A 72,089-nucleotide genomic window follows, 5' to 3' on the forward strand; every position below is an offset into this window, starting at 1 on the left:
TAAATATCAAATGTCTATGAATCAAATATATAAATAACTGAACACAATACAAGAGAGGTAAAGATATTTGCCAACTTTATTACAGATGAAGAATGAATAACTGTAATTTGAAAGAGAGAAGGAAATAACTAAAAATACCTACAAACTTAAGGAAACAAGACACAGACTGGGAGAAAATATTCACAACTCATTTAACAGATAAAGGACTAATATTCATGTTTTCAGAGAAATAAAATTTATTAAAAATAGGTAATGGGAAAAGTTAATAAACAGAAGTAACTTGAAAATCCAATAAAAATATAATGAGGCTATTTTAAATAATAGTCCAGATGTACCAGTTATTAATTTATTGCTTTTCAGCTGCAGACTGAACTTCTTTGCCTTTGCATAAAGATACTGAAACATGAACCTGCAGACTGCATTTCTCCTTTGGAAGATGGCTCAATGTTTGGCTCTACCAGTAGCAGCTACTGGGGGGACTTCATGAAGATAGAAGAGGAAGGAGTCTTTTTTCTTGTGTCTCGTTTTTATATTTTGCAGCAATCCTACTGAGAGGTGTGATATTTGGGGTGCCTATGGCTTGATTGGAAGAGCATGAAGATCTTCATCTCAGGGTCATGAGTTCAAGCCCCATGTTGGGTGTAGAGATTATGTAAACAAAGAAAACTTAAAAAAAAAAAAAGGAGGTGCAATACTGGCACCACTTGTTGCAGTTGAGTCACTGGCATCCCTCTAGCCAGTGTCTTCAGCTCTCATGGCTTAGAAGTCATGAAGTCAAATTCTTCATCACTCCAACAGTAAATGCGTTCATGATTTTCTTCTCAGAGATGTGAATGTCAACATGGAGACACCCCTTCCTCCAATTTTCTAAATTCTTGGTTCTGCAAGATATACTGGTGGCATTTGAAAGTAGACAGTTCAGGCATTACTTCACTCAACTGGTTGCCCAGAAGGCCTAAACTGAAGGAGAATCCTCTCAGTAGGCAGAACTTGAAATGGTGTACCTTATAATCACTTTTCCTAGAATAATGATGGCCAAAAATATAAATTTTAATTTATTCATGTATGGTGGCTATTTTTTTTTTTGGTGGATGGTAATGGATTGGAAGGATCAGGATAGAAAATTGGTAACAAGGAAATTTAGGGAAAAAAAAATCTGTGGATGACCTGCTGAGAATAAGTAGCTAGTGAACTTATTCATACCCTATTTTATGATGAAAAAAGATTTTATTTATTTGACACAGAGAGAGAACACAAGCAGAGGGAGCAGGAGGCAGCAGAGAGGGGAAGGGAAAAGTAGGCTTCCTGCTGAGCAGGAAACCCAATCCAGGGCTTGATCCCAGGACTCCTGGGATCATGACCTGAGCCAAAGGCAGATGCTTAACTGACTGAGCCACCCAGGTGCCCCCATATCCTATTTTAATAGTTACCTAGAACATCTCCTGCAGTGGACAACATGAAATGCTTTTTGCATGACAATCAGCCTCTTACGTTGTACCAGTGCTTTCCAGAAACTGTTTAATGAGTTCATGAGAAAAGTGGTCATAGTGGCAGTTAATTACATGGTCATTGACATCAATGATAACATGATAGCATGTAAAACACGCCATAAGTCCATGGATGGTGGTATTGACAGGACACTACAGATGGAAAGGGTAAATTCATATTCCAGAATATATCTAGTGATGATACCACAGTATTGACACCATTTATTCTGATAAGGGAAATCATTTCAGTTCCAAGAAAGTATAGCTATGGGCCCTTTTCTATGTAATTAAATGGCCCTACCACATAATCTATCACATAGAAAACCGCAGTCCTAATTGGAAGATTAAATGACTTAATAAAGATAGACTCGTGATACCAGTTAAAGTACCTATAAAAATGGGATAAGACCGATATCCTCTAAGATCAACTATATGCTTCCTATCAGAAACAATGTTAAGGTGTTATCTTCCCTCTAGTGAAAATACAAGAGTTCAAGAATCAAGAGATGGAACTGGAAGGGATTTTTCACTATTTTACTTAATAATTCATTCATAGACTTTTACTTCCAGTCCTAGCAACTTTAAACTCTGCTGGGTTAGAGATCTTACAATTACCAAGGGGAGAATGCTTTCACCAAAGAACACAAGGGTAGTTCCATTCAACACTACTGCTTGGATATCCTGGGCTCCTTTTCCCAGTGAACCAACTGAAAAATAAAAGACATTGGGTTACTACTAACACTGAGGACACTAACACTGGAATCCAGAGGAACTTCTGGGTAGCTCTTAGAAATTCCTTCCAATAAGTAAATTATCACAGAAAACTATAGCAGTCAGAACAGGCAGGACCACTGAGGGTTTTGACTCTTCAGGAATTATGTTTGGGTTACCCATCAAGTAGAGAACCCTGATCAGTTGAGTTTTCATTTTATGGCAAAGGACACATTTATTATTTTACACAAGTTTGTTATTGCTAATTTGACAATTTAGTCTTCAGGTAAGAAATATTTGATGAGTCTGTAACTAAATTTGAGGCAGCCATGAACAAAAATTTTGAAACTGTGTGTCTCCTCATTTTGGGGAAAGGCTGGGATCATTACTTCTATAACAAAAGAGATGTACCTTGTAAGGTGAAATAAGCTGTTTTGCTGTTGTAGAAAAGTCCATATTCTTATATGATGGAATGTGGTGATGCTGAGTAGTCAAAAGGGTGCATTGTGCCAGTTATGATTCATTTCCTTTCAGCTTTAAACCCACCCATGTGTGTCGTGCTTTGTGATGCTGTAACTGGGCTATGGACTACATTACCCTTTTTCCAGCTGGATCAATATTGTCTCTACAAATAGAGAACTCTAAGAAGGACACTGCCAAACTAGAAGATAGAGAGCAGACTTTTTTTTTTAAGTATTCCATTTTTCCATGTGACTTTGAGTGGATAGGTATGCCAAGGTCCCAGCAGGGTTACCATAGTGGCAGGCTGATTTTTGCAATTTAGTGTGAAAGTCCACTCAATTAGTTTCTCTGTTATCCACTGACAGATACTCCTGGCTCTCACAGCTCAACAGCTGAAAATCTGCCAGTGGTTTTATCCTCATAACATTTGCAGCATCTCTTGCTCTTGTGGCATAGCAGTAGTGAGTTTTGTTGTCACCAGAGCCCTGGGAAGTCTGTTCCTGTGGCAACCATATCTTCCTCTCTGTGGTCTGAATCTTCTTTTGCTGTTCTCTCTCCCTTAAGTTTCCTAGTTCCTTTCTTAACTTCCCCACAACCCAAAGGTCAAAAGCCACTTTGCAAACCCCTTTCTACCTTCTTATTGTTAACCACATTTTACCTTGATAAAAGGTAAAAAAAAAAAAAACCCTACTCAAATTACTGGGCCCTGGTTAATAACCAGAAAAGTTCTTGAAGAGTACAATTTAAAGACCAATGATATATTGTTTCATAACTGATTCTTAAAATGTTTAAACTGAAAATAGAGTTCTTGGCAAAATATGAAGAAAATGGCAACTGTAAATAGGCATGGAAATTGTAACAACATATTTGGGACACAAATCATTAATGTCTAGGAAATTTGCACACGTTCATATCCTGGTTCAGTCATTCCTTTCCATTCCTAGTCCTATTTTCTAAAGAAATTCCTATTCATATGCACAAGAAAACGTGCAGAGAAGCATTGTTTTAAAAGAATAAAAATAGAAACTGTAAAATTTCATTGATACTAGAATAAATTATAGTATATTCATTTAATGGTATAGTCTATAGCGCTAAAAGAAAATAGAGAAATACATTTATGAAGATCAATAGATCTCATGAATCCTGAAAGGAAATCAGAAATATAGATGGATGTATGATTTTAAAATGTGCAAAACAGTGTTTTAAAAAATATGCAAACATTTTATATATTCTATGTACATGTACACAGTAAATATGAATACACATAAAAACAGACACAGGAATAGAAATATCTGGAGAGGGTAAGAAGAGAATTACATTGGAGAAGGGAAAAACAGGATTTTTTTTTTACATCTATTAATTTAAAATAAAATCTAAACCATCCTAAAATTGTGTCACTTATGTATCTCTTGCCTAAAACCTAATGAGTCATATTTAAGTAGATGATATTACAAGAATGTGTTATACCTCCATGTTTTCATACAGAAAACATTTCCTTTTAAAGAGTTCGTTTCCTCTCTTTATTTCTTTAAACATAGTTCAGATACTACTTCCTCCCAGAAGCCTTTCATGACTGCTTTAACTGATTTTTCTTCATCAGTACCTTTGCTTTAACACTTAATATTTGAATCCATTTGTCCCCTCAATTATCTACATATCTATATACATTTACCCTATTTTTAGTTACAATACATTATGTGGCATAAAGAAATCACTAAGAGGGATAAATGCAAGATTATTTTGAAGAATCTGAAACTTACAAACTAGCACCAAGATCTGAGCATCATAAATCTCTTCTGTAAAAACAGGCCTCAAAATAAACAGCAAAATAAATTATCTACATTGATTATAAGCATCTCAGCCTTTAAAATCACAGAATAGAAACTTCTAATTACAGAATTCTCAGTTTCTATTTGTCAGAATTAAAGAGAAAGTAAGAGTTTCACTTATTCATTCAACAAATCTAAAAATATATATCTTAAAAATTATATTTAATGCCAACTGTATGCCTGCTATTATACTAAGAACTATAGATTGAAGGATGAGAAGGATGGATATGGTCTCTTTCCTCAAGAAGTTTATTTTCTAGTGAGAAAAAGAGCCCAATAACCCACCTACACACAAATATATAAAATAATTGTCATACAAAATTATCATATTATGATCACTGAAGGGAAGAAAGATACAGTCTGGTTTCTGGTGTCTTTGTTAAATCACACAATTATTTAACTCTAAAATAATCTAGCACCTGAATTATTGCTATGTTAAATATCTGTTTATATTCAGTAGCACTTTTTTTTATTTACACTTCTGCTACTTCCCACATACACACAAAAGCCTGAATTGATAGCCTTTATATGCTTTCATGACTACAATTAAGTAATGGAAGAGTCCTGATCAATACCAGGTGAATATCCTGAGACAGTTCAGCTGTTGCTAATTTCCAATGAGTAATAAGAGAAAGATAGTAGCTATAAATGGAGGCACAAAACTTTATCTATAGTTTGCTTTCAACTCTTAAATATATTCTTATTAACTCAAAAGAAGAATCATCAATCCTATTTACTCAGTGTGGTAAGCAGACTCTTAGCCTTCATAATCGTGGCTCTCTGGTTACTCCTATGTTTATGTTATATTACATGGAAAAGGGACTTTTCAGATGTGATTAAGGTTAGTGATAAATTCTTAAAAAGATTATCCAGGTGAGCCCAGTGTAATTATTTGGGTCTTGAGAAACAGAAGTGTTTCTCTGAATGAGAAGGCAGAGAGAATTAGAGCACAAAAGACCTCAACATGCTGTTGACTTGGAGATGTAGGAGTCCACATGAAAAGCACAAGAAGAAATGAGTTCTGTCAATAACCACTGATCTTGGAGAAGAAGAACCTAACTCCAGATTAGAGCCACAAGAGGTGACAGCTTGAACACAGCCCGGTGAGACTCTGAACAGAGAATCAAGCCAGTTGTCCCAGACTTCTGACCTATAGAAACTGAAATAATGAATTGGGTTTAAAGCCACAAAGTTTGTCACAATTTGATTATAGCAGAAATAGAAAGTAACATACCTAGCAACCTACAATTTGAATTGCTTCTTTATTTTGATATTTAAAGTTTTTATGGATATCATTTCTCTTTGGCTGAAAGCTGTAAAATATGGGGAAATCTCCCCACTCTCTCTTGGCTTTTGGAAACTGCTTTTCTTAAGCCAGATCTAGATGGTTTCTCCTGGAATTCTTTCTATCTTGCCAATGTAACTTCCTGATTTTGGGTGGGCTTGAATCCAGTGCAGGATATACTGAAGGAAAAGCATTGCTAAACTCACAGCCAGTCTGGTGGTACTGCATCTTCAAATGGCTATTCCTTGCATTATGTCAAGGCTCTATACTACATTCAGTGGGAGAGACAGGGTGCAGTGTGCTAAATCCATTTTATCTGGGAATGGAACTCCTGTGCCCATAACCTTAAAACTTAAAAAAATTTAATTTATGGTTTTCCAAAATTCCCTAGAAAATATATATTTAATAAGAGTGCTTTCTTTGTGATTTATTGCACTGTCTTGAAGGTAGAAGGAGTCATCAAGAACAGGCTGGTAGGATTCAGTTCACAGTAAATGTAGCATGATAAATGACATGGAGTCTGATACTGAGTGAAAGTGAATAAAAAGAAAAACATCTTAAGAGGAGAAGACAAAATGGAAAAGAATCCAAAATATCTTAATATTCAGCTTAACATCGATATTTTTGCAAAAGTATTTACGATCCCAAGTGAACATGTAATACTATTAGAAATATTCAAAAGGAACTCCTCATTGCAAAGAGAAATAACTTCTTAAAAATGGGTATAAAAGAGAACCAATCAATTCTCTTTAAAGCATGTTTATTGACTACATCTTCAGAAATATTTTGGTTCTTTATTCTAACCTAGGAGGAGCACATCTTTTCAAATCCAACATACATAGATTACACACATGTCAATACTCCAAAAGTAAAACAGTATATTTAGGTTGAATCACTAATAGTGGATTTGAGACAGAGTGGAGGCTCTATCCTTCACCCACAATTACTACATAGTGGCTCTTACTCTTCAAATTCCTTTGTGATACATTTTCCTCTCCCAGTCTTTCCTCTCTGTTCTGCTAAATATCTCAATTTATTCTTCTCTTTGCTCTGTGGAACAGCACCACTGTTTTAGGGAGAGGATTTCCATGTAACCTAAACAAATTTTCCTTTTATTCCTTTTTTTCTTTTTAAATCAAAGAAACTTAAAGATATTTTAACTTCTCTCTGAATGACCTATTCTGTGGAAAATTTCAACATCAACATCTGACCCCCACACCAGAAGAAGATAATTCTCAAATAATATTTGCTGCTCAGTATATATTTCAAACATGACAAACACTTGATCCACATTTTTTTCCATTTGCTATTAATTGGAGATATTTTCAGGATCCTTGTTATCAGTGTATTTCATAGTTCTGCTTTATAATCCCTTAACTTCCACAACACTATAGTCTTTATCTTCATTGTCAAGAAAACATTCACCAGCCTGGCATATAAGGACCACATAGCACATTACTTTCCAGAATTTGTGTACATTGTCTTAAATTATAACTGCTCCCCAGATTTTAAAGACCTTTTTTTTTTTTTCTTGTGGAGGGTATCATTCAACCTCTGTTACCCTAGATATCAGATATCTTGACTTCTTAATTATAATCAAGACTAAGAGAAAGTTTTCATCTGAAATTTCTTTCATTCAATTCTAGTTCCTATTTTTTTAGCCACTGCTGTCTACAAATTATAGAGCACCTTATTCTTCAAAGACATTCCGCACAGTACTTATAAGGAAATGACAGACCCAATTGTCAACCTAGACTTCTGAAAATATCCCCAAGATAAAGAAGATATTTGGGGTTTAGGTGTGGGGCAGTATATAAAAGCATGTTTTTAATATTTGCAGCAATATCTAGACCAATAATGAGATAGACACACTTTTCCCTGGTTCTGCTAAATTCAGCTAAAAACCTTAGACAATATACATAAAACAAACATACAGTGGCTCTAAAAAGTAGTAAGAAAAAGGCAGACTGGCTAGGTATGTGAGCCTGAAGAACAATGCTTTGGTGAGGGTACTGAGTTTTCTTTTTGCTTCATTATAACCCAGACTGGTACTATAGAAGTCAGAAATGCAGAACCACCAGTGGTGCAGAAAGAGGCCAAGAAAGCCTTCTGTTTCTAGAAAAAGTACAGGGACAGAAGGACAACATGGTAAGGCAGGCAGAACTAAACACAAAAAAACTTTAACAATAAGAATTCTAGCCCAGCAACCATGGAAAAAGCTAGAGTCCCACCACCAACCCTGTCATCAAAGGCCAAGAAGGAAGACTAGGTATATAGCCATACCTGGCTTTAATGAGGTGCCCTACCCCCACTCCCTCAACTGCAGTGATGTGATATCCAAGAACACTATGTGAAGAGCTGGAGTTTCAACCTTGCTCAGTGGTAATAACCCGCCACCACCATAGTGTCAGTGAGGGCCATGCAGGGATCCTGGACTTCCATCCCATTCTGCAGTAATAAGGCATATGTATTGCTCTTAGCTAGCATCGGAGGATTCAAATGCAAAGCTTGAAATCCCACCACCATCCAATGGTCTCTAACCATACTCTGTCACCATGTTGTCAATAGAGACTACAAGAAGAATGAGATTTCAGTCCTCCTACCAACCAGGTGAAGTAGGCTGTGGATGAGTGGGAAGTCTGAAATGCTATCTCTGCTCAGCAGAAATAAGGTATCCACCGACCACCAGGATGTCAAAGGAGACTGAATGGAAAAACAATCTCATAGGGCAATGCCATTAATCCATTCTGGTTAAATGCCACTCAATGGTAAAATTTCTTTCTTTTCTACCCTTATAGAGAGGTTTTCTGAATTGAGAAGAGATTTTGCTTTAAATCATATTTCCTTAACAGGCTATGTACAAATATGCTTTCTCATGTTTCTGCTTCCAACTGGTTTGACTGGAGAAGGAATGAAAAGAGAGAGATAAATCCCCTGTGCTTCAAATATCAACATTTCTGTATAAACCAGCCCTGTAAGAAATGTTTTTTTTAATATTTATTTATTATTTATGATAGACATAGAGAGAGAGAGAGGCAGAGACACAGGAGGAGAGAGAAGCAGGCTCCATGCCAGGAGCCTGACTTGGGACTCGATCCCAGGACTCCAGGATCGCGCCCTGGGCCAAAGGCAGGTGCCAAACCACTGAGCAACCCAGGGATCCCCCAGCCCTGTAAGAAATGTTAAAGGGGACTCAATGGAAAAGAACGATAATAAGTAAGAATATAAAAAAGTTGGAAGCACAAGAGCAGGGAATATATCTGTAAAAATCAGTCAAGGGATCCAAAAAATAAAAGGATGTAAATCATGACACCATATACATAAAATGTGGGCAGGAGAGGAGTAAACAATGGGTTCAAACTTAAGCAACCATCATTTAATATAGACTGCTATATGCAGAAGATGTTATATACAAACCTAATAAACCTAATAGTAATCTCAAATCAAAAGCCAGTAATATATATGCAAAGAATAAAGAAAAACAAATCTGAGTATATCAACTTAAAAAAGCCAAACCATGTAAGAAAGCAAAAGAAAGGATCAGAGAAAAACTAACAAAACAAGTAACAAGTAACAAAATGGCAATAAATATGTCTAGCAATAATTACTTTGTATTAATACTTTGTAGAAATGGATTAAATGCTCCAATCAAAAGACATTAAGTGTCGGAGTATATATATATTAAAAAAAAACAAGACCCATATATATGCTGCCTTCAAGAGACTCATTTCAGACCTAAAGATTGAAAGTGACTGCATGAAGAAACATCTATCAAGCAAATGGGTCAGAAGAAAGTTGGCGTAGCAACACTTATATTGGGCAAAACAGACTTTAAAACAAAGATTGTAACAAAAGGCAAAGAAGGACACCACAAAATAAAAAGGGGACAATCTAAAAAGAAGATATAACAATTGAAATATTTAGGCACCCAACACGGGAGTATCCAAATATATAAAAGTTAATAACAAACATAAAAAAGTAATCAATAATAATACAATAATTATACAGGACTTTTACATCCCACTTACATCAATGGATAGATCATCTAAACAGATAATCAACAAGGAGCCAATGATTGAATGACACACTGGATCAAATGGACTTAAACATATGCAGAACATTCCTTCCTAAAACAGAAAAATACACATTCTTTTCAAGTCACATGGAAACATTCTCTAGAACAGACCACATACTAGGCCACAAAACAAGTCTCAACAAGTAAAAATATCAGCCATACCATGCCTCATCTCTGACCACAACACTATGAAAATAGAAGTCAGCCACAAGAAAAAATATGGAATGAAAACAAATACATGGAGATTAAATGACAGGTTACTAAACAATGAATGAGTCAACCAAGAAATCAAAATAAATCAAAGTTACATAGAAAAAAAAAATGAAAGCACAACCATCCAAAATCTTTGAAATGCAGCAGGTCTATGGGGGAAATTTATAGCAATAAAGGCTTACCTGAGGAAACAAGAAAAATCTCAACAACCTAACTTTATACCTAAAGGGGCTAGTAAAGGACCAAAACAAAACAAAACAAAAAAACAAACCCTAAAATCAGCAGAAGGAAGGGAATAATAAAGATTAGAGCATAAATAAATCATATAGAAACTAAAAAGCAATAGAACAAATCCATGAAACTGGGAGTTGGCTCTTTGAAAAGATCAACAAAATTGATAAACCTCTAGCCAGACTCATAAAAAGAGAGAGAAATAATTGTAAAAAAAAAACAGTATGAAAAATTATATGCCAACAAATTGGACAAGCTAGAAGACATGGATAAATTCCTAGAAACATGTAATTTTCCAAATTGAAGCAGGAAGAAATAGTAACTTGAACAGACCAATTACTAGCAATGAAATTGAATCAGTAATCAAAAAACTCCCAACAAACAAAAACCCAGGACCAGATGGCTTTACAGATAAATTATACCAAGCATTTGAAGAATAATTAATAATTAATTTCTCAAACTATTCTAAAATTTAGAAGAGGAAGAAGAACTTCCAAATTCATTCTATGAGGCCAGCATTACCCTGATACCAAAGCCAGAAAACGACACTACAAAAAAAAAAAAAAAAAGAAAGAAAGAAAAGAAAAAGAAAGAAAAGAAACTATTGACCAATATCTCTGATAAACATAGATGGAAAAATCTTCCACAAAATATTAGCAAAATGAATCCAACAATACATTTTTAAAAGTCATTGGCCATAATCAAGTGGGATTTATTCCCAGGATACAAAGGTGGTTCGATTCACAAATCAATATGACACATCACATCAAGAAGTATAAGAAGTGGGATCCCTGGGTGGCGCAGCGGTTTGGCGCCTGCCTTTGGCCCAGGGCGTGATCCTGGAGACCCGGGATCGAATCCCACGTCGGGCTCCCGGTGCATGGAGCCTGCTTCTCCCTCTGCCTGTGTCTCTGCCTCTCTCTCTCTCTGTGTGACTATCATAAATAAATAAAGATTTAAAAAAAAAAAAAAAAAAAAGAAGTATAAGAAGTATGTGATCACTTTGGTAGATGCTGAAAAAGCATTTGAAAAATACAGCATTCATTCATGATAAAAGCTTTCAATAACGTAGGTTTATAGGGAAATATCTCCATATGCTAAAGGCCATATGCAAAAAACCCACAACTAAAATATTCAGTGGTGAAAAACTGAGAGCTTTCCCCCTAAGGTCAGGAATAAAATAAGGATGTCCACTCTCATCACTCATATTCAACCCAGTACTAGGTAACCCATCCACAACAAGTAGACAAGAAATAAAATCCATCTGAACTGGTAAGGAAGAAGTAAAACTTTCACTATTTGCAGATGACACAATGTTTTATATAGAAAATCCTAAAAACTTAACCAAAAAATGACTAGAACTAATCATTGAATTCAGTAAATTTGCAGGATATAAAAATTATTGTACAGAAATTGGTTGCATTTCTATATACTAATAAGGAAGCAGCAGAAAGAAATTAAGAAAACAATCCTATTTACAATTGTGCCAAAAGAATAAAATACCTAGGAATAAATTTAACAAAGAGGTGAAAGACCCGTACTCTGAAAACTATAAAACACTGATGAAAGAAATTGAAGATAAGACAAACAATGGAAAGATACTCCATGCTCATCGACTGGAAGAACAAATATTGGTAAAATATCCGTGGGACTCAAACTAATGTACAGATGTAATGCAATCCCTGTCAAAATATCAACAATATTTCTCACAGAACTAGAATAAACAATCCTACAATTTGTATGGAACCACAAAAGACCTCAAGAAACCAAAGCAATCTTGAAAATATCATAATTCCAGGCTTCAAGTTATATTACAAAGCTGTAGCAATTAAATCAGTATTGTACTGTCACAAGAACAGATATGTAGATCAACAGAACAGAGCCAAAAACCCAAAAATAAATCTGCAGTTATATGATCCATTAATCTTCAACAAAGGAGGCAAGATATCCAATGGGCAAAAAACCGGAGGTTTAAGCAGCTGAGTGGAGACAGCCCACCATTCGGACCCCAAAACCTGAGTCCACTCTGACCACAAAGCACGGAGCTCAGAGTCTTCTTGGAGAAATGCTTGAAGAGAAAACAATCATCTAACACACTGATTGAGTCCCTATGCTGTACAGACTTGTCTCCAGTCCTCAAGAGCTTCTGTTCTAGCCGGGAAGCCCCCTTCCTAAGTAAACCCATGAATAGATATGAATTTTAGATCATGAGGGAAATACAGTAATTGCTTCTGGCAAAAAAAAAAAAAAAATACATACATACATACCCTGAGGCAAGGAAAAAAAAAGCAAAAATAAACTTTTGGGACTACATCAAAATAAAAAGCTGCTGCACAGCAAAGGAAACTATCAACAATGAGATATCACCTTACAGCTGTCAGAATGGCTAAAATTAAAAAAAAAAAAAAAAAAAAAAAAAAACAAGAAACACGTGTTGGTAAGGATGTGGAGAAAAAAGAGCCCTTGTACACTATTGGTGGGAATGCAAACTACTATGGAAAACAGTATGGAAGTTCCCCAAAAAGTTAAAAATAGTACTCCCTATGATCGAGGAATTGCACTAGTGGTTATGCAACACCAAAATACAAAACATTAATTTAAAGAAACACATGCACCTCAATATTTATTGCAGCATTATATACAATAGCCAAATTATGGAAGCAGCCCAAGTGTCCATTGATAGATGAATGGATAATAAATAAGAGGAATATATACAATGGAGTATTACTCAGCTATAAAAAGGAAGAAATCTTGCCAATGCTACAACACGGATAGATCTAGAGAATACAATGTTAAGTGACATAATTCAATCAGAGAAACACAAATATCATATGATTTCACTCATATGTAGAACTCAAGAAACAACCCAAAAAACGGGGAAAAAAGAGAAACACACACACACACACACACACACACACACCAAGAAAAAGACTCTTAACTACAGAGAGGATGGTTACCAGAGGGAAGTAGGAGGATGGGTGAAATAGGTGAAGGGGATTATGAGTACACTTGATGAGAAATGTAAAGAATTGTTGAATTGCTATATTGCACTTCTGAAACTAATTTAACACTGTATGTTAACTATACTGGAATCAAAATAAAAAATGATAATAATAAAATAATGCTTGTAGCAGATAAGAATTAATCTGGCCTTTATTAACCTAGATTTCATACTTAGAATCTTGGAGAACTGAGATAATAATCAGCATTTTCCTTGTTTTTCTCAATTAAGTAAGCATCAAGATATAGACTCAATTTAGAGAAAATTTACTTCATGGAAGAAATTGTTCCTTAATTGTTTAAAGTAGTCATAGTTTGAAATGACTTTGGGTTTTTATAACCACTGATACAAATACAAATATCTTTTGAAAATAAAATGAAACAAAAAAGATTAAAAGAAATCCAAATGGCTTATTTCAAAAATAAACACCACATTCCATTCAGAAATAAGAGCTTTCAAAAAAAAATGTACTTCAAGGTTCCAGTTGTAGACTTATTATGAGAATGAATTTATCTCCAAAGAAAATCTAGTTTTAAATATAACAGAAATAGAGAATCTAGTCTCAAGAAGACCACATAGAAGAAAACTGTCATTTGCTGAAGTTATGATAAGATTGATGCATCCTTTTCCACGGTTCTAACTTTACAATGTAGGGTTTTTAAGTTTTAGTGTCAGTAAAAAATACCATTTTGAAAGCCTTGAAAATTGGATTCCTTTTTCACAAGAGAAGAATATTTGGAGTTTTCACACTTTTCTAAGTAGCTTATCTGATCTACATTTCCAATGACTCAGTGTTTTTGTCTAAACTTAAAACAACAATATTCTTTATGAAACAGTGACAAAACTTGTTGTCACAAAAACATGGTACTTATAAGTAGTCTAAACTACTAAAAAAATTCTCTGAATCTTTACAGAGTAAAAGCATGAAAAATCTAAATTTTATTTGTAAATAATATTTTTATTTTATTTTGAAATGTTATAATAAAATCAGCTTATTTTAAAACTATTTTATTTTTACTATACATATTGGGTAACTACAAAGTAGGTTTTTTTTCAGAAAACTTTAATACTATTTTTATTAATATTATTAATTTTTCTTCCAGGTTATCACACATAATTTGTCTTCTACCAATGTAAAACAAAACAAAACAAAACAAAAAAAAACAAAAACAAAAAACAAAAACAAAAAAAGTGTTAAATGTGTAGTAATATACATCAGAATAATTATTAGTAATTTATTAATGTTTCTTGGGGAAAATACTTTTTTTAAGATTTTATTTATTTATTTTATTTTTTAAAAAGATTTTATTTATTCATATGGGGAAAATACTTTTTTTAAAGATTTTATTTATTTATTTATTTATTTATTTATTTATTTATTTATTTATTCAGAGAGAGTGAGAGGGGCAGAGTCACAGGCAGAGGGAGAAGCAGGCTCCATGCAGGAGCCCAACTTGGGACTTGATCCCAGGTCTCCAGGATCACATCCCCGGCTACAGGCAGCGCTAGACCACTGCGCCACCTGGGCTGCCCTATTTATTTATTTTAAAGAGAGAGCACAAGAGTGGGTAATGGGGCAGAGGGAGAGGAAAAGGGCAAGAATTCCAAGCAGACTCTAAACTGAGCACAGAGCCTGATGGTATGGCAGGAGCCATGACCTGAGCTGAAACCAAGAGTCAGACACTTACCTGACTGAGCCACCCAGGTGCCCCAAGGGAAAAAATACTTTTGAGATGCCTACAACAAACTCACAATAAAAGAGGAAACTTATTAAAGCAGTTGGCATGGCTGGTATAATTTGAAGTATATTTCCAACTTAATTCAAAATTAAATTAAATATAACTATGGAACCTTGTAAACATTTTAGATTTTTCAAATTCAGTCAGGTAACAGCGAGAAAAGACAAGTATATCCTACTTCTTATTTTGCATATCATGCATATTTTGTCATTCTCTTTATAACCATGACTGGCATAAATACAGTTATCTTGTTAAATGGTATGCCAAGAGGGATTTAGATAGCCACCACCATCAATATCATATATGATCAAAAAAACAATACATTTTTCTAAGGATTATTTATATCATGCTATTGTGGGGGCCTGAATAAATTTCTTCAAAGAGGGCATCATAATCCCCAGAACTGTGTAGTACCTTAAGTTTAAAATAACTCTTCAGATGTGATTATCTTGAGATAAGGGATTATTTTAGATTATCCAAAATGACCCAATTGATATTATAAGTGTCCTTATAAAAGGGAGGCAGAAGGCCAGAAAAGGTAGAAGATGATATGTTGCTGGCTTTGAAGAGGAAAGAAAGGGTCAGAAGCTGAAGAATAGCATGGCCTCCAGAAGCTAAAAAAAAAAAAAAAAAAAAAAAAAAACAAGAAAATTAATATTTTCATGAACCCTCCAGAAGAAATAAAGCCCTGCCAGCACCTTGATTTTAAGATTTGACTCCCAAAACTACACAATAGTGTGTTTTAAGTTTATGATAATTTGCCACAGTAGGGAAACTATCAGTTAATTTAATACCTTGTTATTTGATTACTTTTAAAATTTGTTTCTATAATTTATGAATAGGAAACTATTTTGGAATGCATATCTTTTACAAAATGTATGATTTTAGAAGATGAAATATTAAAAAATCTACTTGGGCCAATTTGAACAAAGAATTGGGTCTTTGTTTATTCACTAGTAAACTAAGGATTGAAATGTTTAATATTTTTACTTTTTCTTCTAATTCAGAATTTACTTTAGAAATTATTTGTAAATGCTATGAAATCCTAGTGTGATGCTCACAGACAAAAGTCTGTGCTCTGGAGTAGACTGGCTCAGATTTGAACTCAGCCTTCACCTGCATACCTGGGCAATAACACCTCTTAGTATCTACATTCATTTGTGAAATAAGAATAACCCTCCCTAGGGTGCTTTAAGCATTAAATTAAATAATAAGGTATTTAAAAGTGCTGGCCATATATTAAGCTCAGTAAATTATGAGGATGACAGTGCTGCTGATAAAGACTTTAAAAACATGACAACAGACCCTAAATGGAGCTGCATATTTTAAGGCCTATGTCACCAAACTGAGATTTAATTGAATTACAGTTTCAGCTCTCCCAGGAAATGGAACCTTAAACCAGACTATCAGGATTGATCAGCATTATTAGGTCATCTGCCTGATAGACTCCTGCCACTCAGGACAAGAAGAGTAACCTTGAAATAACCAAACTACTTTTTAGCCTAGTACAACTTCCTTGGTCCTGCTCCCTTCTGCCTAGAACTACTCTTGTGTTGTCTAGTTCTTGGAAACTCCTTCCTAATCTGCTAGAATGGAGGCTGTCCAGTTTGTGAATCCTTGAATAAAGCTAGTAAGATCCTTACTCAGTTGGGGTTGTTTTTTATTTTGTTTTTTTTAACAAAGATATGATGATAAATATATGATGATTTTCTGCTGTCAATACTGACTGGAATCCTAACCCTGAAGTCCTTGCAGAGGCCCCACTTTAAGATTTGGGGGATCTAATATGTAGACACAACTTTTAAAAAATATCAGCTATGTCAGTACAAAAAAGACAGAAGTCAACCCAACTTTCCAAGAATGGCCTCACTGGTGTTAGCAGTGACAGTTGTGAAGGAGGAAGTGGAGAGGTAGGGGAGAGGCCAGAAGCAGAAGCAAAGAAAGGTTAAGTGGTTTGACAAGTTTATTGGGAACCAGCATGGAACACAGATCTATAAAACTAGACTCAATGAGATTAAAGAGCTAATTTCTACTGAAGGAAAAATAAAATGATTAAATGGGCGGTGGGGGGCAGGTGGGAGGAGATTTTGGGTCACAAAGCCAGAATTCTTTTTAGATGATTTTTGAATACTAAAGAACCCTTTAAAACTTTCATTTCATCCTCTTTTTATTGAAAAATGCTATTTTAGTCATTTTATACAAAACAATCCTCAACGAAGATAAGCTATTGAAATTCCAAATTTTGTTATTTAAACCAATATTCCCAATGAGTACTTCCTGCTGTACCAGCTCTTCACAATGTGATAACAGAAAATTAGCCATATATTTGGAGAGTTTCCTCTTCCCATTGCTTTCTGTTCCTCCCCCTACACACAATCACAAAACCTATGGATATGCACTTAAGCTTAGGTCATTAAAGCTTCCAATAAATAATTTTTATTACAATATATTCTGAAGTGTTGGGTAAAAAATTTAGCTGGTCCTAAAGTGTTTTTCTATAGCAAACTCTAAAGATTCTATTTTAGCTCTAGTCACTGATCTCTCAAAACACTTAAAGCTCAAATTCCGTTAAGCATCTATGCCTGACATTTTCTTCCAAAAGGAAATTAGGAGTAATCAATCATGATGGCCTGAGGGAGTTTCCAGTGAAAAGAGCTATTTGAATATCTGACTTGTAGGCTTCACTTCCTAATTTGTTATGAATATGCATTTCTCTCTTTATAAAATGACTACTTAAAAATAAATAAATAAATAAAAAACACTGTGGGCATAAACCTCTAATACAAACTACTTTTAAAAGACCCATGCTCTATTTTGACCTCATGTTTAGGAAAGCAGTAAGCAAGATGCGTATTGGTTACTTTCCACAACTAATTATTTTTCCCACTTTTAAATTTTAATTGTTTTATTTGGTTTGTGTTAGTACTACTTTAAGTTCAAAAAATTACAGTAGTAGTTGAGATTTAAGTAGGGTCTGGATAGCTCTTTAAAAAAAAGACAAGTATTCAACAGCTATTAATGCACAATATTACATATGTGGAATTTGTAGCTTTCGTAGAGATTTAGAAGTATACATATAGTCATTTTGGTAATACAGTTTTGGCAGAACAGTGAGAAGCCCTTAATATTATGTTATTTATAAGGCTTTATGTTTTGCATTATTACAATAAGCAAATCATATTTATCACTTTTCATAAAGAGATTTCTACAGGAAAAAAGCAGTTAAATACTCATCTGATTTTTCCTAGTTTCTTTTTTATACCAGTTCCCAATCTTCAAATAGTTCACTAGTTTTCTGTGAATCTTTTGAATCACATCATAAGATAAAAACAAATACAGCCTCTGATTTAAAATTGATTTGGCAATATTGGCTTGCTGCAATTTTCACTTCCCAATAAAATAAAATAAGGGAAAAGAAAAGATGAAAACCTGAACACCACTGCAAATGTAGTCATTATGTTTCAAATATGGGAGGTTTCCTCTGAAATATGGACTATTGTAACAAAATTAAGAATTGTAACTGCTGATAAACATATGCTGTAGTCACGTGATACTATAAAGAAATATACTTTATCCCTCCTGCCTGCTATTTATCTGAGTCTACAAACTGGGTTTTTTCCCCTCCCTCAGAAAATTGAGTAATTACCATCTACTATATTGGTGCTGTTGTTTAAGGCAGCCTAAATATTATTTCCAAAACTTCAATCTCTGAAAATGGTATTTATTTGTCAACATCCAGAAAAAGACTACAAACACCATCTCCGTATATGTGTGTGCGCGCCCCAAAATTTGCTCAAAGTCAGGAGGCACCTATATGTTGTTACACGCTTGCAAGTTTAATCCCCACAAATATACCACAAAGTGTCAAGAGAAGAAAGACCCCCAGTGGCAATGCACCAGAGACAAGTTTTAATGTTGTTCATGTTTTTGGAGTATCAAAAATCTAGGGAGTAGTGGGAAGAAAAGATTCAATTTACTAGAACCCCAGTAAATTAAACTCCGCCATTCTCTGGCAATAGGAGTAATTGGTATGCACATTTACCCAGTATGTAGCTAAAAATCTTTATAGTGAAGAAATAGCAAGTCAAGGGACTATGTATGTTTGGCTTATTGACATATACTTTCCAGACAGATCTATCTTCCTCAGTAGATGCATAGTTTAATCATGATTACCTAACTGGCTTATTAAACAAAATTGTAAAACAAAAAATAGTATCTCTTAAATCGAAAGAGAATATATTTAAGTTCTATTTATCAAGTTATATAATTTTACATGAAATATATATTTTATGTACAAAATATACATATTTACTACAAAGTCCAAATTAATATTTTAGAAAATTATCACTCATTCTCAATAGAATTTAAGAGGAGAAAAATACAGAACCTTTATTTAACAAGAGGAAAAAAAATGGTAACATCAACTTGACTAAAATTGAGATAGAGGTGATAAGAAAAATACAGAGACAAAATTAATTAGAATTTAAAGCAAGATTAGGGATAATCAGTTTCTAAGTTTATACTCAAATAATTTTTTAAAAGTGTGGAAAAGAAAGTTTAAAAGTCATCATTGAATGAATAGGAAAAAGAATTAAAATTTTACACTACTTTTAAAGCTGATAAATAGGGTATAGAAACAACATAGGTCCAAGTCATAATTTATTGACACATTTGGGGGGGAAAAATAAAACTAGTAATATAGAATTTAAGCATTGAAGTGCTCATTGGAATCCAGTAAATATGTCTGAATTATAAAAGTAAAGGCAGGTTACACAGATCTCTTAAAAGGAAGAAAGTTATAACTAGCCTTATCTCTTAGCAAAACTAAATTCCACATGACAATATAACAAATGCCTATAGATTTTTAGGGACAATTTGGTGACCCAGTAATTTTAGACTCAATTTGTTCTGTTGTCCACTAGTGACCATGTAAAAGCAGCAACAATATCTTTATATCTGGAAGATCCCAAAAATATGTCTCCTATTCCCTCTTAGAGAAAAACTTTTGAAGACGGGTATATAAGACATCTGAAATCAAGTCAAAATTAGCAAAGTCATAATTTTAAAACAATTAAATACTTGTTTTAGGGGCATCTGAGTGGCTCAGTCAGTTAAGTGTTTGCCTTTGGCTCAGGTCATGATCCCAGGGTCCTGGGATCAAACCCCCAATTGGTCTCCCAGCTCAGCAAAGAGCCTGCTTCTCCCTTTCCTGCTGCCTGCCACTGCTTCCCCTAATTGTGTTCTCTCTAATAAATAAAGTCTTTAAAAATAATAATAAATAAATAAATACTTGTTTCAGGGGGCTTGGTTGGCTTAGTCCGTTAAGCACCCGACCCTTGATTTCAGCTCAGGTCATTATCCTGGGTCCTGAGATCAGGCCCTGCCTTAGGCTTTGTGCTGGGCATGGAGCCTGCTTAGGATTGTCTCTGTCCCTCTCCTTTTACCCCTCCTCCACTGCACAATCAATCAATAAAATCAATAAAATACTTGTTTCATATCCTATAGAATCACCAGAAATCCTGAATTCAATGGGGTGCTGTCAAACCTCATTCATTCACAGCCTCAAAAAGTGCAGTTTCTCATTGCCTGCACCATGCAGGTATTGGCTGCATTCTCAATGGGATGGATATAGAGAAGACATGAAAAGTAAGCGGTAGATATCCCCCAAAAAAGTAGATTATGTAATATATTAGGGAATAATGGGTGTTATGAAAACAAAAAAAAGCACAATTGGAGGGAATATGTCAGGAAATGGGAGGGTGAGTAAATTGCAATATAAATAGCAACAAGTCACAACTATTTGAACACACAGGGATATGCAGGTAAAGAAAGGGAAGTAATGGAGGAGACAAACCATGAGAGACCCTTAATGCTAAGAAACAAACGGGTTGCCAGAGGGGAGGGGAGGGATGGGGTAGGGTAACTGGGTGATGGGCATGAAGGAAGGCATGTGATGTCATGAGCACTGGCTGTTATAAGCAACTGATGAATTACTGAATTCTACTTCTGAAACTGATGATGTACTATATGTTGGCTAATTACATTTAGATTAAAAAATTTTAAAAAAGACTTTAAACTCATATTATTAGTCATTATTGCTAGTATTGCTACTACATACTTCTGCTACCATTAGTATTACTACCATCATTATTACTGCTGTTCCCGCTGCTGCTGACACTGTTCCTAATGATATAATTACCATTTATGAAGTATTCCCTATGTTCTCATACATCGTAATGTGTGCTTTGCACAGTTAATGCTCATAATCTCATAAACCTGTTACTATTATTTCCATTTTCTAGGTATCTAAGCCAGATTTTTAGCAAGTTACCCACTACCTTGTAAGTCTTTCACATTGACTGAAGATTAAAATCAACACATTCTCATGTGATTTTTAAAACTTCATTCAATTACCTTGTAATTAGACTCAAGAAATACCTGTGGAAAGCCTTTCCTTCAGGCGGCATTGGCAAACAGATTCATAATTCTCTTTAAATATAATTATCCTGATTTAAGTTAAAACACTGAGACCTTCAGAAAGTAAATACACCCCAAATGCTAACTTACATCTTCAGACTAAAATGACTTTTATTAACCTAAAGTTTACTTAGTGTTATGTTAATTTTCAGGGTTATGTGTCTCAGTGTGAGAAACAAAGTCAGGTAAAGGAAAAACACTGAAGATAGCCCACAGATCTAAGAAACCCCATGAAGTATTTATGACTGGTCCATAAAACATCTTTAAAAATGCTTCCTTTAGCACTTGGCCAGTTCTTCTTTGTGGTGCGGAGAAGCAATAATGAATTTTAACTTCAGTCTGCGGAGAAAAAATGTATTTCATTCCATAATCAGATTAATATTGGGACCAATTTTTGACATCTTCTACTGGTGGTTAAGGACAAGCTTTGGCCGTCATGGTGATTCCAACATGTTCACAAAGGTACTAGGATTCTCTTAGCGGTAACTGACAGTAAAGGATACTCATAGATAAGTGTGCCTATTTGGGGGGATACTCTCGGCCCCAAATCACCTTGGATCCCTTTACTATTTTGGTGTACCTCTTCCTAGGTTTAGCATACCTTTGCCTCTAAAGCCCTGCAGGTGCCAGGCTTCTTGGGAAGAATTCCCTTGGGCTGGGATCCCTGGGTGGCTCAGCGGTTTAGCGCCTGCCTTTGGCCCAGGGCGCGATCCTGGAGACCCGGGATCGAATCCCACGTCGGGCTCCCGGTGCATGGAGCCTGCTTCTCCCTCTGCCTGTGTCTCTGCCTCTCTCTCTCTCTCTCTCTGTGTGTGTGACTATCATAAATAAATAAAAATTAAAAAAAAAAAAAAGAATTCCCTTGGGCTATGGAGCTGCTCTGCCTCTGGACTAGGACCTTGCATCTGTGCCCCTGCTTCGGAGGCCCTCAGCCTGGAGTGGACTGGAGTAGAAGTTAGGAGATGCTGGCCCCTTGGCTTTCTGACCATGTGTATATATGTGCTAGAGTTGATGCTATGTGTTTTGGGGGGCTTCTCCACTTAGACTAACTCAGCTGATTTCCTTCATAGCTCTTACCATATCTGTACATTTTTCTTGCTTCTTTTTTGCTTACCTATGTCTTATCAACTAGGACTATAAGGTGCACAGTATTTACTCCTAACTTTATTCATCCATTAGTTCATTTGGGCAATCATTCACTCAGCTGGTATGTACTAAGTGCTTACCAGGTGCCAGCATGAGTTTCCCCATCAGTCTAGACAGCAGGAAAGCTCATTAAGCTTAGAAACATTGTCAGATTTTATCCGCAGTGCTCCAGCCTCTCATCTTTGCCCGAGTAGAGAGGATCACAGCCATTAATTTACTGATAAGGCAATTCGTAAGTAAACTCCCTCCATCTATAAATTTAGATTTCTCAGATTCTGAGGACTATCTCTGGTATGTTTTATTTCTTAAGGTGCATGAAATATTAGATACAGCACATGCATTTGTTGCATAAAAAAATGTACATAGGTTCTTACCATCATGTTAAGAGAGTAAACTGAGTTTACAGTGGAAAAACCATTACAGTAATGCCAATGCCTTTATTTGACAGATGGGGAAGACTAAGTCCCAGGCATAGGACCTTACTCCCTGAATGCAGGTCTTTGTCACAGAAAGAACATTCACACTAAAATGGTTATCTCATTGTCTCTGGATTCTAATACCTTATTCTATTATTTTTCTGCTATATTTCTGATTTTTCTCTGTCCAAATATTCTAAAATCAAAACTAATAAAGTAAAAAGCCAGGAGATAGGGAATAGGAAAAGTTTTAAAGGGTTAATATTCTTTTTTTTTTTTTTTATGTCGGTGCCTGCCCAAATTTTGCAACCCCTGATGAAACTTTTCAGTCTGAACCCTAAACTGTAGTCTTCTCCTGGACTTGTTTGAATTGGTAGTTTTTCTTAATGACTTGAGGCCCCAGAATAACTTTTTGTGGGCCTGCCTGTTCTCGGCCCATTTACTTCTTATACCTAATCACAGAACACAGCTCATGTTCCTGCCAATGACAAGAAGGCGGGGCAGTCTCACTCCCAGAAAGAACCTCCTGCCATCTCCTGCCTTTTCCCCTCATATTGCCATGTGCAAAAGTGTTCCCTATCTTACACGAAAAGGAATCAAATATAAATTAAAATTATATTGTCAAAGTATAATTTTCAAATTTTCAAAACATGATTCTGATGTAAATGAGCAGTGAAGATGCAAAAAAACTTTTCTTTAACACATTACTGAGAGCACAGCAGGGAAACAAATCCAGTCCAAAAGGAAATTCCAAAAAGCTGAATTTTATATTCAGTGGGAAAAATGTGCTTATATAAGATAGTTATGTTAGACAAAACTGGTAAATGTCCTACAGGGAGTGGGGAGCAGTCACAATTTTCAGGGTTATTTTTTCTACTAGGCAAAAAAGAAAATAAATTTACCTCTAACTTTACAGAGTTACAAAGTATAATATGCATTTCTAAGAACATAAGAAAATACATATAATCAACAGTAAATAGCAAATCAAATAAATTTATGCATCTCTAGGCTCACATGACCTATACGTGGATCACCCAGTAGTTGGATTTGTCAGGCAATGCTTGGGATTAAATTTAAAAGTTATCCATTTTCCCCCCATTTCCAAATGTTGGATAAATATCTTTAACTCAAACTCATTCTGTCCTTTTTTTTTTTACTTTCTATTGTCTCTAGGAAATTTTATCAGATCTCTTCCATTTGTTTTGTCATGACTTGCTCACTTTTTATGATCTTGTATTAGATCAACTTTCTCTAACACCAAAAACCCCAAACCAGGGTACTAGCAATGATCTAATAGATTCCAAATACAAACATTTTTTTTTTCTAGAAAGGCTCTCCTTATTAATGTTTAGCAATTTGGTAGTACTCTTCATTTCCTAAAAATCTTTTTTTTCTTCATTTTTTCATGGCATTGCACAAATCATCCTTCTTTCTTGGAGCACTCTTTTTCTCATCCCTTTTTTGTATCTAGTTACCCCCATAGATTTAGCATTTTTGAAAAAATATTTTCTTTATTTATTTATGAAAGACACACAGAGAGAGGAAGAGACATAAGTAGAGGAAGAAGCAGGGCCCTGGCAGGGAGCCCAATGTGGGACTCAATCCCGGGACCCCAGGAGCACTCCCCAAGCCAAAGGCAAACACTCAACCACTGAGCCACCCTGGCATACTAAATTTAACATTTTTGAATGCTAAAAAATGTGAAGACCTGAGCTAAGCTACCAGGGCAGAGAGTGCCAGGGTATTGGAGGATAGTGGTGGATGAACAAACATTTAGTGTATTAAGGAGAGAACAATCATGTCAGAAATATAGGTCAGGGTCAAATCATAAATGGCCTTAAAATCAAGGAGATTGAATTTTATCATCTCAAAAATTTTATCACCTAAAACTAGGGCCTCATAATTCAAATCTTTGTTTTCTAAATAAGTATTCTACTAAAGAATTCATTTGTTCTCAATATTTTAAGATTCTATTTATTTGAGAGAGAGAAAGAGAGAGAGAATACAAGGAGGGGGGGAGAGGGAGAAGCAGGCTCTCTGCTGATAAGGGAGCCCCATGTGGGGCTCGATCCCAGGACTCTGAGATCATGACCTGAGCCAAAGGCAGACACTTACCCAATAATTATTTTTATAAGAAATCTGGGGCCAATTTATTCTAACTCAGGGGCCATGATTTTACTAGCAACTGCCAACTAGATGTTCTTATTTGTTATCATTACCCACGTTTAAAGCATGTAAAATTAGAAGTCATCTTAGAGGCCCACTGCCCACACAGTTCCTATCTTTTGTTAATTAGAGGGCTGTTTTCCCAAGTTGGGTGTCTAAAATTTTACTGTAAGTGTTACCTCTTTCCTTTATTTGCTACATCCAGTGGTTAGAACCCTATTAGTTAAACACTCGGTTGTGAGTTTGTGATTCCTTTTGCATCATTCTTATTCGCTCGACCAATACACAGATTAGAATCTTTCTACTTCCTATGACCTAGCTTGCTGGCTCATTTTGCTGAAGGCAAACTTATTCTCACTCATAGAGCCAAATTGAAGAGCTTAAAGTATGATTTTCATATTCCCTCTGTTAAAAACTTTTCCTAAAGCCTTTTGAGATGATAAAATTCAATTCACTGATTTTAAGGGTATCCATGATTTGACCTGACCTACATTTCTGACATGAATGTCCTCTCCTCAATACACTAAATGTTTGTCCATCCACTATCCTCCAATACCCTAGCACTCTCAGACCTGGTAACTCAGCTCAGGTCTTCTCCATGCCCCTTCTTAGAATGATTGTTTCCTCCTCAGCACTTGTCCAACATTTAGAAGGAGGCACACTCGTATCAAGGGAAATGCAATCAAATTCCTGTCTACTTTGGCACCAATATCCATGGGTCACGTACTGCACCATGTGGTTGACGGCTATAACTCTTATTAAATCACGCACATTTTCCCTCAACAGAAATATTTAAGGCCTACTTTGTGTATTGAAATAGAGTAGTGTGTGAAAGAGACTAGGTCCTACTCTCATGGAACTTGTATTAACAATAATTGGAGCCAGAGAGTATTAACAAAGCTTGGCATATTAAAAACAACAACAACAGGTGGACACGTAGGGGAAGGTGGGTCGTATAAGTTGAAATCTAAGACCAGGAGGCATCAGGCTGTGCAGATGACCAGCCAAGAACAGACGAAGACCTTGACTAACAGCACCACTGAAGGGGGAAATCAATACCAGGGTTTCCAATAGGATTTGAAGATAGAATTGTAATTGTCTAAAGGAGTGGATTAAAGTAGGGGGTGAAGAAATGTTTCAAGACTGTTTTAAGGTTTTTACTTGCGAAACTAGTAGAATAAAGACCCAGTTAAAAGGGGAGTAGGGAAGACAAAGTCTACGTCATCTGTGGGAAAATGGCAACTTGTTTTGAAAATGTTTACTTGGATATTCCTATTCTCCATCTAAGTAGGAGCGAAGATTAGTCAGTTTGCTGGACATGTGGAACTGAAGGCAGAGGTCTCTGCTGGAGATAATTCGGGAAATGTCGACAAGAGGAGAGAGTAGGTAGCGGGCAAAGAACACATGATCCTGGACTGATCCTTGGAGTGTTCCAGTAGTTAGAGGAAGGGAAGCTAGTGAAGTAAAGAAGGATGAAGAGAGCTGTGTTGGAAGCCCACTGAAAGTTTTTCGGAAGGAGAAGTGCAGAGTAGTTTCCAACAAGATCATGACTAATTTAATATTGATGGCTCCAGTTTCCTTGAATAGTTTTCTGACCCCTTGCCACCCCCTCCTCAGTACCTTTCAGAGTAGGCATTCAATCAACAGTCATTAGCCATCTCTTTTTGTCACTGCTGCATCATGTTGTCACATCAAGATTTATAGTGACAAGTTTCAAAGTATAAGTATAGTACTGGCTTATCTCAGGAGTAAATTGGAGGCACTACATCCAATACATGCTCTTAAAGTTCTTCTATTAGTATAAATCCTTCAGGTACGATGCCCATTTCCAAGACCAAAGTGACTGTGGCTAAGTGACTATAGATATTCATTTCAGTCTATCTTTTATTCATGTTAGCTATAGTCACATTTACAGTTTGAAGAGTCTATTACTTCCAAATGCCTCCCAAGAGGAGGGGGGAAAAGTTACTAAATAAATCAGTATATGTATTAAGTGCCAAAGAGTATCCCATGTGAACTTATTCTTTTCTTTAGGACTTCATGTCCAAAACCAATCTAGTATTTCTACAAAAAAACAAGAGGAAAAAAAATGAGCTTTTAAACATTCCCATCATTTCTACATGAAAATGCTCCATTATCTGACACTCACAATAACCCCAAGTATATAAAAGACTGTGGGTGGCCTAATAAAACCTATTTCCCTTAAAGACACAGACACATTCTGGCTCCAACCTCTTACTTTTCAACATATCAACAGTCACTATTTAAAATGAACTTGAAGAATGGACCAAACTTTTTCTCTGCCTGACTCCTAACAGGCCCAATGACCTTTATAAATGACAGCAAATCTCCGTTGAATGAAAGATGAAGGCAAAGAGGAAAACATTAAGATATTTTGTCCTACTTTTTTGTGACTTGTTGAAAATAATCATGGGGCATATTTGTCACACTGGAGCTTTGTCTCTTCCCCCCCTAACATCTGACAGGCTCGATGAAAAAAGTGCAAGTAAAGATGAATTGGCAGCAGCATCATTTCTGCTCTGTCTCTTGGTCTTTCTAATTTCGCCTCAGATGAAATATATATACAATATCAAGTCTGTTAAGTGAAGAAACATCTATAGGGAGAAGGAGAGTAACCAAGCCCTTTTTCTAGTATAGAAACAGCTATTAAACAATATCTGTCTCCTTCACTTTCATAGTCCAGTTATACCCCCAAATCTTTATATCCACAAAATGAAAATGTGTTTTCCTTTAGAAAAGACAAATGACAGATGGTCCTGGGAGGCAGAGGATTGAGAGGAAATGAAAGGGAGGAACAGAGAACTCAGGTTAAATAAATACTAACCACCATAAACTGAGTTAAGGGAAAAGGTTATATTCTACAAGACATTGTCAGGATGAAATGTTTTGAGGTAAATAGAACAATTCACTCAAGAAATAATATGGCCCAGAAAATGACTTACAATGATGACATAGGACTGCACTGCATAATTTAGAGCTAACAGAAAAGTTTGCGGTTCACTGAGTCATCTGGTGTAAGGATTCTTTCTGCAGTCTCCTTGACAGTCACCGAGTCCCTCTCGGAGCAAACTGGAGCAGAGCATTTCTTTTCCAAGATGCCGAGTCCTTTGGTCGGACACCTTTTATTTTGGACTAAGGTAACGTCCATTCCTCAGTCCTAACCAATCTTACATGTTTGTTCCCTATTTTTGGTGAGAAATGTCTTCCAAGTTTGGCTTTCTCTCTCGGTTAAATAATCTTACGTCTTTTGTTCTGCTTTTGGTTTTAATTTAATGCTGTTTCTATGTGACATTGTTGCTAGACCCTATTGTATTTCTCAAGTTTCAGTTGTATATTGTTTATAAATATTATGCCAATATTCATAATCTGTATTTGTATAGCAGCTAATTGCCCTATTACTTTTAAGTAGGCATTGCTGATTCATACTGAATATGTTTAAATAACTCACAAAGCTTTTGTCTTTCTTTGCTCTTCCATGAATCACTGCTCAACAACTAAAGCAGTTGTGTTACTAAATTAAGTATGGGAGCTGGACTTCTTGAAATCGGACATGGCCAAGTATCTGACTCCAGCCAGTAAAAATGAGAAGTGACATTTTTTATTTCTGAACAAAACAGTGTAAGACCCAAGATGTAATCTTCTTTCCCTCTTACACTCCCTAGCTATTATAACGTCATCTTATGGCACTGCAATAAATTCAGGTAGCTTTAACTGAAGAGTCCCGACCTGTAGGATACCTGCCCTACAGCATCCATAGGGAGAGAAAAACTGGCTCTCTTTTCTTGCTGCATAGCCCATCTTACCCCAGCTGATCTCATCAGTAAATTAGAATCAGTACAAAAATTCCCTATTTGGGATAATCCATATATGAGTCGGCCCAATCCAGACCATCACTAAGCAGAACAATGGTTTTTGTGACACCATGTTCAGCTAGTACATAAATATTTCATAGGCCTATCCATTCCCAGTTCATGCCAGGGCCATTCACAGGAAGATATTAGTTTGGTGGACAAAGAATTAAGAATTTCTCAAATTCTCAAAGGTATTCATGAACCAAAAAAGATTAAGATGATCTAGAAGAAACTATGTCAGATGAAGTAAGATTTGAAACCTGGACCAGGATTTGAAAAGCACACAGCCCATCAAACCGTTAGATCATCCTGCCTGAGCAATAGAGACAAATAGAGATGTAGGTAAAATACAAGGGCTTCTCTTCTATCAGAAGGACCAGACATAAAAATAACTCCTCATATGCCTATTATGTTCATTAAATAAAAACTACAGGTAGCAAAGGACAGTAAATGGAAAATACTGGATTTAATTCTTAAATTATGATGCATGCAATTATTTTGCATTCTATTTACTTATTTGCTGTAGTTAAGAACAAAAAGGAAGCATATTATTGTTTATGTTTTCCATGGGTTCCCCAATCTTACTATTTTCCACATGATCTCAAGTTGCTGAATTACAAATAATTTTAACCTGAGGAAGGTCATCATTAACAAATTCAAAAGGGAAAACATGGTATTATTCTTCCTTTGTGGTTGATTCTAAGAATCAAAGTACCAATCAATAAGAAGATATTTAATAGTATATTTCTAATATTTAAAAAGCAATTCAAATTCCAACAAATAGAATTTTGAGAACCATATGCTGTCACTTAACTGTTAAACATCTTGAGCATCATGATGGTGTGAGTTGTTCCCTTTGTCCCTTCCCTTCTGCTTATAACTGGTAGAACATCCATAACCCAACAAAGGTACTCAGGACAGCATATCAGGACATCAGAGATATACCTGCATGGGTACAGCTAAAGCTAACCTGGGGAGGAAATGGGGCTACCAATAAGGAGTAAGGTGGTCACAGAGGCTCCTGCCATCCCTTCCAGTAACTCCAACAGCTGGCACTCCTCTGGCAGAGAGGTGGAGGGCAGAAAGTGGTGAGAGAAAGTCTATGCTACTCTTCCAGCAGCAGCTAGAGGGTCCTGTTGCACTTCAGCAGGGCCTGGTCCTATGAGGAGACACATCCTCACTGCAGGGATGGCAGAGGGGTGGGGATGAAATGAAAGGGAAGGAGACAGGGAGAAACACAGTACGTGCTGCCTGTCCCTGGAATTCTGAAAGAGGACCATCTAGGACTTCCTCACTGAAGGAGTCCCCTACCAGGTAGTGGGAACACCTAAAGCCCTAAGGGCCAAGTACACATCTCCCCTACTCTGTTGCTACCCCCTCCTTTTTTTCTTCTGTGCAAGCTCCCAAACATAGCCAAGAAGCATCGCAGTTAGGAGTAGCCAAAAACTTGTAGTATAGAGCCACCTGCTGTAAAACAAAAGAACAGCGTCTAATTGCCAACCTGTTGGACTGTTACAATCAAAGTCAACAAAACTGCACCTAAATAAGAAAGGTGTGTTTGCTACTCTAATGTGCCAGTAGAGGCACATCTCAAACACCATGAAAAATTGTGGTAATATGGTAGCACACACACACACACACACACACACACACAGCGACAAAAGAATCCTCCAGAAATGGAACTCAAACTCATGGAAGATTGTGATCTGACAAAAAAATTCAGAGTAACTGTCATAAAAAAAATCCAATGAGCTATAAGAAAACTCAGAAAGGCAATTCAATGAGATCACAAAACTACTGAAGGAATACTTTACCAATGAGATTGAAATTCTAAAAACAAACAAACAAACATATTCTAGGACTAAAGAACTCAATAATGAGATGAAGAATGCATTAGAAAGCAATAGTAATAGAGCAGACTAGATTGAAGAGAGAATAAGAAATTTAGAAGTTAAAAATCTAGAAATGATTCAGGTAGAAGAGAGAAAACCAAGATTCAAGAAAGGTAAAAAAAAGTCAAGAAATCCTACAAGAGCTATAAGACTCTATTATAAAAGCTAACATAATCATGGGTACAGGAAAAGACAAAGAGAGGGGCACAGAACACTTAAATAAATGAGAATTTGAGAATTTCCCAAACCTGAGGAAAGAACTGGACATGGAATTCCACACAACTCCTAGATCACCACCTTACTATCTCAATGCAAAAAGACCTTCTTCAAGACACATTATAATGAAGCTGTCAAAAATCAGTGAAAAAAAATATTAAGGGGAGCCAGAAAGGAAAAGTAAGTAACCTAAAAAGAAACCCCCATTAGTCTATCATCAGATCTCTCAGCAGAAACTCCACAGGTCAGGAGAGATTAGAATGACATATTCAAAGTATTCAAACAACAACAAAATCCACAAACATTTCTAGCTAAGAATACACTATCCAGCAAAGTTAGCCTTCAGGTATGAAGGAGAAATAAAGGCTTTCACAGCAAACAAAAGCTGAGGGAGCTCCCCAGCACTAGACCTGCTCTATAAGAAATGTTGAAAGGGGATCTTCTACCTAAAATGAAAAGACAAAAGTACACAAAACTCTGAGTAAGGTGATAAATAGAATGAAAAAAGCATAACTATTTTAGAAAAGATTGTAAAATTCTTATAGCACAAAGGTTAAAGGAAAAAACATTAAACATTAAACTATAGCTACTACAATGAACTCACAGCATAAAAATGGATAATTTGTGATGGCAAAAATATAAAAGAGGAAAGAAATAATGGAACCCATACAGGCAAATGAGGATCAGTTGCTATCAGCAGAAAAAATATTCTTTTATCTATAAAACATCTCATGCAAACCTCACAGTTATTGCAAAACAAAAATTCAAAGCAGAGATGTGAAACTGAGCAAATCATCACGGAAAACAGCTAACGTTAAAAAGGAGACAAATACCGGGGTACCTGAGTGGCTCAGTTGGTTAAGTGTCTCCCTTTGGATCAGGTCAAGATCCCAGGGTCCTGGGATTGAGCCCTGCTTTGGGATCCCTGCTCAGCAGGGAGTCTGCTTCTTCTTTACCTGTTCCCCTTGCTTGTGTGTGTGCGCACGCGGGCAGTCACACTCTCTCGGTCAAATAAATAAATAAATAAATAAATAAATAAATAAAATCTTTTAAAAAATTAGATAAGCAGAAGGAAAAACAATAGAGATGCAAACCAACCAGAAAACAAAAGATAAAGTAGTAAGTCCTCACATATCAAGAAATATAAATAAATAAATAAATATAATCTTTTAAAAAATTAGATAAGCAGATGGAAAAACAATAGAGATGCAAAACAACCATAAAACAAAAGATAAAGTAGTAAGTCCTCACATATCAAGAAATATAAATGTAAATGGACTGCACTCACTGAAAAGCAGAGTGGCTGGCTGGATTAAAAAACGAGACCCAACTCCGTGTTGCCTTCAGAAGACTAATTTCAGCCTTAAGACACACATAGGCTCAAAGTGAAGGGGTAGAAAATGATACTCCAAGCAAATGAAAGTGTATGTAGCCATACTTTTATCAGACAAAATAGCTGTCAAGCCAAAAATGGTAACAAAAAACAAAAAAAGCATCATATAATGATAAAAAGATCAATACATCAAAAAGATATCAGTATATATACTCCAAAACCTGATCCCTGAAATATATTAAGTAAATACTAACAGATATTAATGGAGAAATAGACACCAATACAATAATAGCAAGGGAATTCAATAACCCATTATCAGCAATGAATAGATCACCCAAGACAGAAAATCAGCATGCAAATGTTGGAATTCAACCACACTTTAGAACAAGTGGACTTGACATATATAGAGCATTTCATCCAACAGCAGCGGAATACGTATTCTCAAGTGCACATGGGACATTCTTCATGATAGATCACACGATAGGCCACAAAATATGTATTAGCAAGTTTAAGCAAATTGAAATTATACCAACTGTCTTCTCTGACCACCGTGCTATGAAATTAGAAATCAACATCAAGAAAAAAAGTTGATGTGGGTAGATCCACAAATATGTGAAAACCAAACAACACACTCCTAAACTATCAACCAATCCAAGAATAAAAAGAAAAATAAAAAAAAATTAACTTGAAACAAATGAAAATGAGAATAAAACATATCAAATGTTGTGGGATACAGCATAAGCAGTTTGAAAGCAAAGTTTATGGAAATAAATGCATGTGTTAACGAGTTAGATCTCAAACAACCTAACTTTATACTTTTTAACTTAACACCTCAAGGAATTAGGAAGAAAAACCAATTAAACCCAAAGTTAGGAGGAGAAAGGAAATAATAATAACCAGAACAAAAATGAGACCAACAATTATAAAAAAAAATCAATGAAATTAAAGGCTGTTTCTTTAAAAAAAACATATGGTAAACATTATGGAGGTTCCTCAAAAACTAAAAATAGAGCTACCATACAATCTTCAGTTTCACTTCTAGGAATGTCAAATTCCTATTCTTCTATCCTTTGGGTATAAGGTACACATACACCTGGGTTTATTACAGTACTATTCACAGTAGCCAAAATAAGGAAATAACCCAAACGCTCATCAATAAATGTTGAAAAAAGATGTGGTACATATACACAATGAATTGTAAGTTAGCCATAAGAAAGGAAGATATCCTATTTGTGACAATATGGATGGAACTTAACATTATGCTAAACAAAAACAGCCAAAGACAAGTACTGCATGATATTGCTCATATGTAGAATAAAAACTAAATAAACATGAGAAAAAAAGATAAAGAATAAAATGGTAGTTACCAGAAGATGAAGGTGGGGAGATAAAATTGATAGTGTTTAAAGGTACAGAGGTGTAACAAGTATTAAAATAGTTATAAAAATTTAATGTCTATTTATTGAACATAGACACTAATATTGTACTATTTTGTACTATGTTGTAATAAGTACGTAATATGATAAATATCACTACAACAGCAACCATATTACAATATATAAATGTATCAAAGTAGTGCAATATACACCTTGAATTTATAAATGTTATATGCCAAGTTTATCCAATAAACATTTCTTTTGTTACTGCTGACGTAACATGCGTGCCCATTCAAATGCATATTTTTCTGATATTTCTTGCATAATTATACATGAAGTTATTTTTTTGCTGTTTTTATTTACTATTTGTAGCATTTTATATATTTAGTAAATGTTTTATAGAAGGTGCAATAGGAAAGGACATGAAATTTAGAGTCAGATGAGTCAAAGTTTGGTTCTTCCTTGTTTCAGTTTTTAGCTGTGCAATGCTAGGAAAACATGGATATAGCAAAGTATATATATGAATACGTATTTGTAGAAAGATTTATTTACTTAATGGCAGGCATATTTGAGGGCTGATAAAGAATCACAGCCATGACCCTGTGAATACCTCCATACTCCCAACCCCTCTAGCATCTCTTTCTGGAAGAGTTTCCAAGAAACAGTTTCTCATTTTCAGATTTCCAGAGTCAACTGCAAGGAATTCAACAGCAGAAAGATCAGATTCCTCATGGAGAAACAAAGGCCTCTGAAGTGCATTCACTCAAGGGCCGTTAACCAAGCCTCAGATGGACATCCTAATAAGACAAGCTATTGAAGCTGATGGTCCCATGGAGCCAGGCCATCCCATCAAATCCCTTGCTTATATGAAACACACGAGATGGGAGACCCCTTGGTTATAAACGTTCTACACTTATAAAATAGTACACCGAAACCAACATCATGAAAGTACCAAATATCAAATAAGATGGTTTTGAGGTTACTGGAATAGAGTAGGTAATACATGATACCTATTGTTTTATAATTTATTTTTGATATATTTTTTATAAAAATTTTTCATGATAATGTTCACTGTTTAACTTGATTAATTTTGAAACAAATCTTTTGCTTCCATGTTTGTTTTGGAGCTTTCATGGTTACATATTTTTTCCCTCTTTCAGAGTTTGAATCAACATTAAATGCCTTTTTATTGAAAGTAATTTAATTTTTACCTGTAGCTGTTCACTAATTATGGAATTTATTAAGATGTATAATATAAATTTTTTTCTAAATTGCTAATTAATATTCCAGAATAATTTCTTGAGTATTGGTATGGAGGGATAATAAAACCATAATCAAAATGATTATCTACACTAAATGGAGAAATTAGGTGGGAAGAACAGGAAAAAAAATTTATGGAAACATACCTATTATTCATTTTGACATTTAAACTAGGTAAATATTTTATGTACTTTAAAAACCATACCATAAAACAATCCCTAAATACTGGGCTTGAGGGTAAGGAGACTGAAATAAATAACATCGAACATTATAGCAGAGGCTGCAAATCACAGAGAGAACGTTATTTTAGTTTTGAGAAAGTAGTTAAAATATATTGAATTATTGTTTCAAAACCATTACTAGTATGCTGTAGATAAAAGCAAATGGTTATGTTAATATTGTTAAGAACAAACATTTTCATCAAAAGAGAAAAATATTTAAGTATAAAGTCGAAGAAGTAAAATATGAAATATCCAATTTGAATTTGAAATAACAGAATAAATACATGCACACTGTTTCTCTTCAACATATTAATAGTCTGATCTATCAAATGAAAAGACCTGGAAGCAAAAAGATCAAATTGGTTCTTTGGCTGTGTAGAATGCAAGAGAGCAATAAAAATCCAATGACATTATGACAAAAGGACAAAGAATTTCAGAGTCTATACTGGACAATTTAAACAGTGTAAAAAAATAATAATGACTATGATGCGTTAGAGTATATCAAGTATACTAAAATTCCTAAGGTTATACTAAAAAAAAAAAAATAGTATCATTGGACACCACGGAAGTTCCTAGGGTACCAACTCACTGCTTTCTACCTTTCCCTTACATTTAGATGCAGAGTAGCAAGAGGTTGATGTGATAAATTTCCTTTCATAGAATTCCAGTAAATAAGGACAGCAGGAAGATAATATTAGAACATTTACACTTGAAAATCTTAACAGAGTGCTAAAACCTTTCATCATTATCTCAATGATGCTATGCTAAAAGAGGACATAGTCATCAATTAAGAATTATTGCCTAAAGATTAAGTATATAGATCTATCAATTTACAGGAAGTACTGGAAGAAGCAAAATAAACAACTCCATGAGGCAACAATCAGCAAGTTAAAAAGCATCTCTGATACAATCTGGGGGATTCAGTATGAGCTAGGTATTAGAGGCTATTAAGGAACTACTATTAATTCTCAAGGATCCGTAATGACATAGTGGTTACGTCAAGAAGAAAGTTCTGATTCATACATAACTGGGGTTAGCTGTTTTAAAAGAACAATTCATGAAACTACACACATGCTTGAAATGGGAAGAAGTCTTGGCAAAGACTTCAAGAAGGCAATTACAAACAGTAGTTTGTCATATAATTTGCTTTATGTACATTTGAAAATGTCCTTAATAAAAAAATCAAATAAAATGAAGAGTCACAGAAAGTCAAAATCTTGTGAAAGCTGAACCTGGAAAGAGAAATCAGATGTAGGAGGTTGGTAAGTAGAGAAAGCAGGATTAGACAGAGAAATGGGGAAATTGTCTCTAAAGATGTCTAGTTCTAGTCTTGGTAAAAATCCCAGGGAATTCTTTTTTTTTTTTTAAATAAGTTAATGATTTTTCAATTCAACAAGCCTGACTACTATTTTAAAAGGACAAAAATAGGTCCTGGTGAACAGTGACTCAAAAGTGCTTCAAACTGATATCACTAATTAAGATGAAAATGAGCTTTTATTTACTGAGTATTGTGAAACACTAAAAACCAGTACTGGATTTCCATGTATATATTATCCCTTTAAATTAAAAGTTGTTTTGTGTCACTCTGGTGAGGAGAGATACAAATCCTTTGTCTTTTTGATGGCCTCAGAGAAAATCCCTCCTTCGGTAACCTAGCAAAGGAATACTCAGTTAAACTAACTCTACAGAGGGGCTTTGAGGTCTAACTATAACTCCAATACCAACCAATGAAACAAATCAATCTCCAAAACCTCTTTGAAAAATAAGGTCTTTCCCTGAACCCAGACAACACAAACTACAGCTACAAATCCACACAGTGCAGATTGCTTCTGGTTCAACTCTGAGTTCTGAGTTCCCAGGCTCCAGTTGGAGGTGTTTCTGTTAGTTCTAACTGGGATGGCCCCTTGTCTTGGTTCACGCATCACACACTGGATAAAGCTATTGATTCAAAGGTTAGTGTTTTAAATAAAATAGCAGGTTTGTTTTTTTTTTTGCATTCTGCTTACCTCTCTGCATTCCTGTTTTATTTTTGTCTCAAATTTTATCTGGGTATGGTTTATAATCTTGTCAGGACTTTGATCCTTTAAGCAAGATGGTTTTTATTTTTTCTTTAGCATCTATAATGGTTTTCAGCAGGATGGTTTGTCTCAATTACCTACTCCACTGTTATCAGAAACTAGGATTCTCAATATTCAAGTGTTTAGCAAATAGATATATATTAAACCATAGGTCTAAATGAAGCAACTATATAAACAGAGAGATTAAAGGCTAGAGGACAAATCTTTGAAAATGTCCAAAAGTTGGGCAGACAAGTCCATGGAAGATAAAGCAGGAAATAATTTGGAATAAAACAAGAAAACATTATCAGAGGAAATCAGCAGAAAGCTGGGTATGTGAATGAAAGAATATCCAATGCCAAATGTAACAGAAACAATGAATAATGTAAAGCCAGAAAAATAATCAGTGGATTTACCCATGTGCAAGCATTAGCGACTTTAGCGATAGCTCTTTCAAAGGAGTGAAAGAGACGGGAGCCAAATTAACACTGCCGTGAATGGTGAGTGGAGGGTATAGTGTGAGACCTGATTATGCTTTCAAGAAGCTTTAATGAACAGAGGAAGGAAAGAGAGGGCCAAGAAGTCTAAAGTGGGCTTTTGATGGCTTATTGTAAAGTGACAGGTACTCAAAAGTAAGCATATGCTTTGGAAATGAACCACTAGAAAAATATGGGTAAAGACACATGAAGGAGAGATTTATTGCCAGAATTTGTTGAATTTGATTCACTGAAATCCACCTAAAAATGACTTTATCAACAAATAAATGGTACTGCTCTCTAAGGGCTCAAATGCAACCATCAGATGGCATCCTAGCGCCCTCAGTGAGGTTATCTCTCCATATGATGAGAAAGGAAGCCAGTGGCAACACACACACCTACCAACCTTATACCTTCGGGTGCATGAACATCTCAGTACCTCTACCAGAGGAGTCTCAGGGAAGACAATAGTATCAGAAACCAAGTAGGTTATGTACCATCCTAAATTACTTTTATGCTGGTAAGGGAGGTGAAATAGATTAATTGATAATGCTTAGATTATATGTAACATTGAGGCCTGACCCAATCCTAATAGGAAAGAATGAAGCAAATTGCTGCTCTGGCAAAAACAAATGTTGTATTGAGTGGAAAATACCTGGCATAAGGTATTCCAGGAAGCAGGTAGAAACAGATTTCAAAGGAAAGATTTAAAGGTGGCTCAGTGAGTTAAGTGTTTCCCTTTGACTCAGGTCATGATCTCAGGGTCCTGGAGTTGAGCCCCTCATTGGGCTCCCTGCTCAGTCAGGAGTCTGCTTCTCCCTCTCCACCCCACCCCCACCGATTGTGTTTTTCTGTCTCAAATAAATAAATTCTTAAAAAAAAACAAAAACAAAAGAAAGATTTGAGAATTCACTCTCTGATTAAAAAAAAAAGATTTTATTTATTTATTCATGAGAGACACAGAGAGAGAGAGAGAGAGAGAGAGAGAGAGAGAGGCAGAGGCTCCCTGGGGAGAGTCTGATACAGGACTTGATCCCAGGACCCCAGGATCACACCCTGAGCTGATGGTAGACGCTCATCCACTGAGCCACCCAGGCATGGCTTTAGTAGGGTTCAAATGTGCTTACCAGATACGGCACAGAGACTTGTCAATAAGTAACCAATGCTCTGTATTTAAAGAGACTTAAAAAAATATTTTGGAAATCAAAAAGTAAACATTCTAAAAACTCCAATATACAGGGAAAATTACCATTAGATTTTACAATATGAAAAATTTCCCAAAGCAGCATGTGAAACTAAATGGCCTATGAAAATAAAGAGGTAGAAATCCCCACAGACTGTACCAGTGTAAGGTAGTTTCATAGAAAGGAAATAAAAAGCAGGTGAAGGACATCCCATGAATAGGTTCCACGTGTAAGAATTTGGGAGATGCCACTCTGTCCTAACAACAGCTAAAAAAGCTGAACAGAGAAATCAACAATGCTTCTTGGATCCATAAAAGAAGGAGGACACAGAGCCAACCCTTTGCCCTCAAGATTGAGGATTGACAAATGTAGGGACTCCAGACTTACTGAAGAAGACTCACAAGCCAAAACCACTGCAGCAACTGCGTGAACAAGGAAATCAGCTGGAACTGCCAAATTGCTGGAGGCTCAATGCAGACAACTCTGAGAGCTAGAAGCACTGGGGGATCCAATCATGGTTGGGTGGTGTCTTATAATATTGTGAGATTTACCTCCAGGTGATTAGCCATACTCTCATAGTAAATATCAGGCAAACATTCTGTAAGGCTCCAGCAGAGAGAGGGGAAAAGGAGCCATTTTGAAAAACTCTACAGGCTTCTGTTCTCAACGAGGCCTGCCCTCAGTGGAAACTATGTAACTAGAACCTCACTTGCTAAGTATTATTGGAGCCTAATTGACCTGGGGATGGAAAACCAATTCCAGCCAGCTCTACCATTCTGTCCCACCTGAGGGGAGAGGAAGAAAATGAGAATCAGTAAAGCAGACAGGCAATGTAAGTAGAGAGATATAACTCTAAGAAACAATCATCAGAAATGCTAAAAATAATAACACATTGTAAGAGAAAGAAAGAATATATTTTATGCGCTTATTGTAGACTGGACAGGGCTGAGGAAAGACTCTCTGAGCTGGTAGAGATAGAAATCCCTGCAGACTGGACCAGTGTATGGTAGTTTCATAGAAAAAGAATAAAAAGCAGGTGAAGGACATCCCATTAATAGGTTCCACATGCAAGAAGCTTGGGAGATTCCACTCTGTCCTAACAACAGCTATCCTCTGAGCTGGAGGATATAGACAGAATCCTCAAAAACTGAAAAGCAGAGAGAACAGAGACTGAAAAATAGGAGCACAATAAGAACCCTGGGACCACAAAACATATTGGGAATGCCAGAGGAGAAGAAATGGGGAAAGGGACAGAAGAAATATTGACAACAATGACGATTGAGAATTTCCCTAAGCAGAGACTGGAGAAGCAATTCGGATTTTTTGCTTTTATATTTTGTTTTTATATCCAACAAGTGAGATAGTGTTATTTGAAAGCAGATTTGGATTGGTTATAAATGTATATGATAAACCCTAGGACAACCACAAAATGTTTCAAAAAGAAGTATAACTGACGTGATAAGAAGGAAAAAAAATGAAATCATAGAAAATGCTCAATTAAAACCACAGAGACAGAAAAAGAGTGGAAGACCAAAGTAGGAACCTATAAGGAGAGCAGCAAATAGAAAACAGCAATGAAAATGGTAGATATTAATCCAACTGTTATCAATGACCACTGTGAATGTCAATGGCTTAAATGTATCAGACAAAAGACAGAGACTGTCAGAGTGAATCAAAAAACACTACTCAATTATGTGCTGTCTACAAGAAATCCACTTTAAATACAAAAACACAGAGATTAAAAGTGAAGGGATGGAGAAATGTTAACCATGCTAACACTAATCAAAAGAAAGCAGGAGTGGGAAATATCAGAAAGGGAGACGGAACATGAGAGACTCTTAACTTTGGGAAACGAACTAAGGGTGATGGAAGGGAGGTGGGCGGGGGGTAGGGGTGACTGGGTGATGGGCACTGAGGGGGGCACTTGATGGGATGAGCACTGGGTGTTATTCTATATGTTGGCAATTTGAACACCAATAAAAAAATAAATTTATAAAAAAAAAGAAAGCAGGAGTATTTATTTCAGACAGAGCAGATTTCTAAGTAAGAAAAGTTATCAGTGATAAAGAAAGGGATTACCATAATGATAAAGGGGTCAATTCTCCAAGAACACATACCAATGTTTAATGTGTATGTGCCTAGCAACAAAGCATCAAAGGATGTGAGGCAAAAAGATAAAACAGCAAGGAGAGAGAGAAATGAATCATACTTGGAGATTTCAACACAGCTCTCTCAGAAAGGGATGGATTCAACAGGCAGAAAATCAGCCAGGACAGAGTTGAACTTGATTCCACTAACAATCAGTTGGATATAATTGGAATCTCTAGACTGCTTCATCCAACAGCAGCAGATGACACGTGCTTCTGTAGTTCACATGCAAGTTTCACCAAGATAGACCACATTCAGGGCCATAAAACATATCCCTAGCAAATTAAAAGAAGATAAATCATACAATGCCTGTTCTCAGACCAGTGGATATTACCTACAAATCAATGACAGAGAAGTGGAAAGTCCCAAAATATGGGAGATTTAAAGATACACTTCTAAATAACAGGTCAAAGAATACATCTCAAGAGAATTTTAAAATGTCCTGAACTACATGAAAATGAAAACACAACTTATCAAAATTGGTGAGATGTGGTGAAAGCAGGGCTTGGAGGGAAATCTATAGCATTGATTGCATACATTTAAAAAGATAAATATTTAAAAGCAATAATCTAAGCTTTCATCTTAGGAAACTAGAAAAATGAGCAAATTAAACCCAAAGCAAGCAGAGGAAGAGAAATAAGGAGAGTTCAAGAAGAAAACAAAGAAAGTAAAAATAGAAAATCATTTCCAATGAGCAAATTTTATTTATGAAAAGCTGAATTTCAAAGAGCAAAGTGAAAGAATTTAGAGGCATGCATCACCTCTCACCAAGACTCACCTAACATGGATAACCACCTTGAGAAAAGAAGGAGATCTGGATATCAATAAGTCAAAAACTTTTAAAATTCAAATTACCTTGCAATCCATCTCACTAACTACCAGTATGTATTTATTTATTCATTCAACAAATGTGTTTAGAAAACCTACTATATACTCGGTACTGTTCTAATATCCATGTATACCCTTTTTAGTAATAAAAATTTTAAAAGCTCCAAGTTAACTTAATTCAACTCTGCATTATGCAGCCTGAAGTACACTCAAAAAACAATTCAAATTCTTATCTCTTAACTATTTCAGCTCCAAAAATCTCTGATGCCTCTTTTCCTTCTGCTTCTTTTGCGATTGTTTCAATAATCAGCTATCTGTAGACCAAAATGTATAATTAACCTCCACAAACAAATCCCACATATAATAATCAAGGAAAGGAGAAATGAGAAAAGGGTAAATGAGCAAAATTTTGAAATCCTTTGTTGTGTGAGCCTTCTTCCTACATGTTTGACTTCGTAATTGGTCTCCTACACATACTGGAATTGGATTCTAATTATAGGTCTGGAGATAATGAAGAGCGATGGGGAAGGAACATGAGAAAATTAACTTCCTCTTGAAAGGTAAACTCCTCTGACAAGGCACTAACAGTGTCTTTCTTCAAAGGAGGAAAGAATTATCAAATGAGGGAAGAAGAGGCTGTGACGCCTGACGTGGAAGTTTTAGCAGGAGGCCATTCAGGTTATTCCAAAAACAGTTCTATATTGCCACACAAAAGCCCCAAGGGTTCAAACCTATCCCATATCTGATTCTTCCCCATCTATCTCTCCCCAAAATTAGAAAAAATAAGAAATTCAAATGTCTGCTACACCTCCTGACATTCCTCAACCTCGTTTGTTGTGTCTCCTGTCAGGCCAAGTATATTTTTGTTCCAGTGCCCACAGATGTAGGAGTCCTCCCTTTTTTTTTTTTGTTTTTGCAGGAGAGATATATAGCTCTAAAACTGTTCTCATTTAGGGGGAAAGGTCAGAGAGCTCAATTATGGCCTCAGGTTCAAGCTGCATTTTGCAATTTGAACTTATTCTTAATAAAGGTGATTAAGAATAATTAAATCTCCTCTCTGCAATCATAGGGATTAAGAACGTGTTAAAGGAGAACTATAATAAATTGTCACATCAAAGCATCTGCTATCTATGTAGAACAGGAAAACTATTAAAATGTATTCAATAAAATGGCAAGGTAACATGGAAAAGTGAATAAAATTTCAGCACCCAACCAATCTACCAAATCCCAAAAAGGAACCAAAAAATCTATTGCATAGCACAACTGTAAGATTTCCATGAATAAATACAAGGTCTTTGAGGTTTCATAGGAGAAAAAAAAATGCATTACTAAAACCTACAGAGGAATGTTTAATAAATGGAAATATCCAGATATTCATTACTCTATTCCTTGAAATCATTACCAATGGCAGTTTTGAAACATGATAGGCTGATTCAAAGATGCCTACAGAAAAATACGTGTACAGAAATACCTAAGGAAATTATGAATAAGAGGAACAAAGACCAATGGTTTGACCTACTAAATAATAAAAATACTAGAAAATAGTCATATTTAAAACAGTATATCACTGATATAGAGACAAATTGATTACAAAAATTGAAGAGTGAGTACACAAAGTAACCCATGCACATATGTAAATATGTATTGTTTCATAGAGGTGCAAAAGCTAAACTACTCAATAAATGCAAAAGAGAATATTGTTCACTCTAACCATACCAAAAAGCAAGATCCATTAAATAAAGATATAAAGTCTTAATGCTAAAAAATGAAATGTGAAAGCTTCTATTAAAAATATATGGCTAAAATATAAGATCCTAAGTACAGTTAAGAGACATACAATTGACTGAAAGAAAATGTTTGTAATATTTATAACAATTTTAATACCTACAATACAGTATATAATGAATCTCAACTAAAAGTATGAAAAATGTTTAATTAAAAATATACTCCTGGCACAGGGGGAAAATATATGGCCACTTAATATATGAATATTAATAAATAAAATGAAATTAAACCTTGTTGATAAAGAAACATTAACAAGAAATAATGATAAATTATTCATCACTCATTATAATGGCAAAAGTTAAAAGCTTTTAATAATGCCCCATGTTTGGTTGTGAGGAAATAAGAATTGTTGCATATTGTTGGTCAATCTGCAAGTTGGAGGACACTCAGAGAACATTTTATCACCATCCATCAGAATTTTGAGTCTCCTAAATCTCACTTTATAACCCCACTTAAAGACTATAGCGAACACATATTCTGAGCATTTGTGTACAAAGATATTCATGCAAGGGTATTCAATGCAGTGTAGTTTATGTTTTTTGTAGAATTGTGTATAATACTGTAGAGTTTTAAACAACCTAAATGTATCTTTAAATATATCAAGCTGCATTTCTATTCAGAATACCAGGCAGCAGTTACAAAAGATCAGGCTGGAATTATTAATGATTTCGTGAACAATTGTGGGGGAAGAGAATGTAATTGAGAAAGATAAAAATTCACTTGTGAAAGAAAAAAGTATTCCATAATTTTGTGAATGGCTTCAAATTTTTACAATCACAAGAACATAAGTATTTCTTTTCTAAGGTTTAACCAATTTAAAAAACATAGAGTCAGAGGGTTGCTGGATGCTGAGATTGACCTGGGTCACACAGCAGGATGAATTTTGCACCTGCCACCAACATTTACTGAAGAGACTGAATTCCACACAATTTCAAATTATGTTGAACATCTTTTGGCCTCAAAGATCTTTTCATCTAGTCTAAGATCCAGAAGATTGTAATATTAAAACATGAGAAAAGTCACTTATCAACCATCCCTCCCAGGAGACCAGAAACATCATGTAATTTCTTCATAATTGTTTCTTTAGCACCAACAGAAGGCCCTAGTATATGGTAGGCAGCCAATATTTCATCACGTAAGCATAGAGTGAATATCAATCTTTTCATAAAATCGAAAGCAATTATTTTATTTCTTTTGCTCCGCCTGTTTCTCTTGAGATTTGCAATTTCTATTACTGTCCTACATTAAATTATTATATTGTTAAGAAGCCCTCAAAAATAGCTGTGCTTTGTTTCAGTTAACGTTTCAGTTCAAAACAAAATACTTATAATGCCTAATATTTGAAATATTTCCCTAGATTTTAAAATACAAGTTCTTTAAACTTTAAAATAAAATATGGGTGCCTAGGTGGCTCAGTCAGTGAAGCATCTGCCTTCAGCTCAGGTCATGATCCTGGGGTCCTGGGATCCAGCCTCCTGTCCTGTCAGGCTCCCGGCTCAGCAGGGAGTCTGCTTCTCCCTCTGCCCCTCCCACTGCTCATGCTCTCTCTCTCTCTCTAATAAATAAATAAAAATCTTTAAAAAAAAATAGAATACAAGTTGTTTTTAATGTGCTTTTCTTCCTCTGAACAAAATCAGTGTTAATTTATTAGAAAATTCATTAAATTTTTTTCTCTAGGTATTATGAAAGAGCATTTATATGTTGCTACCAGATCTGAGCAGGCTTCATCGAAGCAGATGCAGCAAGAATTTTAATAGGATTCTATTTTATGTTGTGGCAAAGAATCAGTAGCTTGCCTCACTGCCCCAATCTTCTATCGGAGCTATTATGAAAAGGAAAAACAAATTAATCCAAGATAGTGTCATTCCCCCAGAAACAGAGAGGGCAGACATCAAAATCTGTGATAGTTAGTGTAATGTCACCAAACCTGCAAATGAGCTGGAGAAAAAAAAAAAAAAAACGAAACAATTACTCTACAGTCTGTTCCAATGTTATATTACTAAGGGAAATATTTCTTCTCTATCAATTTAGTGTGTTGACTTTCAGACACAAATAATACTTATCTTTGAGATGTTCTTACTTAAAATATTACTTAGTAAAATGATTAGCAAGTCTGTCACTGTCTCTATTGAGAAAGTTGAACTGGAATGGAAGGACATTCATTCACCCTTTATAACGGGACAGGAGCCTAGGAAAGGGATGGTGAGGCAACTATTAATCAGTGCACACTTGAGTCTCAGGCACTCCTGGAAAGTAAAAGAGTCTAGAAATAACTAATGAAGTAAGAGCTTCTCCTATGAAAGAGAGCCAGTGTTCCTTAGGGTATAATAAAAAACTGGTCCCTCTTCCTCGTGGGAGAGCATGAGGTTGTAGCACAGAGAGATTTAAGAAGGGATACATTTGAAGCAAAATCCTGCACCTGAAGGCAGGATTGGCAGGGAAAGATGGAAGGAACATCCATGAGTCGCTCTTTTCTGAAGACTTCAAAACACCAGGTGCTTTCTTTGAGCACTTATAAGAAAAGTCCAAGTTGGCAGGTTCAGACATGTTAAGTTTCCATTAACGATGCTGTATTAGTTTCCCATGGCTACTGTAACAACCTACTTCAGGCCGGGCGGCTTAAAACAATAGAAATTTCTTCTCTCACTCCAAATCTGAAATCAAGGTGCCAACAAAATTGGTTTCCCCTGAAGGCTCTGAGGGAAAATAGGTCCCATGACTCTCTTAGCTTGTGCCATTGCTGGCAACTCGTGGTGTTCCTTGGTTACAGCTGTATCCTTCCAATCTCTGCTTCCATGGCCATCTTCTCTGTGTGCCAAATTTCCTTCTTCTTATAGGACACCAGTCATATTGGATTTAGGACCCACTCCAATATGACATCGTCTTACCTTCATTACATCTGCAGAGAATTTATTTCCAAATAAGGTCACATTTACAGGTTCTGGGTAGACATGAGTTTCGAGGAAATGCTATTCAATCCAGCACAAACCCACAGTAAGAAATATATTTTGTAGGTATGTGAAAAAAAAAAAAATCAAAAGCCTCCAAGGACAATACTTAGCCTTGCTCTGTACAATGAACTCTGTTATTTTCTATTCTCTTATTTTTAATTTTTAAAAAACTGGCTACCATACACAAAATAGAGTCCATGGTTCATTAACATGTGACCATGTTGGCCTGGAAACCCTAAGACTAATACCTTGTCTCTTTAACATTTTAAGTCACTTGTGACGTTGCACTAAATCTTCAACAAAAAGGTTGGCACAGCAAGGAAAGGAGCAGCAGGATATTTGTCCCATCAGATATCTTCTTTTTTGCAAACCTACAGAAGAGAAGGGGCATGGGTTCTATGGGTGGTCTAAAACACAGAGTTACCAGTGTTACTGCCATCAACAAAGAGTCCCACAGTCCTGTAGGCAAGATTCTACACGAACAGACACAATATGTATAAACTAGATCATAATCCATCCCAGGGGTTAGCAAAGGTGAGACCTTGAAAGAAAAAAAAAAGAAAGAAAGAAGGGTTAGAAGGAGCAATACATATATAGGCTGCATTTATATTAAATTGAAATCTATATTATTTTTCATTAAAAATAGCTATGATCAATAAACTTTAGAAAGTACCTAGCTGTTTTCATGTTTTCTTCATCTGCAAAAAAAGTTCTAATTAAAACAAAGATAACATCCCTGAAAGGTAACCCAATACTCTTTTTACAATTCCTTTGGCATATGTGTTATTCAAGAAATCTGCAAGTACCAAATTGAATAAATCTGAGCTAAAGTCCTTGCTAGAAAATAAAGAACAGAGGTGTCCTTTCCAAGTCACTTTTATGACTAGCCCCAAACCTTAACTACAAGCTAAGAGATCATACCAATGATTAACCCGGGAACAAAACTCTTCTACAATATTAATTGATCTAATAAAATATTCTTCCTCAGGCTACTTTTCACGTATTCATTTTAGTATCAAGGAGGCAACCAGTCATAGGAGTTATAATTCTTTTTTTTTTTTTTTTGGTACTCATATTCTGGGATGAAGTAATAGTGTGATGAGCTAGCCCTTTATAACATTGCTCCAGAGAAACTAGAAAAAAATAAAGTTGTAACTTAAATCACTGAAGGTATCAAGGTGAGATTCTAATTCATGGTGTTATGCTTATGAATTTCAGATGGCTGTAGTCTGTCTGTCCATCCTCACCCTCTGAATTTGGTTTCTCACAGGCTCTCCTAACCTTAATCATATCCTTCTTATTTAAGGACACCTTTATAACTTGTTCAAATATAAAAGCTGTCATTCTAAACCCAAAACACTGGCCAAATCTAGTCTTGAATATAATATTATGTAAATAAGTACCCTGGAAAATTTTTATATATTTATGTAATTATCATGTTTCTTATAATGTGTTAAAGTTAGTTTGTCACTTTCTTTGCTGTAAGGCACTTTCATTGCCGTATCAGACATCTAAAGTGGTGGTATCTTTAACATATGCTAGGCAAGAAAATCTCTCTAAGGTTTAGAGATCTAGGTTGCCATCTGGAGAAAATAGAGTGATTTTGTTTTCTTTCTCATTGCACAGAGTCCATAGTATCCTGAGGCAAAGCTCAGAGTTTAATACTCTCCAGTTCTAACACATTGGATTTGGTTTCTACCCTCCTATGAATGGAAAGGATTTACAATTCATTATCTTTTGGCCAATCCATGGCAATATTATTTTTATTTTTTTTAAAGATTTTATTTATTCATTCATGAGAGACACAGAGAAAAAGAGAGGCAGAGACACAGGCAGAGGGAGAAGCAGGCTCCATGCTGGGAGACTGACATGGGACTCGATCCTGGGACCCCAGGATCATACCGTAGGCTGATGGCGGCACTAAACCGCTGAGCCACCTGGGCTGCCCTTTTTTTTTTTTTTTTAAGATTTTATTTATTTATTCATGAGAGACGCAGAGAGAAAGAGAGGCAGAGACACAGGCAGAGGGAGAAGCTGGCTCCATGCTGGGAGCCTGATGCTGTGGCAATATTATTTTTAAATAACATTTTTAATAAACTCCTAGACTGAAGAATGGTTTGCTAAGCTATGTCAAGTGAAGACCTGGATATTGCTTCTAAAATAAAGAGGTATTCCCACCATCTATCTTCAGTATCTTCATAACAGATCTCCCTATGGTAATAACTCAACTTTAATTCTTTATTTACTGATTAGTATGGACCACAAGACCAGTTGAAATAATACAATTTTTTAATTTGGGGAGACCTTCTCCGAAAACTCAGGTTGGTTCTAAAATATGTCACATACCTGAATGACAGTGAACAGTGCTCAGTCCTCTGCTCTGTGATTTTGTACATCAAGGAGACCAGTGATTAAGTTCCACTAACCATCTGGATCTTCTTTGTCATAGATCAGCATTGTTTCTCTTTTTTTTTTTTTCAAGATATTTTATTTTGACTACAGGAGAAATAGTCAAATTTATTTTGACTGAAGGTAATTTTTTGAATGGGAAGAAAGTAAACTCTCACATATCCACCACAAACACTTTTAAAATTCCCTTTATATCTCTGTTATTTTCTACATTGATTTTTGAAATCACTCACAAAATCTCCAAAGCTTACTCCATCCTCAAAAGCACACAACTCTTATCTTCCTCCACTGTCATTATCTATGTATTTGTATTTTCTTTTCATTCAGTTTTTTAAATACTCATCTTGCTCTCTATAAATTGCTTTATCCATTTATTATACAATTTAAGAAGACCCTACTATTCCATCCTGAAACTCAAAACAGATGAAGTTTGAAGTGCAGAGCATCACCTGTTAAAAAAAGACATTATCACAGTATTGTTCCTCTGCGCATCATCACCTCTATTACAGCACTCAAAATGATGTTTCCAATGCAAGGATCAATTGTCAGTTCAGAAAAACATAGGCAGGATAGGAAACTGAGTTTCACCAGTGCAATTTTAAACTGTGGGGTCAGACGGAATGTCATCTGAAAACGTCCTCTCTATTTTCCAAAAGGAGATGCTGCCTGGAGGTATCGACAGAGCAAACATGTCCCCTAAATGCTTGGAGCAGCTACCCAATGAACTAAAACAGAATGGATTTGTCTTTCCTGGCCACAAAAACCCTAGAGAGCTTTTCCTTAAAACCTAAAGGAGAGCATCAAATGTTTACAATGTTTACCTCTCCAATCCAACTTGTTCTCAACTTCTTTGTGTATCACTTGTGCTTGTTTCCCGTCAATAATCGGAAAGTGGATATTCACTGAGCCCACAATAGATGCTATCTCTCGTCTTATCACACATATCACTACATTTCTGGGGCAGACAGAAATTTTGCTTGTAGATGCTCCTTGTAGGTACTTGGTAAAGAAAGAAAAGACACTGTAAAGCTGCAAGAAGGTTCACTGCAATTGGTGTTTAATTTCTAGACCCTTTTATAAGTTGCTTCTTATCTCCTTCCTTTGGGGAAAAATGTATGTGATGACTAGAAAGGCATCTTTCTTACAGGCAGAAAGGTAAGGAGCAAAAGAACACGATTTTAAACTGTCCACCTTGACCTTTTGCCTCTAAGTGATTCTATTCTCTTGAATCAGAAAAGAACAAACTAATTTTACCAAGGATACGATACTCAGAGTCCAATGTTGGCCATTAGACCGTTGTGACTTTAGTTATTTTAAAACTCTTTGAATAGGATGGTAAGAGACAACTAAGGGGTCAGTTGCATTCTTTCATGCTCCCTCGAAAAGCCTGCCCCCTTCACACCCTCCCCCAATACATTCACTGTGAAGGAGGCTGTTCCATGACAAGAGAGATGGGTTAATAATGCTGTTAATAACAGATCATCTGTAACTCTATCACCATTGTATGAGCTACCTCAACTACTTATTACCCTGTATTAAGGATAAATTTTTTAACTTTGGTCACTACTTTCTAGAGCCTGGGTGACTCCCAGAAAATGACTTCAGAACCTTGGGTGGAAGTCTAACATATTTACTATTATAATAAAAATAGCTACCATTTATTAAGCACTTAAACATTCTATTCATTGTGTTAAGTATTTTATGTTATTCCATTTAATAGTCAAAATAGTTGTTAGGTTAATATGTTGTGAGGTTAACATGATTATCGTCATTTTGCAGCTGAAGAATCTGAGGCGTACAGAGGTTAACCATCTTCCTCAAAGTCTTGAGGTGGAGCAAGGATTTTAATGCAAAACTGACTAATCCCAAATCCTATCTTGTTAAACTTTAAGCTTTACTCCTTTTTCTCTGCTTTGGTTTCGTGATGACTGATTCAGATTGCCAAAACTATATGTTATATGAGCCATTATAACTTCAACAAGTTTTTGATAATAAACAGCCAGTATTTTGGTCCAGATAAAATAAACGGAAATGAGGGGCCTATATCTAAGAAAATTGAGGGGGGGGAGGAGTGTGCCTTTGCAGGAGCAGAATTGGACCTTGCTAAATATAAAAAACTTAATTTACAAAAGAAAGGCAGTTTTATGTAGCAAATCTGTGTACTCTTTCAAATTCCTTTTTATTTAGTCAAATTTCCTAACAAATTTATAAAGCTAATTAAATTTCAACACTAGACACAGTTCAAAAATACCTGGCATGAGTGTGGCTTCCATGAATAACTTTTTTTTAAACTGAAATAAAAAGGTGGAACCTATTTTCTTGAAACATCCTTCTACATTTGATAACATGTGAATTAACTAACTATTTTTTTAAGTTTTTTTTTTTTTTTTTTATTCATGAGAGACACAGAGAGAGAGAGGAAGAGACACAAGCAGAGGGAGAAGCAGGCTCCATGCAGGGAGCCTGATGCTGGACTCGATCCCGGGTAATATTAATTTACTTAGACTAAGAGCATCATATTACTGGTTAGCTCACCCTAATCCCAACCAAGGGATCCCAATCAAGCTATTTAAGCATCTGCTATCTTTCTCCTGGTATTAACTAAAAATGAAATCATACCTAATCATATACTCTATCAATTTGGTTTCCATTTTTTATCACTCCTTCTTAGGCTTTTCATGTGTGCTTAATCAATGCTTAATTAACAGATGCACACTTTTGCATAATCATTTTATCAGTATTAATATATATGGTCATGATAGAAACCTTTATATGAATTAGTTTCAAATACCTATTTCCATAAATAAACATATTTCATATCAACAGTATTCTTCATTGTCAAGTGTGGTTCCTGAACAACACCTCCTCGATAGTTACTCTCTCCTAAACCAGTGACCAGGAATATTCAATGTGATCTCCAGTTCAATGGAGCAAAATGGAAACTATTTTTTGCAAAATGGAAAATAACTCGTCTTAAACATTATGGTCCCAAGTGTAGTCACTATCATTACCATCCCTTGTAAGGCCTCACAGCCTAATTACATATTCCTCTCAAGCAGAAATAGAGATCTTCAATAAACAATTATTCATTTCTCTCTTAAATATATCGTTTGACCATTGACATGATCTCATTTGAGCTTCACACCATGTTGTGAAGTAGGGTGGGCTGTTATGACTCCAGATAGTTCCAAATAAAGTATTTGCAAATATTTGGCTTTGCCCAGCTTTAAAAATGCTTCCAGATGCCTAGTGTCAGGCCATCCACTACTCACTCCTTAGAGAGGATCTCAGACTGAGGAGCAGATAATTGTAACTGAGTAAGCAGGTTCCCTGGCTGAGCATCAGGGATGGAACACTGACGTCAGAGACAATCTATCAAGATCCTGGACAGGGGAAACACAGCACCTGACTCAGGCCTTTCAGACATGGGTGCACTCCCAGCGAAACCACTTAAAATTCTAGTATGATTGTAGCATGTTTTCACATCATCATCCTCTCCAAGAACAACTTATCCTTGGCCTCTGTGTGTTCGCCATCCCTTGTGCCTCTTCTACCTCTTTGCTTAGGTCGTGAGCGCATTACCCCTATTCCTCACTCTTCTACATTTTTGATCACTTTACTCTCTTTTTTTCAAGTCAGCTCCAGCCTGCTGCCTTTGGTGAAGAATCTCTGTCTCCCATCAAGTTTTGACCTGCCAGTCATGATTGCCAGCTGCTTATCATTCTCTAATTAAACCTATATTCAGCAATGCTAGCACATTCTGTCTTGCATGCTAAGCCAAACCAGATCACCAGACCGTATCTGCACTCTGCAATTTCTGTTGTAGATATTTTACCTACCTGAAAATGCTTTTACTCAGGACCTCAGCCACATGTGCCTGACCCCAGACCCCAGCTTCTTTCCACCATGCCACAGAACAGGAGACATGCCAGAGATGGACCAAATGTAAACACGGATTATAACTCGCCTGAAAAAGCATATTCCTAAAACACACTGTATTTCTACAAATTTCTTAGACTGTATAGAAAGTAGGTGATTTAAAAATTTCTATTGGGGGATCCCTGGGTGGCTCAGCGGTTTAGCACCGCCTTCAACCCAGGGTGTGATCCTGGAGACCCAGGATCGAGTCCCACGTCGGGCTCCCTGCCTGGAGCCTGCTTCTCCCTCTGCCTGTGTCTCTGCCTCTCTCTCTCCCTCTGTCTCTCTCATGAATAAATAAATAAAATCTTTAAAAAATAAATAAATAAAATTTTCTATTGAATTAGCTTTACTGTTAGTGTCAGTTAACATACTGTGCATTATTGACATCACGTACATATGCATGGCACAACATTATTTTCAAAGCACTGTTATATGACACATGCAAAGAAAGCACTGTGCAAACCATAAAAAATACTGGATTGTTCCCATTTAGAAGCTGAGAATTCTGAGTCTTAAAGATATTATGTGAATTTATTAAAAATCACAAGCTAGGAAGCGCCTGGACCAGGGACTAAAATCAAATAATTTTAATTTCTGATGCAGAACTCTTTCCTCCACATATTATGGATTCCCTGGAAGGCTGTTGAGATTGGTAGCTCATTAGCCCCTACTCAAAATGGCCTCACTAAGCTGTGATTTTGGAGGACTTGCACATTTTCCCATAATATTCCTGTTCCTCCCAGGGGGAGGAAGTTGTCAGTTACTTTTCTCTTTTTGTCACTGTGGCTTTTTATAGTAGTTCCCCATTATCCTTCCTTTTAAATTCCTGCTACCAATTTGCTGTTGGCTTGAAATCCAATCATTAAATGTTTAAAATAAAAAATCTGCTGGCTATGAGAGACCATCTAAAAGTAAATCATGTGAGCTTGCATTTTATAGGAGACTTTTGGTTGCTCTTTATAATTTTTTTTCTGACTGTGAAATTAACCCACGCTCATTATTTAAAAAATAACACAATGTAGGAAGTTTTAACCACGAAGACTGAATACATCATCATTAATCTCAGCAGGTAGATAACAGCTCAATATTTTAGAGCATTTTCTACTGTATATGCCTTAATATTATTACTATTAGTGTGATTATCATTAATGTTATTACTTTTAGAAAATGGAACAGCTTGTATCTTGCTTTTTTCACTTAGCATTTAAATTGGAATATTTTCCTATGTAAATAAATAATTTTCAAACACATGAATTTTGATTTCCATATAAGCATTGTGATGTGAATATGCCATGGTTTATTTCGCTATTCTCCTTTGTTCTGCATATTGTTGCTATTGCTTTCATTTGGGGCTATAATTCTATGAAAATCACTTTTGCCTAATCAAAACTCTAACTTGGATTTCTGGTTATGAGTTCAAGGTCTAAGTTTATGAAAAATACAGGCAATAGTTAAATAACAGCCAAATTCTTTTTTCAGCCGTTATATAAATTTATACTCCCACCAAAAGTAAATGAACTTTAATTATTTTTAATTACTTACTCTAGCTCTGATAATGCTTTTTCTTGCTCATTCCAGGTTGGCTGGTTGTGTTCCAAACATTTGAGGTTGAAATCAGAGGTCACTAAAAATGTGAGGTGTTGCTATAATCAGAATACAAGGTTTTCATCCCACAGTTAGAAGTTTTTATTACCCTTAAAATTCAATTTTATTTTTAATAATTAGAAATGATATTACTGAATCTCACAAATCCACAAAAGGCCTTGTGCTCTGAGCTGCCTTTACAGCATTTGGGGACTGGCACACAGAGCTATCTGTATTCTTTCTTACTCCCCTCTTCAGATTTGTACATAATTCCTAAACAGCTGTGTGATATTAAATGACAATCTGTAACTCTGCTGTAGTGTAAAGTTAATTTGTCCATACTGTTAGTAAATCTGTTGGAAGAAAACAAGAAGACTATCGTAAAGCATAACCATTTTCAGGATATAAAAAGGGAAAAAAACCTTTTAAAAAGTTAAGAAACAGGACGCCTGCGTAGCTCAGTGGTTGAGTGTCTGCCTTTAGCCCAGGGCATGGCCCCAGGGTCCTGAGATGGAGTCCCACATTGGGCTCCCTGCAGAGTCTGCTTCTCCCTCTGCCTATCTGTCTGCCTCTTTCTCTGTGTCTCTCATGAATAAATAAATAAAATCTTTTTAAAAAATTTTTAAAAACATGCAAAATATATATTAAAATCCATCTTAGTCTATTTGGGCTGCTACAACAAAATACCAAAGACTGGGCGGCCTATAAAATAGCCAAAATTTACCTCTCACAATTCTGGAGCCTGGGAAGTCCAAGATCACAGTGTCAGCAGGCAGCATCCTGATGAAGGATCTCTTCATCGTTGTACACAGTCGACTTCTTGCTGTGGCTTCCTGTGATGAAAGGAGCTAGGGAACTCTCCCAGGCTTCTTTTGTAAGGGTCTTAGTCTCATTCATGAAGGCCCTGCCCTCCTGACCTAATCACTTCGAGAGGCCCCATCTACTAAAACTGTCACCTTGGGAGTGGGCTTTCCAGTACGAATTTTGGAGCAATGCAAACATTCAGAACACAGCAGAATCTAATTTTATGTAACAATAGCACATAGTAACCATGGAGTTAGGGAGACCCCAAAATTCTTATTTATTAGATGGTATTAATAAGGTAGGATCCCTTTACAGTTCAGGCTCTAGAAAGAGGTCACAAACCTCAAGACCATTCACTTAAAGTAAGTGTGTTTCCACAGTGGGTATGTGACACCCCACTGGCTTTCATGATGATCCCCTCTCTATGGACTCATACTATCATCTCTACTATTTAAGCTTCTGGCCCACTTATATCAAATGAACATAATGGACCCTAAAATTGAGAAGACCAGTGTTCATGGACTATGACCAGTGGTTTTAATGGATGATCAGGAACTTAGAAGGAATAGGAATGGGAAATTGGTGACAAATTTGGGGAAGTTGTATCTTATCAGACCTGCCTAATTGGGCAAATACATGAAGATATCCTATAGATACAAGTCAGCCTCTTTCTCCAAAGAACCTTCCACTGTCCAGATAATGAATTGTCCTATCCACTTAATTATTAAAACCATCCTCTGCTGAAGGATGCCTTTGATGAGCACTTATAATGGGACACAGACATGGAGATTATGCATAATGGAGTTGGACTCACCAAGGTTGATCCAACTACACCTGCTTTGGGAGTGCCCAATCTGCCAGCAGCAAAGCCCCTGAGACTAACACTGAGACCCAGAATAACACCCTTCTCCAGGATGATCAGCCAGCCTTTTTGTGGCAAGTTGATTATATTGGACTGTTTCCATCATGGAAGGAACAGCATTTTGTCCTTATTGGAGCAAACTCCCTGGATACAGACTTGCCTTCCCACACACAATTCTTCTGCCGAAACTACCACCCATGAACTTACAGAGTGCCTTATCCACCATCATAGTATTCCACACAGCATTGCACGGACCAAAGAAATGGGACAGCAAAAGAAATGGGACAGTGGGCCATGCTCATGCTCACTGACCTTATCATGTTCCTCACCATCCTAAAGCAGCCCAGCTTGATATGACAGTGGCATGGCTTTCTGAAGACCAGTCACAGAGCCAGCTAGGTGGCAATACCTGGTAGAGCTGGGGCAAGGTTGTCCAGGAGGCTATATATGCTCTGAATCAGCATCTGATATACAGTGCTATTTCTTGGATAGCCAGGATTCAGGAATCCAGGAATCAAGGCGTGAAAATGAGAGTGACACCATTTACAGGTACCCCTAGAAACCCACTAGCAAAATTTTTGTTCCCTGTTCTCATACATTTTATAATCTGTTGGCCTAGAGATTCTAACTCCACTGGGAGGAATGTTTTCAGTAGAAAACACAACGATGAGCCCATTGAACTGGTAGTTAGCACAGCCACATGGCCACCTTAGGCCTCTTGTGCCTCTGAATCAACAAGTTAAAAAGGAATTACGGTGTCGGCTAGGGTGATTGATCCTGACTACCAAGGAAAACTGGACTACTCTTCTATAATAGAGGTATAGAAGACTACGTCTGGAATACAGGAGATCCTGTTGGGCATTGCTTAGTATGAGCATGCCTTGTAATTGAAGTCAAAGGAAAACTACAACAACTCAATCCACGTAGGACTTCTAATGGCCCAGACTCTTCAAGAATGAAGGTTTGAGCCAAACCATCAAGTAAAAAGTCAAGATCAACTGAAGTTCTTGCTTAAGGTGAAGGGACTATGGAATGGGTAGTAGAAGGCTGTAATTATAAATACCAGTAGAACCATGTTAGCAATTACAGAAATAATGATGAATAATTAAATACTTCCCCTTATTTTGTAATTATTATGTGTATATATATATGAGAGAGAGAGAGCATGCAACTGTAACATACATTAAACGAATACTCTCTTTTCTTCCCTCTCTTATTCCTTTATTATGTAACATAAAATGTATTGACTTTATGTATTTAAGTGTTGTTAATTTAACATTATAGTATGTGAGTTATGAGGTTATCAGGAGAAGAATACATATCCCTCAAGGACTTTATCTCCTCTTCTGAGAAAGAGATTAGGCATTTTTGGTTGTAAGCAGGATAGTCTATCATGTTAGGTAGAAGTATGACTTGCTACTGTCTTTATTTGGAGATTAAGTGTGGTTTAAGGAGATGGGTGCCAAGGTGACGAGGGGTAGACCTATGATGACTAATTTTATGTGTCAAACTGACTGAGCTAAGGGATGACCAGACAGCCAGTAAAACATTATTTCTAGGTGTGTCTGTGAGGGTGTCTCTAGAAGAGATTATCATTTGAGCCAGGAGCCTGAGGAAAGAAGATTGCTCTCACCAGTGCTAGTGTACCCCAACAATCCTTTCAGAGCCTGAATAGAGCAAAAAGGTAGAGGTAGGTCGAATCCATTCTTCCTGCTAGAGCTGATACACCCAGCTTCTCCTGCCATCAGACTTCTGTGTTCTTTGTTCTCTGGCTTTTGGATTCAGACTGAGAATTATACCACCAGCCCCCCAATTCTTAGGCTTTCAGACTCAGACTGAATTGCACCACCGGTTTTCCTTGTTTTCCAGCTTGCAGACAGCAGAACTGTGGGACTTCTTGGCCTCTGTAACCTTGTGAGCCAGTTCCTATAATAAATGTCCTGTACATCTATATCTATCTATATCAATATTGATCTATCTTCAATTGGTTCCATTTCCCCAGAGAGTTCCTTAATCCTGATTAAATGGGTAGAAAGGCCATTTACACAGTATTAATCCCTTTCTTTATACCATACCCAATAACCGGTTATTGTACTTGTGTATATTAAAGCCTAGCTTTACATTCAAATTACTGCTATGGCAAACATAAGTAATTAGGGAAAGTGCCACCTCAAACTGGAGATATTTATTTCCTCTTAGAGGATCCTTTTCCCTAGGATGAGACAAATCTGGCTCCATGTGTAACGAGGCCTTTCCTCTTATGGTCTAGTCTAGACTCATCATTTGTTTTATTGGAACTACATTGCCAAGTGAAACCAGGAAGAAATAGTAAGAAACTATCAAAACAAAACAACTTCTCATTCTTAAGATCTATAAATTATAAGTCATATATTGTTAAGCACATTTCTATTTTACACTTTCGCATATATACTTTTCTTTCTCTATGAAGGGATTATTTTCCCTTATCTTTCTCTTCTTTCTGATCTTGTATGCATTTTCTTGCACCTCATAAAAGCATATTCAATTCCTAGCCCTGTAACATCCCTATGGTTAAAGTGGAGAACCTTAGAATTTCTCACTTATTTTTGCTGACTTACAAATAAATATAGCACTTTTCTATGGAACATTATGAAGTGAAGAAATCTTAAACTAATGTCTTTTTCTTTTTTTAATTTTAATTTAAATTCAATTTGTTTAACATATAGTGTCCTATTTGTTTAAGAGGTAGAGTTTAGTGATTTATCAGTTGCTTGTAACGCCCAGCACTTATTACATCACGTGCCCTCCTTAATGCCCATGTCCCAGTTACCCCATCCCCTCACCCCATCTCCCCTCCAGCAACCCTCAGTTTCTTCCCTACAGTTAGGTGTCTCCTATGGTTTGCTTCTCTCTCCGTTTTTATCTTATTTTATTTTTTTCCCTCCCTTCCCCTATGTTCAACCATTTTATTTCTTAAATTCCACATAAGAGTGAAATCATATGGCATTGTCTTTCTCAGATCGACTTACTTTGCTTAGCATAATACCTTCTAGTTCCTTAATGTCTTTTTCATACTTGCCTTAAGTGAGACCAGGCTGTGCGTGTGTGTGTGTGTGTGTGTGTGTGTGTGTCACATGCACATACTTTGCCAGAGGTCAGAACCTCTGCACTGAAGCCTCAGATCTCTTGAAGGCTCCTCTTGGGTCCCCAGTTAAGTACACCAAGTACCCCCTTATAACAAGACTCTAGTATTCCAAGACAGCCTGCAATCATTATAACAATGTTATAAATGGAATTGTTAATGAGTGAATGCTACTCCTAGCTTTACCTGGCTCAAATTATAAAGATTGACTAGTTGGGGAATTTTTGTTTATTTAAGCTAAAAAAAAAAAAAAAAAAAAAAGGAAGAACAAAAGGCTATGATATTTTGACAGCCTTTGCTATTTTTCCCTTGACAAATGTGTGGCAGCTTTCAATCTGATCCAAGTACTTTTGTTTTTATTCTCAACCTCATCTCTAAAAATGATTACTGTATTTTGCTATTGGTCTTACTCTGACTAATTTTTATACAGCATATTGATTTCTAATTTTGTTGCTGGCAGTTCATCATTCACTTGTAAGACACATCATTCTTTCTGTGAATTGAAGTTTCATATGATCCATCTTGATCCTTTATTCTAAGCAATGTTATCTCCTTTCTTTATACCTCAGGCCTTTTTCCCTCCCTAAAGAGTTATCTTGTTTAAAAATGCATGTTCCTTCATGGGTTTTTTTGTTAATGAGGTATTAAACTTTATTACCACGCACACAAGGGGATTGAATTTGAAGCTTTATTTTTGAGAAAGTAGGAACAAGTTATCACCTAACTTTAATGATGCGCTAGTAATATAAGGTGTGTACTCAGAAGCCCCGAAGCCATGAGGAAGCCAAAATCAGAGCCCTTTGTTCCTCTTTCGTGCAATTTTCTTTCCTAGAACCACTTATGGATTGATATGAGCACCCTGACATCTGTCTCTCTTGAATGAGAAGCACAGGAAGATGAGAAATATATTGAACCAAATCCAGAAGAAGCAGAAGCAGAATCACAGAACCATCTACACACTCCACCAGCATTTGTACCAGGGAAGCATCCTTTACAGTTCTTTTTTAGTTTATCTTTAGGCGAAAGAAGCTCTGATTGTCAGCTGGCTCTTCTGGGCCACAAGAAGGCCTCCCTCTGGGCATGGTGGGGAGGGAGAGGAGAGAACCAAGAACTTCCACTTCTTAAGGAATACTTCTAAACTCCTGGTGGAGCTGGCTCAGCAGTATCTGCAGACCTCCTTACCCACACTCCCCCTGCCTTTACAGCCATTCTGCACATCACTCCCACACTAATCTTCTAAAGTAGAGCTTTTATCATGTCACTCCCCTGCTCAGGCTGGAGTGGATGAGAATAATAGTATTAATGCCTCACATTAGCATAGAGTCTTTCCATTTACCAAGTGCTCTCACATATGTTATTTCATTTCCTCCTAACAGCAATCTCTGAGTACTTATTAGATCAAATCCAAACTCCTTATCCATAGCACGGTCTTGACTAGTTAGCTGTCTTCCTCTGACTTTTCCCGAAAAAAGTCTTCAGCCTCTCATTCTCTCTTGCACAGCATTTATTTTCACCTTCAAGAGCTGCCATTCATATATCCCTCTTCCCTCTGCCTGAAAATGCTCCAGCCTCCTTTTGCTTCCCTATGAAAGCCAGGAGGAAATGCCACCAGCCCCGGGAAATCCTGGTGTCTGAAGACAGTCTGAGGACAATCCCACCCTTGCTGGCCTCACTTTATCCAGTTTGTACATGGACATATTATGCAATTCCTTCCAGGTCCCGAGGAATGACTCATTGTTAGTGAACCTGTGTTTGGCATATCAGGCTTCTGACCCTCATCTACATGTCATGCTATTTTTTTTGGGGGGGGGGGGGCTCAGTTTGCTTGCAGATGCAAATTAGGCAATGATTATACCCACCTACTCTACCCTCAACCACCTTATATGGCTCTGAAATGTTCCTATCAGAATCCCATCATTAGAAAAACTATGGCATATCCATTAACAGAAAATTCTGTAGAGGTTTTTTTTTTTTTTTTTTCAGTTTACTTTGTATTAACTTCACTTTCTTTTTGGGAAGACTTTAAAATTATCTACATGACATAATCTATTCTCTTAAACCTGAAAGACTAATGTGGGTAGGAGTAAGTAATGCAGACTTTCTTAACCTCTGTAGCCTTCAAAGTCCTCATAAAGGTGCTCCGTTTCTTAGTCTCTCTGACAGCTGGATGGTAGGTCAGGTGCAAACCAAAGCCAAGACTTTTTTTTCTCTATAAAATTTTAGCCACAATATTAACTCCTGAGACCTTTATGAAATGATCTGTAATAGGATTGTACTTTTCTCTGATTTTTTAAATCAAGTATTAAAACTTCATGAAAATAGATGTCTAAGGGCCCAAAGTTAAAAAGTACTCTTCATCTTAGCCTTTCTGTATGGAAAAGGCTTTTCCTTTTTTTCCTTTTTTTTTTTCTTTTTTGTCATTCTCTTTACCACTCAATTTATCCCTCTTTTTTTCTCTCCCCTTTGCTCTCCTTCTTTCTTCCTTTCTCCCTGTTCTCTCTTGCTTTTCCCCCTTCCCTCCTTCCTTCTCTTTCTTTCCTCACTCTTCCTTTTCTTCTTCATTCTAATTTATTAATTTCAGTAATTATCAATTGGCCATAATTTAAACAAATATCAAGTCTGAACAGAAAAGTTCCCAAGAATAAAGTATAAGGTCTATTTTTTCTTTTTCTTTTAAAGAAACTTATCTATCATCTATCTATCAATGTATTATCTATCCATTGATCTATCTCTATACCCAACATGGGGCTCTAACTCATGACCCTGAGATCAAGAATTGAATGCTCTACTGACTGAGCCAGCTAGGTACCCTGAAAGTCTATTTTTTCACCCAGATTCCCCTATTTATCAACAAACCCAAGCAGAAAGGCCATTATTGGCAAATGGCCACAAATGGCAATCACCTGGCAAGGAAGAAGACTACTTGTCGATGTGTCTATTTCCTCGACCACTGTGGCCTCCTGTTTACTTCCAGTCACTGCGCTTATGTTATCATCTCTGATCATCATCCTGATTTGTTCCCTTCAACTTTACTAGCAGAACTATTTCATTGACCATCATTCAGCATAGGATCTTTTCTTTCAGCACCTACCATCCTAACATAGCAGAGGACAAACAGCAAACAATTATCATTACACAAACAAAAATCTAGCCTAGCCTTAAGCCATGGAAACTGATAACTCCACTCCTCCATTTCTTTTCTTCATCCTAATTTCTATGGTTCCCTTTACACTCAAACAATAAGAATATCCACATTTGTTCTAACCCATTTCATTAGATATAAGCCGCTCACTTTCAGCTATGCCTCTACTGGGTCTTACCTTCTGTTCAAACTTTAGTGTGACCTAAACCTGAACCCCAGAGGCTATTGAACCCCCTCATCACCAAGCCCTTCCCAGACTGAGGATACTGACTTACGCATTTACCATAAAAATTTAGCATTAGAAAGTCAAGATGCACCCAACGGGATTGCTTGAGCACTGAGCCCCACTATATAACCATAGCCCAATTGCCTCTTCATAATCAGGGTCCAACTTGTGACTCTTTCCTTGTCTTATATTCCCTTGACACTCTGAATGGCACAAGTGGAGTTGAAGGAAATGTGGTGCCACTTCCTTCTGGCTTTTCTGGTTTATGGTGAAAAATCATCAGTGATTCTAATTATTTTTCTCTTGCAGCTTTCAATAGTTTGGTCAAATGTCTTTTCATATTTTTGTCCATTTTCTAATTGGATTTTTTTGTTTACTGTTAAGTTTTGAGAGGTCTTTATTCTAAATTTTTTTCTTTGTTTCTAGTTTTCAGAAGTTTGACTATGATGTGTATTGGTGTGGATTACTTTGAGTTTATTCTATTGGGATTTACTCAGCTCTTGAATCATTACATTCATGTCTTTTGATAAATTTGAGATATTTTTCAGCCATTATTTTGAGTATTTTTCAACTCTTCTTCTAGATGCTGATGACATAAATGTGAGAATTTTTCTTTTTATATTCCCACAGGTTCCAAAGGATCTGTTCTTTTCTCTTTTAAAATCTATTTTCTCAGCCGTTCAGATTGCATAATTTCTATTACAGTATGTTTTTCTTCTGTCCCTTCCATTCTGCTTCTGAGCCATCCACTGAGTTTTTATACCAGTTATTTTATTTTTCAGTTATAAAATTTTCATTTGTTTATTTTTGTATCTTCTACTTTTTTTTTTTTTTACCGTTTTCTGTCTCTTTGGCAACACTTTATTTTCATTTGTTTAAGGCATGTTTCTAATTGCTTGCTGAAGCATCTTGTAATGACTACTTTAAATTCTTTCTCAGATAAATTTAATATCCCTGTCACCTCAGTGTTGATGTCTCTTGTCTATCTTTTTTCCACTCAAGCTGAGATGTTCCTGGTTCTTGGTATGCTGAGTAATTTTAAACAGCTATCTGAATATCTTGTGTGTTACATTATGAGACCCCAGTACTTACTTAAACCTTCTGTTTTTACCTGGCTTCTTCTGACCCTGCTCCTGTAGGAGGGGTCATGCCATCTCCTTACTGCCAGATGGGGGTAGAAGTTCAGGTTTCCCCCCTGGCCTCCACTGACATTACAGGAGCATGAATATGGTGGGAGGAGGGCCTTAACATTAGGCTGGGGTAATAGTGAAAGTCTGGACTCCCCTACTAAACTTTCCTTCTCTGTCACTAACCTAGAGGGTAAGAGAAGGGGTGCCTCATTCTGCTGGATTAAGTGTGTGGCAGCCTCAGAAAGGTTTCTGACCATGGATGAGGCAATTCCCTGACTCTTAATAGTGGAACACAGATTTCTAAATATTTATAAATTTAACACAATCCATTTCTTTCTGAAGATTATTAACTTCTACAAATTTATACTCCTCAGCCAATTTTTAACTATCTCCATCTTCTAAATAAGCTGTGTGATTTCTTTCAATAAGTCCATGTAGATGAAAAAAATGACCAGAAAATTTAAAAATATATATATGTTATGAAGATGATGACTCTTCCCTGGCATAAATGTCAGTATCTAGAAATAGCCTTAATGAGTCAGCATTTTTTCTCAGGAAAGACAACAATGGAGGCATGAGTGGATAAATAACTATGATGATAGTATTTATGCAGTTGCTTACTAATCATTAAATTATCTATTTTTATTTAAAATTACCCTTGTTTATCATTTGAGATAAAAATAATACCCCCATGATAAGGCCACAAATTTAAAGGTATGAAAATATTCTTTATCCCATTTGCTAAAATATTAAGAGCATGTATCCCACATACGACAGACTCAAACTGCCACATCAAGTCATTGAAAAAATAATCTAAGCACTATAATGTATGCTGGAAAGTGTGAACTTACTAAATACCAATAAGAGGATCTGAATTCCAGTCTCCATTTTCCTGTAAGAAGTGTAATGACTTTGCTAAAACTGTTTCTTGATCTGCAAAAAGAAGAGCAAGAGCTTGGATTAAGGGAGTCAATGCCTGATACAACTCTAATATTTCATACATTAGAGTAAGGATAAAATGATTACATTTAAATATGTCAGTGGAGCTTCGTTGCAACTATGTAACCGAGGTATGTAGAATTAGACATTGTTTTAGAATAATGAAATGTTTTATATTATAGGAGTGAGGAGTCATTTGCTTCACTCTTTTATCAGTTTCTCTAGTTAATATATCAGGGCTCTCTAGAGAAACAACAATAGGTGATAGATAGATAATAGATAGATATAGATAGATGATAGATAGATAGATAGATAGATAGATAGATAGATAGATAGATAGATGATAGATAGAATTGGCTTACATGATTGTGGAGACTGGCAAGTCCAAAATCCATACGGCAGGCAGGTGGCTGTTGGAATAAAAGTTCAGATAGGGTTTCCATGTTACAGTATCGAGGCAGAAATGCTTCTTCTCTCAGAAATTTCAGTAGCTGCTCTTAAAGCTTTCAGCTGATTAGATAAGGCTCACCTGCATTACCCAGGGTAATCTTTTCATTTTAAGTCAAGTGATTGTAAATGTTAATCTCTTCTACCTTCACAGCAATATCTGTGCTAGTGTTTGACCAAAGAACTGGCCCCATAGTCTAGCCAAGTTGACACATCAAATTAACCATCACAGTGATGATATGTACTAACGATAGTACCTGTTATGTAGTACCTAAAATGCCTCAAATTATTCTTGGTGCTTTGAATGAGTAGTCTTATGTAATTCTCAATGTAATCTCATGAACTACCTTGTTATTTTCACTTGAGACATGAGGAAACTGACTCTCAAAATAATTTTGCCCAATGTCATAAAGCCAATATAAATGATACAGTCAGGATTGAAATTTAGGCTTACTTGACTTAAAAAATGTGACAAAGTGAACACTGGAAAGAGAAGTCAGAAAGTTCAGATTTGGATAATTTCTTTCCCAGTAGCTCACTTTTGAACTTGAGGCATGTAATGGCATTCTTTTCTGCTTATCTATAATGAAGAGATAGAATTGGGCATTCTCTAAAAATATTCTGTGATTCTTTTTTGATACTGTACACATTTTACCTGCTTTTCTTTTCAAATACATTATTATCCTTTAAAGGGTCGACATTTCATTGGAGTTTGGGTCGGGTCATTCTTGAGCTGCATAATGAACATCTTGTGCTAGTTGATTATTCAATTACAACAGAGAAGAGACAAACCATTATAAGAAATTATGAATCTACACATCAGAAGGAAATCCTGTGATTTTGTTTTGCCCATCAGCCTTTCCATCTGTACTTCTGTTATAATGAAACAAAATATAATTTAATGAATAGGGAGCCACGTGAACCGAAGAAAACAGTAAGGATGGCTGATGCCAGATGGTGAATTTTGCAGAGTTTCACTCAACACTTTTTTTTTTTCTCCCTAGGTGTCTTGGCCCAGTATCTACTTACCTCAGTAACAGAAAACAAGTTTTTCACACCATTACGTCCTGCTGAGCCAATGCAGTTATGAAAGAGCAGGCTGGATTCTTTTTGTCCCATACATCAACTACAACACCATCGGCTAAGTTCCATCTGCAGAATCTTTATTACTGCTGATGATGTCAGAGGAAAGGAACATAGCTTGATTAATAGATTGCAGGTGGAATTTACAACACTGGCAGGTGAAAATGATCTTTTGATTTATAAACTCAGAACATTCAATTTAAAAGTCACTGAGAGTGAATAAATATGTTCAAAACCCACCAGATCACTTTAGAAATCAATTCTCTATTTATAATTACAATTTAAATGCCATTAAAAAGCTCCTTTCGTTGCTGTTTTGTATTTTTTTTTAATCTGTTAGAATCATCTGCTTTTCTGGGTGGAATCATTACAGAGAATCCTACCACAAGGACCTACTCTTTGTAGGTTCTTTGTGAGTAACTTATTTCAAGACAATGTAGTGTTGTGTATGTGTACTCTGTAGATCCACAGACTCATAACAGCACACGCATAAAATGTGAAAATCTGAAAGTTAACTACTATCACCGAAAATATGATCAATGACAGGAACATATAATTATTGTTACAATACTCACTTCTTCAGAACTTTTTTTTTTTTTGAGGTTAAACAAAACAGCTTCTGACTTTACCATACTCCTCTAAAGTTTCTTTAATCAGGTAGAGTTGAAATTTTTTTATTGTCTAATGTCAAGATTTATTTCAGGACATCTGAATAAAGCTCATATTTTTTTTTCTTGTGTACAGTAGAGACAGCTAGGGTTAGGCGGTGCACACTTGCTTGGAGTGGAGGTCAGTTGTTTGCACATCTTATTATACCACTACCTTCTAAATAGGCATCCAAATGGAAAGGCACTTGATATGCTTTTTTTGTAAACAGGAAATTGCACAAAGAATAAAAGTGATATTTTTTAAAGAAGAATTCCTGAGTATTGCAATATTAACATGTTATTAAAAGTATGAGAAACACATTGAAAGATATTGGTACGGACTACATTCTTGCCTCATGCTAGCCTAACTTGATTTTCTTTGTTGAGTCTGCAACAACCCTCCCCATCGTTTGAAGTTGGTGGAGATGATTTTTCGTTCATCCTCATTCTTTTGTTCAACTGACATTTTAATATTAATATTTAGGTGCTCAACTTTACCCATAATGGAATGTACATCTGTGTAGTGTCAGAAATACACAATATATATCATAGAGGATCAACTATCAGAAGATATTGAGAAAGCTCAATAGTGGGCAGCCCAGGTGGCTCAGCAGTTTAGCACCGCCTTCAGCCCAGGTCGTGATCCTGGAGTCCCAGAATCGAGTCCCATGTCGGGCTCCCTGCATGGAGCCTGCTTCTCCCTCTGCCTGTGTCTCTGCCTCTGTGTGTGTGTGTGTGTGTGTGTGTGTGTGTGTCTCATGAATAAATAAATAAAATTTAAAAAAAGAGCTCAGTAGTAATACCAGCTTCTTTATATTAGGGATAACCTAACCTTCAGGATTCTCTGTATTATTATGTGACATTAATATGTTAATGTCCACATTAATTTTTTTAATGTAGCTCTTGTTTGTGTCCTTGGACTTACTTTAAACAAGCTTTTAACAGCCTAAATCTATAGATACAATCACTGATATCATCTGTCAGAGCTTTAATTATTTTTTCACTATGATTCTCCATGGTTACTCTACACTTAACATATGATGTTTTTTAAGAAAATCCATCCAAAAATATCTAAAATTTGTCTAAGTTACTCTGGTCAATTTATACATCAAAAGTCAATTGGCAATATGCAAATGTGTCTCTCAGTCAACAGACCTAGGTATGAAGGAAATTTAAGTTTATGTTCTCTTTTTTCAATTTAATAACTCAATCCCTTTGAGTTATTAATGACATTATCTTAGTCTTTGGGATGAAGGGTCGGAGGTTTTCCCTGATTTCTGATATCTCAGGTTTTGCCAAGGTTTAGAATGGCTTACATATTGTCAAGGATTTAAGGGACAAGAGGCTAGCTGACCTTTGAGTTATCAATTTGCAAGTCATAAACCATCACCTAAGATGCATGCAGTCTTTGGTGTTATGGCTTAAGTGTCATCACATCCCCAAGTTTATCTGTATTGTCCTCCCACCTTATCTTCTGGAGTTTAATAGTTTTACGTTTTATATTTAGATCCATTATCTATTTTGAGTTGATTTTTATACGTTTATATTTAGGTCTATTATCTGTTTGCAGTACATTTTGTTCATTTTGTGAGGTTTGTGTCTAGTTGTTCCAGGACCAGTTAAAAGACTGCCTTTTCTTCATTACATTATCATTGTCCTTTGCCGAAGATCAGTTGGCTATGTTAAAGATAGGATAAAAGGGATTTCTGCATTGGCTGGAAGGAAGAACTCTGTCCTTAAAGAAAGAGATTTCTTTCAATGTTAAGATTTGACAATTTAATTGACTAATAAGATTGATATTAGTAAGCATTTCTTTAAATTTCATTTGTTTTCAAATATATTATTAAAAGTGGCCAATCCAGTGAAACTAAGCAAGTTTCTGCTTTCTCCAGGGAATATTAACCCAAGGAAACTTGGATTGCAAGTTTTCCTATTTCTCGCTCTTATACACAGCTTCTCAAGGTCTTCTAGTAAAATTCACTTGAGGAGACTAATGGCTATATATTTTCAAGACATCTATAGTGCAGAATTAGCTTCTATAATGCACTATGTACCTTGCTTATAAAATTCAACACTCCAAACTCTACTTCAGATCCTTTGGTGGCCTCTATATTGTCCACTAAAATTATTTCCTAATGGATAAATTCTTTTTTGCCACTAAACTTGTCGAGAGTTAAAAATCTCCTTCAGAGTAAAGAAGAGCTCCAAGAAAGGTATTTCCTAGGTTTTAAATCATTTTGCAAGTTTTACAGTAAAAAAGTAAACATATGAAACAGATAATTATCAAAACAAAACAGTCTAAAAACATTAAGAGTATAGACATCTTGAAAACTCACCTTAACCATAGTCCAGTTGTACAAAGTAGATCTGAAAATAGGAAAAAAAGGGGAAAATGCATGTGTCTCTTCAGCATTTTATATGATTTAATAATACAAAGTGATTCTTATGATTTTTGTAACACCTCATTTTATAAGTGGATGTTTCATCTTAAAACATGGAATCATTTTCCAAGTAAACATGAATACATAGTAAATTCTTTGAGGTACTAAGCATCTTGGAAGTGTACTTGTCTTTTTTTATTCACTCAAAAAATATCCATTGAAGGTCCAATAGTGTTACTTAGGACATGGGGGGAGGTAGGTTATAGATAACTGTTGATTGAACTGAGTTTACTTCTTCGGGCATTTTTTTCCAATATTTGCTCAACTTAATATACTATTCCATCTATCACTGCTGGCTCGATCCTGAAAGGGTAGCATTTTGGCATTGGCAGCCATGCAATGCTAGATTGGCTACCGTCTGCTCTAGGTTCTTTTTTCTCTTCTAAAGTTTACCAGCATTCAGATAAAGTTATCAGCTTCTGCTTAAACTCTTGTTTGTTCACATTTCAATCATTCCTGATTTGTGTTGAGTCCAGCTTTCTTTTCTGATTGCACATCCACATTTTTTCCACAGGAGAAAAATTACCTTGGAAATTGTTCTGGGTGAATTTTTCAAAAAATATATTAATATTTTGCATTTATAATACTCTATTTTAGAAACCTAAACTTTGTCATTGGGTCATTAGGCACTCCCTTCCCACTGGTCAATATGCCTTTGGCCCATTAAGCTTCAGTTGGATAAGCCAGTGATAACAGTTGAAACTAAACACAACAGTAACTTCCCTGATCATCAATATTTCAGTACAAGGGAAAAAAAGAGCTGTTGCTGCAGTATTCAGCACGGCACTCACTCTGCTAGGCCTGAGATAAGACTTAGCACAATGTCATAAGTAAGTAATGATCAAAGAAAGTCCACACTGCAAGATCCAGTTTGATACACATGAAAGCAAGTGTTGAATACAATGGAAACAGTCAATCACAAAACACAATCCAGAACATCCTGAACTCCTTCAGAATTGTTGAACAAGTTCTAATTTCACAAAACACCCAACGAGATCATCAATATTCAGAATTTAAATATTTCCGATGTAACACACAATATTTAGCACAGAGAATCGATTAACTTCTCATTCAACATATAAATTTATTTTTTTTAATTACAAGGAAAGCCATATCACTAAGAATTTCATTTTAAGTTTAAACATATATTGCAAGAATCACAAATTATGGCAACTCACTTAACAAAAATAAAAAATATTGATTGTTTCATAGACAGCAAACTCTACTTGAATCTATTTGGTGATACTCAAAAAAGAGGAAATCGTCTCTGCTTTCAAAGAATTTATAATCTAGTGCAGGGAAAAAAAAATAACCAGAGCTTAAAATGCAACTAGAAAACATTTATAAAGCATTAAGCCACAGCTAATATAATTAAGCCACAGTTAATATAATATAGCCACAGTTAATATAATTCAGTAATATGAAGCAAGAAAGGAGCAAAAAAGTGGTCAGAGTGGGTAGTGGAACATATAGTTATGGGTTGCAAAGCATTTTGAGATGAAAGATTGTAGCAGTTCCTCTTTATTCATGCAGAACTAGCTGAGTGCAGAAATCAAACTTTTTACCAGCAGGTCACAACACATGCGAGTCAGTTTAGTGGAACTACTAGGCGCTTTCAACGAAAACTCAAGAGCACGGTTTAGCATAGTTCTTGCTCTGAAGAAGCAAAGTTGAGCACTTTGCAAACCAAATAAAAGAATGCTATGGGAGACACATTGTCTCTTGGTGACCTTGATCTTTTTGCTGTCCCTTTCATGACCTGCCTTGCTATATGTCTCCTTTGCCATTTCAGTTGACTATCCAGCTTAGAGTAATATACCCCTTTCTAATTTCTGCTTTGCAGTTCCTGCTTTGAAACATTGAACCACTAACAGACGTCCTTTAGCGTGGCTTCAGGGCATGGAAACTCTTGGGAGAGACTTTTTATTTATTTTTTAAAAATATTTTATTTATTTATTCACGAGAGACACAAAGAGAGAGGCAGAAACATGGGCAGAGAGAGACTCCCTGAGGGGACCCCAATGCAGGACTCAATCCTAGGACCCTGGGACCACACCCTGAGCCAAAGGCAGATGCTCGACCACTGAGCCACTCAGGTGTCCCCAGAGAGTCTTTTCATAACTACAGTCCTGTCAAAGGTTTTGAACTATAACTTGACTAAAGTTTCCTGTAGTACTGATGTAGGCTTCAGAAAGACTCAACAAAGAAGTCTGTGTGTGTGTGTGTGTGTGTGTGTGTGTGTGTGTGTGTGTGTGTTTTCTGGGCTGTAAGTGGATATAGTATATGTATGAAATGTCTATGAAGAAGTTTCTGGAAGTTATATACAAATGTTAACCTCAGTTGAATGATATCAGAAAGCTTTGAGCTTCTTAGCAAAAATTTACAAATTTTCAAATTTCAAATTTACAAATGAATTTAAATTTGTTCTGTATTTCCTAGCCAAAAATAATAATATAATAATAATAATAATAATAATAACAAAAAGGTAAATCAACA

The 72,089-nt window shown here is 36.0% G+C and overlaps 2 long non-coding RNA genes across 3 annotated transcripts in view; both read right to left on the minus strand.

Moving 5' to 3' along the window:
• Positions 1 to 218: 218 nt before the first annotated feature.
• LOC111090212 lies at positions 219 to 55,721 on the minus strand. Of its 2 annotated transcripts, none has more exons than XR_005371199.1 (6): positions 55,476 to 55,721; positions 54,710 to 54,791; positions 50,068 to 50,245; positions 49,184 to 49,333; positions 46,306 to 47,378; positions 219 to 1,020 (listed from the first exon to the last, which is right to left on the minus strand). It is a non-coding gene; the product is annotated as an uncharacterized LOC111090212 (long non-coding RNA). The 2 variants fall into 2 exon arrangements; XR_005371198.1 differs by having other exon boundaries at positions 54,710 to 54,810.
• Positions 55,722 to 64,741: 9,020 nt separating this feature from the next.
• The window catches only part of LOC111090213, a 9,678-nt gene continuing 2,330 nt past the window's right edge, over positions 64,742 to 72,089 (minus strand). Inside the window, exons 2-5 of the long non-coding RNA XR_005371200.1 lie at positions 69,489 to 69,519; positions 66,452 to 66,594; positions 65,338 to 65,385; positions 64,742 to 64,969 (exon numbers count right to left, since the gene is read on the minus strand). This is a non-coding gene — a long non-coding RNA (uncharacterized LOC111090213). The remainder of the gene's footprint in view (positions 64,970 to 65,337; positions 65,386 to 66,451; positions 66,595 to 69,488; positions 69,520 to 72,089) is intronic.

This window comes from Canis lupus, chromosome 16 (assembly GCF_011100685.1).
Source record: "Canis lupus familiaris isolate Mischka breed German Shepherd chromosome 16, alternate assembly UU_Cfam_GSD_1.0, whole genome shotgun sequence".
In the NCBI taxonomy this organism is placed as follows: Eukaryota; Metazoa; Chordata; class Mammalia; order Carnivora; family Canidae; genus Canis; species Canis lupus.